Source organism: Pinus tabuliformis, chromosome 1_2, assembly GCF_031772625.1.
Source record: "Pinus tabuliformis cultivar Carrire ecotype Pingquan chromosome 1_2, CPIR1, whole genome shotgun sequence".
NCBI classification, from domain to species: Eukaryota; Viridiplantae; Streptophyta; class Pinopsida; order Pinales; family Pinaceae; genus Pinus; species Pinus tabuliformis.
In genome coordinates this window covers 17,766,731-17,838,819 of record NC_142298.1, presented here as the reverse complement: position 1 = coordinate 17,838,819, position 72,089 = coordinate 17,766,731, and the positions used below count along the sequence as shown (strand labels likewise).

General features: G+C 34.5%; 1 protein-coding gene and 1 pseudogene across 2 annotated transcripts; both read left to right on the top strand.

Moving 5' to 3' along the window:
* The first annotated feature begins 48,384 nt into the window (after positions 1-48,384).
* Positions 48,385-58,110, top strand: LOC149204097 (aspartyl protease APCB1-like; annotated as a pseudogene). Its single transcript, XR_016251736.1, has 10 exons — positions 48,385-48,613; positions 48,702-48,819; positions 49,622-49,845; positions 50,138-50,371; positions 55,148-55,301; positions 55,374-55,462; positions 55,694-55,799; positions 55,992-56,064; positions 56,247-56,340; positions 57,608-58,110. The product of XR_016251736.1 is annotated as an aspartyl protease APCB1-like (transcript).
* Positions 58,111-70,428: 12,318 nt separating this feature from the next.
* LOC149204096 (uncharacterized) lies at positions 70,429-71,574 on the top strand. Its single transcript, XM_089397040.1, has one exon. The coding sequence runs from the start codon at positions 70,429-70,431 to the stop codon at positions 71,572-71,574; it is 1,146 nt and encodes a 381-aa protein (XP_089253166.1).
* Positions 71,575-72,089: the final 515 nt, after the last annotated feature.

The window sequence follows — 72,089 nt, the reverse complement described above, 5'->3', positions numbered from 1 at the left end:
GGAAAAAAAGGTGTTCATACTACTTGTTATCACTCAGAAATTACACTGGTTGTGGAGGAAAATCACTAAGGAAACCTTCAAACCATTTTGGGATTGAAAGTTGGCCCTTCAATCCGAAAAGAGATTTCTCCTTAACTCTACTACTCAAGGCCAGATTTATTTTGTAATTAATGAATTTGGTTTGGAAAGAAAAGAAAGGAACCATTGGGCATGGAGTCTCTTACAAAAATAAATACTTACTAATCACGGATTACATGAAAAACTTTAAACAAAGGCAAGATAGCTTATGATTCCTTTGACAGGTTATCATCTGATATGGTAGAAGACTATAGAAAATAAACATAAAATACAGAGCACTGTGATTCCTGCAATTGATATCTACGCTGAAAAACACATAAGTATGTTGAATAACATGAACTTGAGCATTCAATATGAATTCCAATTCATATAGCTTTATTCAAATTCTGAAGACTAATGTTCAAGAGTGTGGCTAATGAGAAGGTAAACATAATAGAAAACAGATAGGAAATCATTCACACATGAATCTCTAAAACTGCACATATAAGACTGCTTATAGCAAAATATATTAATCTCAAAGTCTTCAACAATTCACAAAGATTTTCCAAAAAATATGGACCCTTGTTTCTCTTTCACAATCAACTTTATAGAACATTTACAAATTGTAACGATGTTTTTAGAAAGTTTTAATTACAAAATTTCAAATATCTACGTAAATGTCTAACTAGAATCAAATACATTGCATACAAATTTCCTTGATGTACTTGTTTTGTTTATTCCAAAAACAAAATATAAGACATAGAATCTAGAAGCTGAGTTGTAACTAAAAATTTGGTTGAGACTGAGCACAAAATCACTTGTTGATATCTTGCAATGAAATCTGGAAATGCTTTGTTTTATCCCACAAAATATTCTATGCCTTCGTCAAAACAACAAAATCATCTCATATCTTAGCCTGAGACATCAAATTGCCACTTGGAGCGTGAATCCATATTTCATAAGTTTTATCTACACCAAACTCCTTATCGATGCCTCAAAAAAATTAGTTTTTCCCAATCGCTAACAGATTAATTGACACATATCTTATTAGGATAAAAACCGAAAAACATTTTCGTATTAACTGTCAACTCTTGCTCAAAATATGACACTATCAGTGCTCAGTCAAAACATTTCCAAAAACAACATTGATGGACTAATGATAAACACTGCGATAAAACCCTACTTGAGTATGTTTGCGGCCTCTAGCAAAAGGTCTATATTACTTGGTTTCCCTTTCTTAATAGTATTGGCCTTGGGGCCAGGTTCTCTCCTCTTTTGACCTTTATGCTTCTTAGAGCTAGAAGCCACTTCCCTATTTATCATTAGGTCCCTTAAAGGTGTTTCATCCACATCTATCACTTGTTTTTCCAGGTTAGGGTTCTATTTGAGTTTAAACTTAAGCCTCAACTATTTATTGTCCTAGTATGAGGCTTTCTAAAACCATAATTTTCAGTTATAGTGGGTTCATGTTTACCCTCCCTTGTTTCAGCAGGTTGATATTTTGCAACTTACACATGTTGTTCTAGCAACTTAGGAGATGGCATTCAAGGAGGAGATATGGCTTTTTTACTTGATAATCCTTTTACCCTTTCATGTATAAACCCTCTTTACCTCATGAACTAGAACAAGGTTTTCTATTAGCAAGGCTTTCTTTTTGCTTCTAGTTTGAATAGATGAGGTTCCTTGTTCTAGGATCTTAAGGGCCTAAACATGATTCTTTAGTTTCTTTTTCTTTCTACTAGTTTTGGACTTAGGAGAGATTGACTCTATGAATACCCCCCAAAATAGGAAATGCTTCCAGGTTCTGTTAACTTTTTTCAAATGATTTACAAACAAAGTTTAATTAGGCTTTTATGGAAAACATGTTGAAGGGATGCAACTAGTTTAGCCCAAACCATTGCTAACATTTTCTGAGACTCGTAAGCAAAAATAAAGGCACATTCATTCTAACCTGTCCAGAAACACGAGCAAGAAACCTAAAGTGATACATGTTGAGCCTATTGAAACATCCATCACAGGTAAAATAGGCTTGAGTTATCCTGAGGATTTAGTCTGACTCAATTTTGAGCTAGAATCTTTGCACTCTTAGACGTCATGGCTTGTTTTTGTGTTCATCCTTAAAAAATAAGGGGATATCAATGGCTGCCAACATTTGATTTTTAAACTAGCAATCCCCATCCACTGGGAGCCCGATAGCCTCTGTAATCATTTCCTTTGTAACTTGGAAGCAGATGCTAGTAATGTTGACCCCCTTTCCATCAAAACCCTCTACAAACGCTCGAGCCACTCCATCATGAAAGCCATCACACCTTAAAAAAAATCCTCCTACCTTAATCGTTGGAACTACTCTCAAATTTCTAAGATGGCTTCAAGAGCTTAAGGGCCCTCATGCTCTTCTATGTGCAGTCGACTGCTTTTCCCCATAACTTCAAATACTCAGAACAAAACAAATGGAAGAAAAAATGGGATTTGTTTCATGCCTACACAAGGAGATTTAACTGATATTTACCTCAAAAGGAAATAATGATATCACAAGATAATCTTGCGATGATTCTCTTTGCACGAAATCTTGGGCTTAGACAAGACTGGTGAAAAAAAAACTGATACAATCGCAATCATGCATTTGTGCCATCGATCATACCATCACTTTGATAATGATTATCACCCCTTGGTGGCGGAAATTTAAACAAATTTTCATTTTGAAAAAATTAAATAACATGCCATACCAATTAATTGATCAACGCCATCTGTCAAATGATGATAGGTTGCATGGAAAAATGATGTGTCAGCACTCTCCTGTCTAGAATTTCAAATATTTGTTGACATTTGATTTGACAGCTCCTTCGTTTCAATTTTTTTGAATTAGCAATGACAATTTAACTGCCAATGTGCCTGAATTTTTTAATGAAAACTTAAGACCATTGAACCCTCTACCCTGAAACAAAACTATGATAACAACTGGCTCCAATGGGGATGTTGTCACCTTAAGGGGCAACAAGAACCCTCATAGACCAGATGCCTAGTACAATGATCCAGGTGGATGTTGGTGGCCACCCACCTATCCCATTTGGACCCCCAAAACTATCTCTTTCAGTTTTTCAGTTTCCTTAATTATAGCGCAATTTACTATTTTTAGCAGTTTTTCGGGTCCTAAACTTCCGGAGCCGTTTTGAGGCCCTAAACGATGTTTTTTGGGAAATCTACCGCCAGTGATTTTTCTATCAAAAAATCTTCTTTTCCGTCGTAGTCCTCGGAGAGATCTTTCCAACGGGCTATCATGCGCGTCAAACGGAGATAATATGACCAATTCGCGACCCCGGGAAGTTGGCTGTCCAACTCACCCAAAAACAGGGCCCACAATTTGGCGTTTCATATTCTAGGGTTAGGTTTTGGGATGTGAAGGGTTTTCCATTGTTTCTCAATAATAAATAGGCCTTCGAGCCTCATTGTAACATAGTTCAGAACAGTTCAGAGGCATGTAGCCTCCACATCTCTTCTCAGAGATAAGCTACCATCACCCTAGCTGGTTTATTTCCATTTCTGTTTGTAATCATATTTCAGTATTTTACAGTAATGAAATGAAGTATTATTTCCACTGCATATCTGTCTTTATGGTTATCTTTGTATTTTATTGCGTTCCTGTTTAAGTCCGGATCATACAACGTGATAGGAACCTTGAAATGTAAACTGATTTAAAACTTAAGTACACATGTTTGACTTATTTGAAATACAAATTGACTCCAAGCTAATGGAAAGAATGCTCTTTAAAAAATTTATTTATTTATATATAGACTCTGAAAACTGAAATAAAATACTCTTTTCACACTCTAATAATCATTTATCAGAATCTTAGGGCCTTCTCTTCGAGCTTCAAATTCTTCAAAATGCTATCCAAACCTACAAAATTTCCAAAGTAAAATAGATACATACAATGAAATGATGAAATATCACTTTTCAAGAGAGATAATGTTTAAGAAGATTTCCTGTAAAATGAAGGTGTTCTTTCCATGAGATGAAACAATCTGATAAGGGCCCTTCCAGATATGGTCAAATTTACCATGTTTTCCTTTATCTTCAATTCTAGCATCCCATTTGAGAACTATATCATGAACCCGAAAATTATCCTCCTTGGTGTTTTGTCAAAATACTTTTTCATATTTTCCGAAAAAGGTTGAGCTTGATCATACACCTTCTCCCTCATTTCTTGAACTTCAATAAGTTGATTTATCCTTCTTTGAATATGATTAGGCTCTTCCTCTTGTTCCTGCAAATACTTCATGACTGGTATCCCAAGTGAAACCAGAAAGGTTTCTTTTGTTCCATATACCAATTGGAAAGGTGTAGTCCCAATTGATCTCTTAGTACTGATCATGTCTACCCATAATGCAAATTTCAGTTTTGCATGCCAAGCTTTCTTGTTATCCTCCAACAATTTCTTGATGATCCTAACCAAACTCTTATTTGAAGATTTTGCTAGTCCATTACCTTGAGGGTAATAGGTTGTGGAATGACTAAGGGATATATTATAATCATCACAAAATTTAATCATTCTCTTAGACTTGAAAGCTTTTTCATTATCAGTTATAATTCTTCTCGGGCTACCAAAACTTGAAAGGATGTTCTCTAGAAATTGAATAACAACAATTTTAGTACCTTGTCTGGTTGGTATACCTTCAATCCACTTTGTGAAATAATATGTCTATGTCAAAATCCATTTGTGTTGTCTTGAGTATGTTGGGTGAATTTATCCAATAAAATCAAGGCCCCACTACTAAAATGGTGCCTCTACAAAAATGGGTTTTAAAGGTAAAGATATCAATTTGGATTTTCCTTCAAAGATTTGACATTTATGACAGGATGAAACCTCTTTACGAACATATAAAAAAATTGTAGGCCAATAAAAGCCTGCTCTTATAATATTTTTGATAGTGACCTTTCAATAATGATGTCCCCAATGCACACCTTGATGGAACTCCTTCATATTTTGTTTTGCTTCATCTTCAAGTAAACAGTTCAAGAGTATACCTTTCAAGTCCTTCCAAAATAAATACCCATCCATAATACAAAATTTTATAGCTTTATGTTTTTAAATATGGGTCGGGTTTTACTAGTTCTAGGTGGGGCTTGTAAATTCTACAGTACATAAACAACATCATTATACCATGAAGAAGTTTTGAACTATTAACATACCAAAAAAATTGTTTTATCATCAACATCATTTGGGAGCTCTAAAACAAGGTTTATTCCAAGAGTGTCACAATTTGTTTCAGTCATCAATTAAGCCAGGTCTTGACCTTTGATTAGCTTGGTTGGCTTGATTTCCAAGTCATATTTCCAACAACTTTGTTATCCACTTTCCCCTTATGCCAACACTGTCTAGCTAACTTAAGATATCTTTGACCACGTAGGACATAAGCTCTGAAATATTTTAATGGCTTTAAAAATGCATAAGCATGTTTTTCTATGATGTCATACTTAAGCTCAGAGTCTCTCAATGCCTTGTTGAAAAAGGATATGGGTTGTTCATAACCATCTGCATTCTTTTGAAGCAAAATTCCTGAAATTGTATGATCAGAAGCAAAGGAGAAAACCAAAAACTCCTTTGAAAAGTCTAGGCTAACTAGGATAGGGGCCTGAGTTAGAGCATCTTTAATCCCTTCAAAATATTCTTTAGTTGAGGCTGTCCACTTAATTTCATTGTCTTTCTTCAACATATTAGTAATCATCTTTAAAATTTCAACGAAATTAGGAATGAATCTTCTCAAAAAGTTTACCTTACCAAGAAAGGATTGTATTTCTTTTTTACTCCTCGGAAACTCAATTTTTTGTATGGCTTCCACTCTGTTGGGATCAATTTGAATACCATATTTGGACACCATGTGCCCCAACAACTTTCCCTCTTTCATAGCAAAATTTGACTTTTTTGGATTCAAGGAGATACCGAATTTTCTGCATTTTGAAAAAACTTGTCTGAGATGTTTCAAATGATCAATTTCAGATTTAGAATAAATTGTTATGTCATCTAAATAAACCACAACAAACTTATCCTTTTCCTCTGCAAATGGTATGTCCATTTCCCTATGAAATGTAGCGCCAACATTCACTAGACTGAAATGCATCTTTGAGTACATAAAAGTGCCCCAGGGAGTTGTAAACGTAGGTTTATCATGGTCCTTTAGATGCACTAAAATATGATTGTACCCTGAAAAACCATCCAACATAGAAATTCTCTCAGCGCTAACTACACTCTGCAGTATATGCTCCATTTTAGGTATGGGGTAATTATCATTCAAAGAAACATTACTCATATTTCGAAAATATGTGCACAACTAGATTTCTCTGCTCTTATTTCTAACTAGAACAAGATTAGAACTCCATTGAGAAAACCTTAATGACACAATTATCTTGGAAGAAAGAAATATTTTCAGCTCTTTCTCTATTAATGGCAGCAACCTTGGAATAATCCTTCTAATATTTTGTTTGAAAGGTTTCTCATTCTCTTTAAGTGGGATAGTATGTTGAATGATATCTTTTTCATACACCTTTAAATCCTCATATCTCCAAGAAAAAACATCTGAAAATTCTCTCAATAATTCTGCATATTGTTGTTTTTTATCTTCATTCAAAGAATTAGAAACTTGACAAATTTAGGATCTTCTTCTATTCCCAAATTATAATCTTGCAACTCACTGTCAACAGGAAAAATCCTAGGCTTAACAACAACATCATTACTATCAAACAACCTTTCTAAGGGAACCAAACCTATAGGAATAAGATTATTGCTTAACTGAATAATTTATTGTCCAGCTATAGTATTCAGAAAATCATTTGAATCTACATCCAAGTATATCATAACATCTTCATCTTGATCAAGAGGTGTACTTGCAAATTCATCAGACATTCCTAAAAACCTTTTGATTTATTGGTTATCCTCAAAAACCTGCCAATGCTTGATATTGTTTGGAATAGAGGCATATGTCTAACATTTATTTCATACTTCCTATTTGATAAATAGGGATTTTATAGGCACTAGAAACAATAGCCATGGAGTCTGCTATACCATTTTCTTCTCTAGAAACAACATAAATTTTATGTTCTAAAAATAAATTATCAAACAGGTCCCATACCTCATTTCAATAAGCCCTCATCCTTAGATGTTTAGTTTGATATGTACCATTAACTTTCTTTACAACCAATTCAAAGTCTCTAAAGACATGAATTTTTTTTTCTTTATGTTCTCTAAGCAAATTCAATCCAATAATTAGAGCCTCATACTCTGCAATGTTGTTGGTGCATTCAAAATACAATTTGAAGGAGTGTAACTGACTGCTGCAATCTGGTGGAATAATCCAAATAGTTGTCCATGAACCATCCTTGAAAGTTGAGCTATCGAAATGCATGTTCCATATCCCATTATCCTAGGTTATCTATACCTTTTCCTCCTGAAATGTATCTTCGATTTGTTGTTGTTTCTCTTCTTCAAAGTGAAAATCATTATAGAAAATTGTAGAACCAAGGTCAGTGTCAACTGCATAAATAGGATGATTCTTAGGTTGGTTTTGACTGCTAACCATATATTCCATCTGAATCTCTCTGTACAACCTTCTTTGTTCACCAAAAACAGGGATAGAGGCATAATTCATGTCCATTTGAAGAGTACCCCCCAACTTGGTTGCCCATGACCGTGATAACAACATTCCAAACTGAGCAGGAATATCAGCTACTACCACATTGATCACCATACTCTTGGCAGGGATTTAGGTGAGTGTCACAACCAGGTCCTTGACTAATCCCAAACATTTAACCTTTCTTGAGTCAAAAGAAAATAAATCCTTATAAGGTTTGGTGATATCAAGCCCTAAATTTTCCATGACAGACTTAGGCATCAAATTGTGTGATGCTCCTGAGTCCAACATAGCATTATGAAGGATCATGTCATGAATGTTAAAAATGATGTAAAAAGGAGTAACATCATTGTTCACTTTAGTTACAATAGGACCGAACACAAATTCAGGAGCATCATCTTGTATATTTAGAGAATCTTGAGCATTAATATTCGATGACTGGCCTTCCTATGATCCCTTAATCATTTTAATGATTTTTTCTTTATATTTTGGATTCATTAGTAATTCAAAAAATCAAATTAGGGTTTTAATCTTATCGATTTCATTTTCCAAGCTAAAGGGAAGCTATACCTTCTCCAATTCCTTCCCATCTTTCTTGGCTTCATCAACTTTCTTAGGTAGACCTTTCTTTGGATCTGCTTGTGACTGTTCTGCTGGAGGCTTGGCTAGAGGAGGCTTGACTATGATATTTTTTCCTCTGATATTATACTGTCTTTGAAAATCAACAATTGTGTTGTTATAGCCCTACTGATATAACTTTGATTCAACCATTAATTGAAGGTTGTATTTTTATTGTGACAGTTGGGTTGATCAGTCATGTTCTTCTTTAGTTAGGTATACCTGGTTATCATCCTCATCAAGACAATTTACTTGTTCTTCAACTTCCTCTGCATTTTCCTCATCCACAAAATTATGTGGGAAAGGAGGTCTCACGGCCTATTGATCTTTAGGGCCTTTCTGATCTCTTTGACGAACTTGAGGGCCTTGAGGTCTTTTGAAGTTGGGATTTCTGATTTGGGGTTGAGGCTCACCCCTGGGAGGAGTTAACTTATCAACCAATTTTTCCATTGTTTTTAGCATGACATCAAACTTGGTATCTGTAGAAGAAGAGGGTTCATCCTTGACACCTTTCCTTTTAGTCCTCATTTTCATCTTCTTGGCTAGAAAATTAGTTTATACTCCTATGGAATTATTTTTCATGTCTGCCAATGTAGCATAATTCCTTTCTCTTAACTAAAAAGAAAACTCAACATCAAATGCATTAGGATAATGGAGCAGAGCTAATCCAAGAGGGGGTTTAATATCAATTGGAATTGCATTATATACCTTATTGAACCTAGCAGAAAAATCTTGCACTGTTTCACCTGGGTTTCTTTTCAAATTATCATATTCAACCAATATCTGTAAAGGACTTTCCTTATACTCCCATCTTCCAAGAAAAAACTGCTCAAACTGTTGGAAATTCTCAATACCTCCTATTGGTAGTTCTCTGAACCATGTTTTTACTTCTCCCGAGAAGATTTGTGCAAACAACCTCATCTTGACATCTTCATCATCCACCTCTTCTAGATCTATGAAGTCATTAAACTTATCCAAATGTTGTTGAGCTGTAAAACCTCCTTGTCCATCAAATTGGATTAAGCGTTGGCCATAATTCTAAGGAAGGTCATGCAATTGACCTGGAAGAGCGAGGGGATCGTATCTAGTAGCCATAGCTACTTGAAACAAAGTTGAAGTAACTACAATGCTAGGGATTTGAATAGTAGATGAAAATGGAACATAAATTGATGTAGTAGCAATCAAAGGAGCAGTAGTATGAAATATAACAGAAGTAGATGGGGCAGAAAAGGGTGGAGTAGGGAAAGGAAAAGTGACAGACTTGGACAAAGCCAATTGTAGCTCCTGAACAAGGTATTCCAATATCCTTTCTTTCAAAAATTTAATTGGATATGTATGAGTAAGAGTGCTTATGTATTCCAATTGCTATTTGAGCCTAGAGATCAAACTACCAAAAAAATATCTCGATCTTGTTGTGATAAACTGGGCTCTTGAGGAAAAATATCTGGAATATAAGGCTTAAATCTTCTTTCATCAAATACAATGTTTGAAAGATCAGACTCTAACTTTGATCTAAACAAGGTCTGCTCAAATTTAATATTAAATTAGATATCTTCTATGGACTTAACCTCTTAGGTAAATAAAAATATCTTCCTAAAGGAACAATACTTGGTTCTTCGAGTGATCTTTTCTTCCTGAAAAGCTTCTTTGGACTTGACAAGGGCTCTGGTGGACCAGGATCAAGATGTCTCCTTGTGTAAAATCCCTTATGAGCCATAACTTCCCAATGGAATCACCTTTCGAATAGTGGAGTTTCCAGGTGAAGCACAACTTGATTTTGTTTGATCCTTGTTCACCATCAATGATCAAACCTAGATATTTATCATTTTTTCCCAGAGATGATTTAACCTTCGTTCACCAACAATGACACCAAGATATTATCACTCAGAAATTACCCTGGATGTGGAGGGAAATCCCTGAGGAAACCTTCAAACCACTTTGGGATTGAAAGTTAGCCCTTAAATATGGAGAGGGATTTCTCCTTGCTCTACTACTCAAGGTCACTGTAGTAGTAGGTCACTAATACACTCATTGGCCAAATTTAGTTTGTAACAAATGAATTTGGTTTGGAAAGAAAATAAAGAGACCATTGGGCATGGAGTCTCTGACATAAATAAATGATTTTTAATCACATATTACATGAACAACTACAAACAAAAGCAAGATAACTTATGATTTCTTTTACATGTTATCATCAAGATATGGTAGAAGACTATAGAAAATAAACATAAAAACAAAGCACTATGATTTCTGCAAATGATATTTTGGTTGAAAAACATACAAGTATTTTGAATAACATGAACTTGAGCATGCAATACGAATTCCAATTCATATAGATTTATTCAAATACTGAGGACTAATGTTCAAAAGTGTGGCTAATGAGAAGGTAAACACAGTAGAAAACAAACAAGAAATCATTAAAAAATGAATCTATGAAACTACACATATAAGATTGCTTATAGAAAAATATATTAATATCAAAGTCTAGAAATACACAAAGCTTTTCCAAAAAATATCAACCCTTGGTTCTCTTTCACAATCAACTTTATAAAACATTTACAAACTGTAACTATGTTTTTGGAAAACTTTAATTACCAAGTCTCAAATATCTACGTAAATGTATAACTAGAATCAAATACATTGGATATAAATTTCCTTGATGTACTTGTTTTGTTTAGCCATAAAACAAAAGATAAGACGTTGAATCTAGAAGCTTAGAGCTAGAAGCCACTTCCTTGTTTATCATTAGGTCCCTTAAAGGTGTGTCATCCACATCAATCACTTGTTTTTCTAGGTTAGGGTTTTTTTTTAGTTTGAACTTAAGCCTCAACTTGTTTATTAGCCTGGTATGAGGCTTTCTGACCCCATAAATTTCAGCTATAGTGGGTTCACGTTGACCCTCCCCTATTTCAGCAAGTTGACCTTCTTAAACATTCACATGTTATTTTGGAAACTCAGGAGATGGCACTCGAGGAGGAGATAGGGCTTTTGCTCCATAATACTTTTACCCTTTCTTGTATAAACCCTCTTTACCTCAGGAACTGGAACAAGGGTTTCTGTCAGCAAGGCTTTCTTTTTGCTTATGGTTTGAATAGATGAAGTTTCTTGTTTTAGGACCTCAGGGGTCTGAACAGGTTTCTTTAGTTTCCTTTTCTTGTTACTCGTTTTGAACATAGGAGATATTGAATCTACAAACCCCCCCTCAAAAGAGGAAATGCTCCTAGGTTCTGTTAACTTTTTTCAAATGATTTACAATCATAATTTTAATTAGGCTTTTATGGAAAACATATTGAAGGGATGTATCTAATTTAGTCCGAACCCTTGTTGACAATTTTCTGAGACTCATAAGAAAAAAGAAAGGCACATTCATTCTAACTTGTCCAGAAACATGAGCGAGAAACTTGAAGTGATACATGTTGAGCCTGTTGAAACATCCCTCGCAGGTAAAATAGGCTTGAGTTATCCTAAGGATTTGGTCCCACTCAGTTTTGAGCCAGGATCTCTACACTCCTAGATGTCATGGCTTGTCTTTGTGTTCATCTTTCAAAAAGAAGGGGATATTAATGCCTGTCAAAATCTGATTTTTGAACCAGTGATCCCCATCCACCAGGAGGCTCGTAGCCTCTACAATTATTTCCTCTGTAACTAGGAAGGAGATGCCAACAATGTTAATCCCTTGGCCATCAAAACCCTCTGGAAATACTTGAGCCACTCCATCGTGAAAGCCATCACACCTAAAACAAAAATCTTCCCATCTTGCTTGTCAAAACTACTCTCAAATTTATGGGATGGGTTCAAGAGCTTTAGGACCCTTAGGCTCTCCTCTGTGCAATCGACCACTTTTCCCCATAACTATCAAGACTCCAAACAAAAACAACAGATGAAAAAATGAGATTTGTTTCACGCCTATGCAGGGGGCTTTCGCTGATATTTACCTCAAAAGGAAATAATGATATCACAAGATAATCCTGTGATGATTCTCTTTGCATGAAATCTCGGGCTTAGACAAGATAGGTAAAAAAAAATGGTATAATTGTAACCATGCATTCGTGACATCAATCATACCATCACTTTGATAATGATTATCACCCCTTGGCAGCGAAAATTTAAACAAATTTTCATTTTGAAAAAATTAAATAACATGTCATACCAATTAATTGATCACCGCCATCTGTCAAATAATTATAGGATGTGTGGAAAACTGATGTGCCAACATTCACTTGTCCAAAAATTTAAATCTTTGTTGATATTTGATTTGTCAACACCTTCATTTAAAACTTTTTGAATTAGCGTTGGCAATTTAATTGTGAGAGCGCCTGAAATTTTTAATGAAAACAAACCACTAAATCTTCTGCTCTAAAACTAAACTATAATAATACCACTAATATTTTGAGAAAATTTAGAATAAAAATATTTGCTTTTTTTTTCATTTCATCAAAAATACTTAAATAATTTACTACCTTAGGAAAATCAAAAATTGGGATCAATATTTAAAACACAAGAGGTTAATAAGCCCTGGGAATTAATCAACCCTAGAGTTTAATATATGACAATTTAAACCATAATGTGTATATATATGACAAAATAAAAGTTTTAACCATCATAACTTAATTTTTTCATGATATATACATTTTTTTTAAATGATATATAATTTATATGTAATTTACATTAAAATATTTTACATCACATATACATCTAGACATTTTATCAAGTAAATTAAAATACTTTATTATTATTAATATATATTTATAGTTTATGTCAATATTAACTTTTATTAAAATATTTAATTAATAACCTACATTGAATATTTTTTTATATACAACATTAAAATGTTTTATTTTAACACACACACACACACACACATATATATATATGAAGTCAATATTGACATAAGTTAGGTAACATAGATCCTCAAGTAGTTTATTTAGTTTTATTTTTATATTTTTGAAAAGTATAAGATTTTCATATATTTATTTTACTTATATTCATTTTTTTTTAATTATACCCGATATTATTTTTCTATTTAGAACATAATTTTTAATTTTATTTTAAAGGGTACATACCAAGGGTCAAATTTACACATCCCCTGAGAGTGGATTGTACTGGCTATAGAGTGAGCTCCGGTCAAACACCGTATGCATTTTTTGTTCTTCAGGAAAAGTGGAAATAGAAAAACATTTCATTTTAGAATGTGAGGCTTTCAAAGACAACAGGGAAAGTTATGCAGTTATGCAGATATGCTAGGAACTAGCTCTTTGGATAATCTATTTAGCGAGGGGTTTTTCAAGAAGTTGGGAGCATTTATTTTGAAGATTCACAGAAAAAGGGTCGAATACATTAAGTAGATGAAGAAGCAATGAGTGCCATAAGCTATTTTTAGCCTCGTGGACTTTAAAATAATTTCTTTATTTCTTTTAAGTTGATGAAGAAGCAATTAGTGTCATAAGCTATCTTTAGCCTAGTGGACGTTAAAATAATTTCTTTCTTTCTTTCTTTCTTTCTTTTAAGTACAGATTTAACATGAGCCTAAGGGATCAAATTTCCTCACCTGCAATTTTTTGTAGAGAACAAACTTCAATTTGTTATTTTTCATTGTGTAATGCCCCAGGGAAATGCAAATATTTGACTTTTCTGTGGTTAAAAAAAAAGAAACTGAATATGACATTATTAACTGTTTTGAAATTTAATAATGTTTTTATTATTTCTTTAATAAGATAAGAAAGGTATTTTTTTGAAAAATGTTGGCAACTTCTGAGTGGGAAGTTGGTAAGAACGGTTGTAGTGATTGCAACCCTAACTATCTCTCCTGACTGGAAAGGTTTCCAGGAAAAAGGAAGGAAAAAAGGAGAAGTCAGGCTGTTTTTTGAGGAAAGACAGGAAAAGGAAGATGGCTAAGTCTGGTGAGGACCAGATAGCCAAGCACTAGGTGCAGATATCTTTCCGAGGACAGTGATCCTGCAAGAGAGCACGGGGGGATTTTTTGGTCCCGAAAGACAAATCTCAAGGTTGGGTGGCAAACAGAAGCAGGAGACAGAGGAAAGCTCAGTATCTGGAAGGCGTTGCGAGTGGCAGGAGCTCCGAAGAAACATAGGTGAATAGTTCTGTGAAATAAGCACATTGGCATCCAAGGACAAGTACTAAACAAAACTCTATTTGTTGTGTGTGATTAAGTTATGTATTATTCGTTTGAAATAAAAGAAAAGAACTGTAGCAGAAAGAAAATAGTAAATCCCTGTACAGAATTAATTCTGTAATTAAAATGCACCAGTTAATTAAGGGAAATGTTGGAGCTCTTTTTAGAAGATCTAGAAGAGGGAAGGGTACATAAACTGCTTAAAATCTGGAAACAAGTGAGTAAGAGTGACCACGGTAAACTCGTAGAGTTGTACAGATTTGGACCACACTAAACTCTGATAATGACCCCTAGGAAGCGGTAGGTGTAGTATTTAACAAACCACTAATTAAATCCCTGGTGGGTAGGTGTAATTCTGGAACTGCAAATATAAATTTCATACTCGGAAAATGAACCAAAAAGACGAGAATCTTCCTGTTAATGCTAACCAGAACGAGGAGGGTAGAAACCAAGTAGTATCGGTCCATAACTTTCGTTGGGTATTATACGGAGGTATGGCATGGCGTAATAACGCCGATTATTTAAAAAAATGCATACATCTCCTTACAATTAACAAGCTGGTACATAGTCAAGCTGTAAATATATACGGTGTATAAATGTAAGAGAATTCTCTGCCGCGGGTTGTAACCGACGGACCACAAAGAACCGTGGAGGGAGAAAACCCTATATCATGCAAACCAGCCCGTCAAGGGTTACCATGCACGCAGACCTCCAGGACTTTACGGGTGGGGTTTCACAACAAATAATTAACTAAGAAACCTTGCATATAAGATTTAATTACCAGATATAAGCACGGAGGCCGTAAAGAACCAGTAAAGAACCAAAGATGATAAGTACAGAGAAATGAAATAGTGTTAGACATTTAAACAATCATTTAAATTTCGGTTCAACTATTAGATCGAATGACAATCTGGATGGGGCTGTTATCTTTCACAAATCTAAACAGAAAACAAGGTGTGAAATCCATATCATTAAAACATGCAACTATATATAGCTAGAAAACAACATCCATTAGTAGTTGGTGATAACACTGTAACAAAGGGTTACACAAATGCAACTATACATTCGGAGAAGAGAATAACTTAACCAAGGCGCTTCCAGCAGTTTCACTCAGGAGTTCCCGAGAGTTGCTTCATAGCACTGTGCAAGCTCACTTAATACAACCCGGTAAGCCCCGGAACATTCCATGGCGGATAAAAGAATATACATAATTACATTAGAATAACACTGTTCAGCCGACACTAGAGAACTAAAAACAAAACCCTCTACCCAAGAAAAAGGGGTACAGGTCTCAACTCCAATAGCTCTCGGTTGTACAAGAAAGATTACCCTGTTAACTCAACAAGCCTTCAAACCTTCCGAACTCAGAAAGCTATGCAACAGAACCAGTATAGCCAACCATCTCGGATTCGAATCATCTGATGAGTCAAATTCATTTAAAGAATAGTTATCCGAGATCAAACCCTTACCTGGGCTTCTTGAGAAAGGAAAACCATTGAGATGCCAACCCCGTAGCCTCGCCTAAGGGTCTCGAATGTTTGAGGCAAGCTCTACAACTAGAACACACCATTACGACTTTAGTTAGCAGATAGAAGTGGAAGCGTTCAGCAGGAAACAAAACTCTAGAGATGGAAATGCCAAATAACTGTAAAACAAAAGAAACATACCCAAAATTTTCCATGTGATAGGGTCGCCATATTCTCTCATCTGGTGGTCTTCCAATCTGTTCCAAGGCCTGGCGGCAGACAGAGTAGACCCACAAAAAACTAAGAGGAGAAACAGAGCCGGAGCCAAACGGTGGAGGCGATAATGCAACCCGATAACTGAGTGATGAATGAACCAAACCATGAAGGGTTGAACTGTCGGATCATAAACCCGCCCATCCTCCAATGAAGTGGCGAAAGGATCGAGTTAAATAACTGCGGATAGAGGAGCCTACTCATGCCACGAGGAAGAATTAACACCAATAGCCAGAGTATTAACTCTAAACAGTACAACATAACTAGAGAATATTCAATGAAATGCCAAGTGTAACATATATCCGCCAAGTTGCTGATCGCGAGAAGGTAGATGATTTCCAAAGTACATGCAAATTTAATGAACCAGATCCTATACTACCAGGTTGACACCATCACCATGAATCCGATAATCCGGTTACCAGGAAAAACCTCACCAACGACCGGAGTAGTAAAGGGTTGCTGTCGTAATAGTTCTATAGTAATATGTAATAAAAAAAAATTACTATGGTAGTTTATTGGGAGACATGACAGTTGGTATCAGAGCCCAGTTACAAAATTGAGGCCTCTAGGAATTGGAAGTTGACTACAGAAAAACAACACATACAATTTATTTTCGTTTTTATTTGTGCAATTCAAGAAAATAGTTAGTGTGCTAACTTTTTCCTTGCTATCACTTTTCCTATGTTAAGAACAGAACCAGGAAACCAGAAGACTGACAGTATGAGAAGAGCGGACAGTGCGTCACGCAGGTGTGCGATGGGTCAGGGACCTGTACCTGGTCCTGAGAGCAACCCCGAGCTATGGGTACAGCTTGGAGAGGAGGCTCAAAATACAAACATGGCCATCTTGGAGTCAGTGCAGGAATTGAAAAATGAGATGGCCCGGTTACGAGAAGATAATGCACGGCTAACTATGGAACAAGAGAGAATTATAAAAAGCTTGTCCGACAAATAGAACCAGCCGCTAGCAAATCCTAGTGTGGAGCAGCAAAGAATGTCTAAGGAGCAGCATCACCATACAAAACCTGAAGGGATGGAGGAAAGGGAGGAATGATCCAATAATGCATCCGAATAGTAGACATCAAAAAGGCAACGAATAAAGTTGCAAGGGGAATTTCGTAAGATTAAACCGCCACACTTTGATGGAGAACAGGAGGAAGCAGCTGAGGCATGGTTGATTAATATGAAAAAATATTTCCAGCTATATGAATACGATCACAACCTCAAGGCACGGTTGGCCATCTTCCAACTATAAGGAAAGGCCACCCTGTGGTGGGAAGAAGTTAAGATCGTAAGAGGAGTCAGTGAACATACCATAACCTGGGAGAAATTTCAAAGGTACTTTAAGGAAAGATACCTGACCGAGCGTTTTTATGACGAAAAGGCAAGAGAATTCCATGATTTGCGGTTGGGACAGCAAACCATGGACGAATTTATCACTCGTTTTACTTCATTGCTTCATTATGTGCCCTATATTAGAGAAGAAAAAGCTAAGGTGCAAAGGTTTGTTAGTAGTTTACCTCTGTATATGTAGGAAAGGATTGAGTTCGACAATCCAAAGACAATGAACGAAGCAATACGTAAAGCTCGAATTTGTTACCAGCAGAGTAAATAGAAAGGAGAAATTCTAGGTAAAAGATGGAATGACAAGAAAAGTAATAAGTTGGCTGGAAACAATAAAGGGAATCGCAGTAGCGACAGCAAGGGTGTTGGCAAGGGGCAAAACAGAAGAACTGTGCAGAAAAATTCATTCAGGTCCAAGCCACCTAATGAGTCCAGAGTCAGCGAACAGCTTGTAAAGTTAGACAGTGAAGGGACAGCAAGGCCTCCAGTATAGTGTTGGGGTTGCGGAGGGCCTCACTACGTCAAAAACTAGCCTCAACGGAAGGGAACCGAACAGGTATCCCAAATCCATGAAGCATCTACAGTCGGCGATATAGGACGTAGTCTACCAAGGATTAACGCAACCCTAGACGATCGTCAGGCGGAGTATCAGCCGACCATGGTGGAATTCGAAGGTAAAATATCAGACCTTATTGTAGTTGTTTTAATAGATCCTGGAGCCACATTAAGTTATATTAGTCCTAAGGTTGTAGAACATTGTAAACTGTAACCTGTTAAATTCAAGAATCCGTGGCTAGTACAACTAGCTACAGGGGCCAAGAGGCGAGTGCTTGCAAAAGTCAATAACTTCTCTTTAAAGATAGCAGGGCAGCCAATAATGGCAGATTTAAACGTGCTCCCTCTTGGTTCATATGATGTTCTGATCGGTATGGACTGGCTAGAAAAGCACTGGTCCTTAGTCAACTGTAAAACAAAGACTATTTATTATAGGGATGAGTTTGGAGCAAGGCAAGAGATGCAAGGAATTAAGCGACCAGTACAAGTTCGGCCAATAACTGCCTCTCAGTTAGCAAAATGCATTAAGAAGGGGTGTCAGATTTATGCCATCCAAGTGGGCTATGCTAACATGAAAGATAAAATAGCCACATTGGACAACATCCCTGTGATACAAGAATTTGCTAATGTGTTTCCCGAAGAAATTCCTGGACTACCACCTAAGAGGGATATAGACTTTACTATCGAATTGGTACCAGGGGCAGCCCCGGTATCTCGAGTGCCCTACAGAATGAGTACACCAGAATTGACAAAATTAAAAATGTAGCTACAGGAATTGTTAGACAAAAATTATATTCACCCAAGTATGTCTCCTTGGGGAGCTCTAGTATTGTTTGTTAAGAAAAAAGACGGGACTCTTCACATGTGTATAGATTATCATCAGTTGAACAAACTGACAATCGAAAATAAGCATCCTCTACCCCAGATTGATGAAATTTTCGACCAGGTGAATGGTGCAACAATATTTTCCAAGATCGATTTGTGATCACGGTATCACCAATTCAGGATTAAGGAAGAGGACATAGCTAAAACAGCTTTTAGAACAAGGTATGGACATTACGAGTTTGTGGTGCTACTCTTTGGGTTAACTAACGCCCCCACAACTTTCATGTGCTTGATGAATAGCATATTTCATCAATATTTGGATAAGTTTGTGCTCATATTTATTGATGATATATTTATATAGTCCTGCACTATGGAAGAGCACAGGGAGCACCTCAGATTGGTGCTGCAAGCCCTCCGAGAACACCAGTTATATGCCAAGTTCAGCAAGTGCGACTTCTTCAAGGAAGAAATACAGTATCTAAGCCACATAATCACGAAGGAAGGGATTGAGGTAGACCCCGAAAAGATAAAGACCATAATGGAGTGGCTCGTACCGAAAGTTGTAGCAGACATCAGGTCCTTTATGGAGTTAGCCGGTTACTACAGACGATTTGTGGAAGGATTCTCAAGAGTAGCATATCCTATCACTTCCTTGCAGAAAAAAAAAAAAGAGCATTCAGATGGACCCCAGAATGTCAAAGAAGTTTCGAGCAGCTTAAGCACCTGCTCACCACTGCACCCATTTTGAGCATAGCTGATCCTAATAAGGACTATGTGGTGTGCACCGACGCAAGCAAGGAAGGAGTGGGAGGCGTTTTGATGCAGGAAGGGAAGGTAATTGCTTACAAGTCAAGGAAACTAAAGGAGCATGAGCAGAAATATTCTGCTTATCACTTAGAGTTGGCAGCCGTCATACACGCCTTGAAGATGTGGCGACATTATCTTATGGGAAGGAAATTTTTATTACTGACAGACCACCACAGTCTGACCAATTATTTTAGCCAGCCCACTTTAAATGCTAGGCGAGCACGGTGGGTGGATTTCCTAAGTAGTTTTGACTTTGAAATTAAACATTTGAAGGGAAAAGAAAACTGGGTGGCAGATGCCTCAAGTCGAAAATTACAGTGTTTATATGAAATTTCCTATAGCGAATGGAAAAGCCCCTTCGAGGGGATGATACAAAAAGCAGCAGAACAAGATACTGTATACCAGCAAATAAAACAACAAGTACAACAGTCTACCAGCGAGGAAAATTAGCAAGGCTATGGGGTGGATGATGCTGGAATGTTGTACTACAAGAAGAAGTTATATGTACCCAATCAAAACAGCCTTAAAAATCTAATTTTGGATGAATTTCATATCAGTCACTACGCTGGACACCCAGGATATCAGAAAATGATCACTGCGCTTCGAAAAGAATACTACTGGTCGGGTATGAAGAAGAATGTGGCCGAGTATTTGGCACGGTGTTTGGAGTGCCAACAAATTAAAGTGGAGCATCAACACCCAGCGAGGTTATTGCAACCCTTACCCATTCCGGAATGGAAATGGGAAACTATTTCTATGGATTTTATAATAGGGCTGCCTAAGACAAAGAAGAATAATGATTCTATTATGGTGGTGGTGGACAAAGTGAGTAAAGCGACACATTTTATACCTGTGCAATCCACCTATAGAGCTATACAGATTGCCCATATCTTCATGCAAAATGTGTTTAGATTGCATGGTCTACCAAAGACGATAATCTCGAACCGTGACGTGAAATTCACATTGGTCTTTTGGAAGGCATTGTTTGCAGAATTAGGGACCCATCTGAACTTCAGTACAACATATCACCCCAAGACCGATGGACAAACAAAACGGGTGAACCAGGTGGTGGAAGACATGTTAAGGGCTTATGCAATGCAACAACCAACTAAGTGGGAGGAGTACTTACACTTGGTGGAGTTTGCATACAATAACGGCTATCATACTTCATTACAAATGAGCCCCTTTGAGGTTTTCTACGGGCAGAAATGTCGTACACCCTCAAGATGGGGTGGACCTGAAGACAAATTAAGGTTAGGGCCGGACATGCTTAAGGAAATGGAGGAGATGGTCAAAAATGTACGGTCTAATTTAAAAGCGCTCAGGATACACAAAAGAAATTTTCTGACTGGAAAAGGAGGTTTAAAGAATACCAAGTTGGTGCTCATGTATATGTGAGAATTCAAAAAAAGACGAGTACATTGCAATGGAGCGGGTGTACAAAGTTGGCACCCCAATATTGTGGACCATTCCAGGTCTTGGCAAGAATTGGGCCGGTGGCTTACCAGCTCACCCTGCCAAGTCACATCCGGGTCCATAATGTCTTCCATGTCTTTGTATTAAAAAAATATGTTTATGATCCTAAACATGTGATCAGATGGCAGGATGTACAGGTGAGAATTATTTCCAGTAGACCAGTCTAAAATTTTTCTTTTAAAGAAACTGATTTAGAATATTGCATGTCGCAGGTCGAACCGGAAGGAGAAGTCTTGGTCGAGCCGCTGAGCATTCTCGACCGGAGAGAAGTACTGCTGCAGAAGCAAGCTATTACCCAAGTTAAAGTGCAGTGACAACACTTTGGGCCTAATGAGGCCACTTGGGAAGATGAAGAGCTCATGAAAAATCTTACCCAGGGTTGTTCTTGGTCAACAGACATCGGGACGATGTCCAATTTCAGGAGGGGGAGATGTAATGCCCCATGGAAATGTAAATATTTGACTTTATTGTGGTTAAAAAAAAAAGAAACTGAATATGACATTATTAACTGTTTTGGAATTTAATAATATTTTTATTATTTCTTTAATAAGATAAGAAAGGTCTTTTTTTGAAAAATGCTGGCAACTTCTGAGTGGGAAGTTGGGAAGAACGATTGCAGTGATTGCAACCCTAACTATCTCTCCTGACTGGAAAGGTTTCCAGGAAAAAGGAAGGAAAAAATGAGAAGTCAGGTTGTGCTGTGAAGACAAACAGGAAAAGAAAGATGGCTAAGTCTAGTGAGGACCAGATAGCCAAGCACTAGGTGTAGATATCTTGCCAAGGACTGTGGTCTTGCAAGAGAGAACGAGGGGAGATTCTGGTCCCAAAAGACGAATCTCAAGGTTGGGTGGAAAACAAAAGCAGGAGACAGAGGAAAGCTCAGTATCTAGAAGGCGTTGCGAGTGGCAGTAGCTTCGAAGAAACATAGGTGAATAGTTCTGTGAAATAAGCACATTGGCATCCAAGGATAGGTACTAAACAAAACTCTATTTGCTATGCGTGATTAAGTTCTGTATTATTCATTTGAAATAAAAGAAAAGAACTGTAGCAGAAAGAAAATAGTAAATCCATGTACAGAATTAATTCTGTAATTAAAATGCACCAGTTAATTAAGGGAAACATTGGAGGTCTTTTTAGAAGATCTAGAAGAGGGAAGGGTACATAAACTACTTAAAATCTGGAAACAAGTGAGTAAGAGTGACCACGGTAAACTCGTAGAGTTGTAGAGATTTGGACCACACTAAACTCTAATAATGACCCCTAGGAAGCGGTCGGTGTAGTATTTAACAAACCGCTAGTTAAATCCCTGGTGGGTAGGTGTAATTCTGAATCTTCCTGTTAATGCTAACCAGAACGAGGAGGGTAGAAACCAAGTAGTACCAGTCCATAACTTTGGTTGGGTATTATACGGAGGTATGGTATGGCGTAATAACGCCGATTATTTAAAAAAAATGCATACATCTCCTTACAATTAACAAGCTGGTACACAGTCAAGTTGTAAACATATACGGTGTATAAATGTAAGAGAATTCTCTGTTGCGGGTTGTAACTAACAGACCACAAAGAACCGTGGAGGGAGAAAACCCTGTATCATGCAAACCAGCCCGTCAAGGGTTACCATGCACGCAGACCTTCAGGACTTTATGGGTGGGGTTTCACAACAAATAATTAACTAAGAAACCTTGCATATAAGATTTAATTACCATATATAAGCACGAAGGCCGTAAAGAACCAGTAAAGAACCAAAGATGATAAGTATAGAGAAATGAAATAGTGCTAGACATTTAAACAATCATTTAAATTTCGGTTCAACTATTAGATCGAATGACAATCTGGATGGGGACTGTTATCTTTCACAAATCTAAACAGAAAAAAAGGTGTGAAATCCATATCATTAAAACATGCAGTTGTATATAGCTAGAAAACAAAATCCATTAGTAGTTGGTGATAACACTGTAACAAAGGGTTACACAAACGCAATTATACATTCGGAGAAGAGAATAACTTAACCAAGGCGCTTCCAGCAGTTTCACTCAAGAGTTCCTGAGAGTTTCTTTGTAGCACCGTGCAAGCTCACTTAATACAAGCCGGTAAGCCACGGAACATTCCATGGCGGATAAAAGAATATACATAATTATATTAGAATAACATTGTTCAGCCGACACTAGAGAACTAAAAACAAAACCCTCTACCCAAGCAAAAGGGGTACAGGTCTGAACCCTAACAGCTCTCGGCTGTACAAGAAAGATTACCCTGTTAACTCAACAAGCCTTCAAACCTTCGGAACTCGGAAGGCTATGCAACAGAACCAGTATAGCCAACCATCTCAGATTCGAATCATCTGATGAGCCAAATTCATTTAAAGAATAGCTATCTGGGAGCAAACCCTTACCTGGGCTTCTTGAGCAAGGAAAACCAGTGAGATGCCGACCCTGTAGCCTCGCCTGAGGGTCTCAGATGTTTGAGGCAAGCTCTACAACCAGAACACACCATTACAACTTTAGTTAGCAGATAGAAGTGGAAGCGTTCAGCAGGAAACAAAACTCTAGAGACGGAAATGCCAAATAACTGTAAAACAAAAAAAACATACCCAGAATTTTCCATGTGATAGGGTCGCCATATTCTCTCATCTGGTGGTCTTCTAATCTGTTTCAAGGCCTGGGGGCAGACAGAGTAGACCCGCAGAAAACTAAGAGGAGAAATAGAGCCGGAGCCAAACGGTGGAGGCGATAATGCAACCCGATAACCGAGTGATGAATGAACCAAATCATGAAGGGTTGAACCATCAGATCATAAACTCGCCCATCCTCCAATGAAGTGGCGAAAGGCTCAAGGTAAACAACTGTAGATAGAAGAGCCTTCTCGTGCCACGATTGAAGGCAGAGTAGGAAGAATTAACACCAATAGCCAGAGTATTAACTCTAAACAGTACAACATAACCAGAGAATATTCAATGAAATGCCAAGTGTAACATATATTCACCAAGTTGCTGATCGCGAGGAGGCATATGATTTCCAAAGTACGTGCAAAGTTAATGAACCAGATCCTATAGTACCAGGTTGACAACATCACCATGAATCCAATAATCCGGTTGTCGGGAAAAACCTCACCAATGACCGGAGTAGTAAAGGGTTGCTGTCGTAATAGTTCTATAGTAATATGTAATAAATTTTTATTTTTTACTATGGCAATTTATTGGGAGACATGACACATTGTTTAAATTTTATTTTTGAATGCTAAATAGAATATATATAGAACCAAATAAAAATTTTAACCACAAAAAATATTTTTTTCATGATATATATATATATATATATATATATATATATATATATATATATATAAATGATATATATTTTATATGTAATTTACATTAAAATATTTTACATCACATGCACATCTAGACATTTTATCACGTAAATTAAAACGATCTATTATTATTAATATATATTTTAAGTATATGTCAATATTAATTCTTATTAAAATATTTTATTAATAACCTACATTGAAAGTTTTCTATAAAAATAATATATCAATTTTTAAGGTCACAGCCAATCCAGGCACCAAATTGGTGTATGAGACCCCCTTGTTTGTGGGACAAGGGACCCACCTCCGCGCAGCAATTTGACTGCTAAGTCTACGAAGGCATACATACTCTACCCCCCTCTAGTTTTGAGCCTATGACCTCTTAGGAGGAAACACATGCTCTTAACCATTAGGCCCACTTAACCATTATATATAGTAGTAAAATGTTTTGTTTTAACAATTTTTTCCTATATATATATAGATATATATGAAGTCAATATTGACATAAAGTAGGTAAAATAGATCATCAAATAGTTTTTTTTTTTTAATTTCTTTTGAAAAGTATAAGATTTTCATATATATTTTTTACTTCTATTCATTTTTTTTAAATTATAGTCGGCATTATTTTTCTATTTAGATCACAATTTTTATTTTTTATTTTTTTATTTTATTTTCAAGGGTACGGGATACAAACAAATTTACACATCCCCTCATACTGGGCTGTACAATAGGCCTCATGTTGTAGAAAATGGTAATTTTTTCTTTGTGACATATTGTCTACAGAAGGATTTTTTCCATATAATTTACATTCATGTACTCCTTTCTTATCAATAGAATAGATGTTTTCTTCTTTATGCAAAAAAAAAAAAAAAACTAAACAAAAAATATAACTCTTTCAATTGGGTTGTAGGATGAAAAACTTATACATCGCCCTCATACTGCAGTGTAGAATGAGCCTCATGTTGTAGAAAATTATAATTGTTTCTTTGTGATCTACTGTTTGCAAAGGGATTTTTGGTATATAGTTTACGTTCATTTACTCCTTTCTTATGAATAGAATAGACGTTTTCTTCTTTAAATTGTTTGCTTTGTTATTTTTCATTGTTTAAATTGTATTTTTGAATGCTATATATATATATATATATATATATATATATATATATGACCAAATAAAAATTTTAACCATAAAAACTTAATTTTTTCATGATATATACATTTTTTTTAAATGATATATAATTTATACGTAATTTACATTAAAATATTTTACATCACATATACATCTAGACATTTTATTAGGTAAATTAAAATGATTTTTTATTATTAATATATGTTTTAAGTATATGTCAATATTAATTCTGATTGAAATATTTTATTGATAACCTACATTGAATATTTTTTTTATATATCCACATCAAAATGTTTTATTTTAACAATATTTTTTTCTATATATATAGATATATATGAAATCAATATTGACATAAATTATAGGTAACATAGATCTTCAAATAGTTTATTTAAATCTTCTTCTTTTTTAAATCTTTTTGAAAAGTGTAAGATTTTCATATATTTTTTACTTCTATTCAATTTTTTTTACTTATAGTCCATATTATTTTTCTATTTATAACATAATTTTTAATTTTTAATTTTATTTTAAAGGGTATGTATGAATGGACAAACTTACACATCCCCTCGTACTCGGGTGTAGAATGAGTCTCTCAGCTCAACCAACTTAGATCCATTTTAAGTACAGATTTACTTAGATCCATTTTAAGTACAGATTTAACATGAGCGGAGAGGGATCAAATTTCCTTAGTTGCAATTTGTTTTAGAGTATAAAATACAATGTGTTATTTTTCGTTGTTTAAATTGTATTTTTGAATTCTAAATAGAATATATATAGGACCAAATAAAAATTTTAACCATAAAAAATTCGTTTTTTCATGATATATACATAATTTTTTTAAATGATATATATTTTATACTTAATTTACATTAAAATATTTTACATCACATGTACATCTAGACATTTTATCAAAATAAATTTTTGTTATTAATATATATTTTAAGTATATGTCAATATTAATTCTTATTAAAATATTTTATTGATAACCTACATTGAATATTTTTTTATACACAGCAGTAAAATGTTTTATTTTAACAATTTTGTTTTTTATATATATAGATATATATGAAGTCAATATCGACATTATTTTTTTTAAATATTTGTGAAAAGTATAAGATTTTCATATATATTTTTTACTTCTATTCATTTTTTTTTAATTGTAATCAACATTATTTTTCAATTTAGAACACAATTTTTTTTTTTTTTTTAAAGGGTACCCACTGAAGTATGGACAAACTTACACATCCCCCTCATACTGCCCTTTCGAATGAGTGCCATGTCGTTGTAATTTTTTCTTTGTGATCTATTGTCTACAAAGGGCTTTTTGCTCTATAATTTACATTCATGTACTCCTTTCTTATCAATAGAATAGATGTTTTCTTCTTTATGAAAAAAAACACTAAACAAAAAATATAACTCTTTCAATTGGGCTATAGAATGAGCCTCATGTTGTAAAAAATTGTAATTTTTTCTTTGTGATCTAGTCACAAAGAGATTTTTTCGATATAATTTAAGTTAATGTACTCCTTTTTTATCAATAGAATAGATGTTTTCTTCTTTAAATTGTTTTCTTTGTTATTTTTCATTGTTTAAAATGTACTTTTGAATGCTATATCTATCTATCTATCTATCTATCTATCTATCTATCTATATATATATATATATATATATATATATATATATATATATATATATATATATATATATATATATTTAATTTTTCATGATATATACATAATTTTTTTTAAATGACATATAATTTATACGTAATTTACATTAAAATATTTTACATCACATATACATCTAGGCGTTTTATCATGGAAATTAAAATGATTTTTTATTATTAATATATATTTTAAGTATATGTCAATATTAATCCTTACATTGAAATGTTTTATTTTAACAAAAACATTTCATCACAATAATAAGGGGATCTTTAAGAAGCTCAAAGGACAAGGAAGAAAATAGACCTATATAAGATTGAATGTTACAATTGTCACAAAATGGGTTATTATAAAAGCCATTGTCCTGAGAATCCAAGGAATAAAAGGAGAGATAGAAATCAAGAAAATGTTGTCGATGAAGGTTCACCAAAGAAGAACAAGATGGAAGAATCTGAAGTCAAAGAGTTATTTGCTATGGACTCTTAACGACTCTATCCCTTACATGTCCTTCTATTCTAAGTTTTGAATGGTTTTCCTTTATGTTTTGATTTCTAGAACTTGTAGGTCTAACATGCCTTGTTAATAACATTTTTGAATTGTTTTGATAAATTATAGGTATCCCTCAAGATTGGATTAAGAGGGATCCCTCACCAGTTTACCAAAGATAAGTATCTTACTCCTTGTATTATCTTTTATATTTGGTTTCCTCTCTTGTCAAGATTTGTTTGTATTATATGCTAATAACCTTTTCTTTTATATTTTCGTCGTTTAGGAAAGTTTGTTAAATTCTCAAAGGTTATGTAGGAAACTTCACAAGACAAAGCATGATAGAAGTTCCATTGCAAAGGAAGCTCTTCAAGAATTGACGTCATACAAGGTTTGTTGAGAAACAACTCAAAGTTATGTCTTATACCTTAATCTTTGTTCTCTTCATATTAAAATATATATTCATTCCTTTTTAAATCTACTTTACATTACTAACATCCTTATGTCTACAACTTTGAATCAAAAAGATTCTTGTTAGGGTGATTAATCATTAGATTGAATCTACCCTCATTAAAATCATAACTTTTGTGGACAACTGGGTTGATCGGGCATGCTATTCTTTAGTTAGGTATACTTGGTTATCATCCTTACCAAGACAATTTACTTGTTCTTCATCTTCCTTTGCATTTTCCTCATCCACAAAATTACGTGGGAAAGGAGGTCTCACGGCCTATTGATCTTCAATGTCTTTAGGATATCTTTAATGAACTTGAGGGCCTTGAGGTCTTTTGAAGTTGGGATTTATGTTTTGGGGTTGAGGCTCACCCTTGGAAGGAGTTAACTTATCAACCAAATTTTTCATTGTTTGAAGCATGACATCAAACTTGGTATTTGTAGAAGAAGAGGGTTCATCCTTCACACCTTTCCTTTTAGTCCTCATTTTCATCTTCTTGGCTAGAAAATTAGTTTATACTCCTATGGCATTATTATGCATGTTTGCCAATGTAGCAGAATTCATTTCTCTAAACTGAAAACAAGTTTAGCATCAACTGCATCAGGATAATGGAGCAAAGCTAATCCCGGAGGAGGTTTAATATCAACTAGAATTGCATTATATATCTTATTGAACCTAGAAGAAAACTCCTACACTGTTTGACCTTGGTTTCTTTTCAAATTATCATATTCAACCAATATCTATAAAGGATTTTCCTTATCCTCCCATCTTCAAAGAAAAAGCTTCTCAAACTGTTGGAAATTCACAATACTCACTGTTGGCAGTCCTCTGAACCACTCTCCTAAGAAGCTTTGTGAAAACAACCTCATCTTGACATCTTCATTATCCACCTCTTATAGATATATGAAGTCATTAAACTTATCCAAATGTCGTTGAGATGTAAAACCTCCTTGTGCATGAAATTGGATTAAGTGTTGGCCACAATTCTAAGGAAAGTCATGCAATTGACCTGAAAGAGTGAGGGGAGAATATATAGCAGTCATAACTACTTGAAACAAAGTTGAAGTAACTACAATGCTAGGGATTTGAATAATATATGAAAATGGAACATAAATTGATGTAGTAGCAGTCAAAGGACCAATAGTATGAAATATAGCATAAGTAGATAAAATAGAAAAGGGTGGAGCAGGGAAAGGAAAAGTGACAAACTTGGACAAAGCCAATTGTAGCTCTTGAGAAAGGTATTCCAATCTCATTTATTTCAAAAATTTTAATGGATTCGCATGATTAAGAGTTCTTATGTATTCCAATTTCTATTTGAGCCTTGAGATCAAACTACCCTAAAAAATATCTCAATCTTGTTGTGATAAACTAGGATCTTGAAGAAAATCTCTGGAATACAAGGCTTAAATCTTCTTTCATCAAATACAATGTTTGAAATATCAGATTTTTACTTTGATCTAAACAAGGTTTGCTCAAATTTAATATTCAATTGGATATCTTCTATGGACTTAACCTCTTTAGGTAAAGAAAAATATCTTCCTAAAGGAACAATACCTAATTCTTCTGCTGATATTTTCTTCTTGAAAAGCTTCTCTAGACTTGAAAAAGGATCTAGTGGATCAAGATCAAGATGTCTCCTAGTGTAAACTCCCTTATGAGCCAGAACTTCCTAGTGGAGTCACCTTTCAAATAGTGGAGTTTTTAGGTGAAGCACAACTTGATTTTGTCTAATCCTTGTTCACCATCAATGATCAGACCTAGATATGTATTGTTCTTTCCCTGGGATGATTTAACCTTTGTTCACTGATAATGGCGCCAAGGTGTTATCACTCAGAAATTACCCTGGTTGTGGAGGGAAATCACTGAGGAAACCTTCAAACCACTTTGGGATTGAAAGTTGGCCCTTCAATCTGGAGAGCGATTTCTCCTTAACTCTACTACTCAATGTCACTTTAGTAGTAGGTCACTAATACGCTCATTGGCCAGATTTAGTTTGTAAAAAATGAATTTGGTTTGGAAAGGAAAAAAAAAAAGGACCTTTGGGCATGGAGTCTCTAATAGAAATAAATACTTTCTAATCACGAATTACATGAACAACTATAAACAAAAGAAAGATAACTTTTGATTTCTTTGATAGATTATAATCAAGATATGGTAGAAGATTGCAGAAAATAAACATAAAAAATAGAGAACTATGATTTCTTCAAATGATATTTAGGCTGAAAAACACATAAGTATTTCAAATAACATGAAATTGAGCATTCAATACAAATTCCAATTCATATAGATTTATTCAAATACTGAAGACTAATGTTCAAAGGTGTGGCTAATGATAAGGTAAACACAGTAGAAAACAGATAGGAAATCATTCACACATGAATCTATGAAACTACACATATAAGATTGCTTATAGAAAAATATATTAATCTCAAAGTCTACATCAATACACACAATTTTTCCAAAATATATGAACCCTTAGTTCTCTTTCACAATCGACTTTATAAAACATATACAAACTGTAACCATGTTTTTGGAAAACTTTAATTACAAAGTCTCAAATATCTACATAAATGTCTAACTAGAATCAAATACATTGCATACAAATTTCCTTGATGTACTTATTTTGTTTAGTCATAAAACAAAAGACAAGACGTTGAATCTGGAAGCTTGGTTGTAGCTAAAAATCTGGCTAAGACTAAGGACAAAATCACTTGCTGATATCTTGCAATGAAATCTGGAAATGCTCTATGTTATCCCACAAAATCTTCTCTACCTTCGTTAAAACAACAAAATTATCTCATATCTTGGTTTGGGACATCAAATGGCCACTTGGAGAGTGAATCCATCTTTCACGAGTTTTATCTACTCCAAACTCCTTATCATTACCTCAAAAGACAGTTTTTCCCAATCATTGACAAATTAATTAGCACATATCTTATGAGGATAAAAATTGTGAATTTTTGTTGAATTAACTGTCATATCTCACTCAAAATAGAACAAAATTAGCGCTGACAATTTACATATCAACACTCTGTAAAAACATTTCCAAAAAGAACGTTGACAGACTAATGATCAACACTGTGATAAAACCCTACTTGAGTCTATTTGTGACCTCTAGCAAAAGGTCTACATTACTTGGTTTCCCTTTCTTAATCTTCTTGGCCTTGGGGCCAAGTTCTCTCCTCTTTTGACCTTTGTGCTTCTTAGAGCTAGAAGCCACTTCCCTACTTATCATTAAGTCCCGTAAAGGTGTGTCATCCACATCAATCACTTATTTTTCGAGGATAGGATTTTGTTTGAGTTTGAACTTAAGCCTCAACTTGTTTATTGTCCTAGTATGAGGCTTTCTGACCCCATAAATTTCAACTAGAGTGGGTTCAGGTTGACCCTCCCCTCTTTCAACAGGTTGATCTTCTGCAAGTTTCACATGTTGTTCTAGAAACTCAGGAGATGGCACTTGAGGTGGAGATAAGGATTTTTCCTCCATAATACTTTTACCCTTTCTTGTATCAACCCTCTTTATCTCAGGAACTGGAACAATGGTTTCTATCAGCAAGGCTTTCTTTTTTCTTATGGTCTAAATAGATGAGGTTCCTTGTTCTAGGATCTCATGGGTCTAAACTCGTTTCTTTAGTTTCATTTTCTTGTTACTGGTTTTGGACTTAGTAGAGACTAAATCTATGAATCCCCCCCAAAAGAGGAAATGCTCCCAGGTTCTGTTAAATTTTTTCAGATGATTTACAATCAGAATTTTAATTAAGATTTTATGGAAAGCATATTGAAGGGATGCATCCGGTTTAGCCTGAACCCTTGTTGACAATTTTCTGAGACTCATAAGCAAAAGGAAAGGCACATTCATTCTAACATGTCCATAAACATGAGTGAGAAACCTGAAGTGACACATGTTTAGTCTATTGAAACATCCCTCGTAGGTAAAATAAGCCTAAGTTATCCCAGGGATTTGGTCCCACTCAGTTTTGAGCCAGGATCTCTACACTCCCAGATGTCATGGCTTGCCTTTGTGTTCATCCTTCATAAAGAAGGGGATATCAATGCCTGCCAAAGTTCAATTTTTGAATCAGTGATCCCCATCCACCAGGAGGCTTGTAGCCTCTGCAATTGTTTCCTCTGTAACTAGGAAGGAGACGTTAGCAATGTTGACTCCTTGGCCATCAAAACCCTCTGGAAATGCCCGAGCCACTCCATTGTGAAAGTCATCACACCTAAAAAAACATCTTCCCATCTTGCTCGTTGAAACTGCTCTCAAATTTATGGGATGGGTTCAAGAGATTCAAGGCCCTTAGGCTCTCCTCTGTGTAGTTGACCACTTTTCCCCATAACTGCCAATACTCAAAACAAAAACAACGGAAGAAAAAACAAGATTTGTTTCAGGCCTATGCAGGGAGCTTTAACTAATATTTACCTCAAAAGGAAATAATGATATCACAAGATAATCCTGTGATGAATCACTTTGCACGAAATCTCGGGCTTAGACAAGACAGGTAAAAACAAAAAACCGGTATAATTGTAATCATGCATTCGTGCCATCAATCATACAACCACTTTGATAATGATTATCACCCCTTGGCGACAAAAATTTAAACAAATTTTCATTTTGAAAAAATCAAATAACATGTCATACCAATTAATTGATCAATGCCATCTGTCAAATAATGATAGGATGCGTGGAAAACTGATGTGCCAGCATTCACTTGTCATAAATTTAAATCTTTGCTGATGTACTTGTTTTTTTTAGTCATAAAACAAAAGACAAGACGTTGAATCTGGAAGCTTAGTTGTAGCTGAAAATTTGGCTGAGACTGAGGACAAAATCACTTGCTGATATCTTGCAATGAAATCTGGAAATGTTCTATGTTATCCCACAAAATCTTCTCTGCCTTCGTTAAAACAACAACATTATCTCATATCTTGGTCTGGGACATCAAATTGCCACTTGGAGCGTGAATCCATCTTTCACAAGTTTTATCTACTCCAAACTCCTTATCATTACCTCAAAAACATAGTTTTTCCCAATCGTTGACAAATTAATTGGCACATATCTTATGAGGATAAAAATTGTGAATTGTCATTGAATTAACTGTCATCTCTTGCTTTAAATAGAACAAAATTAGCGCTGACAATTTAAATATCAACACTCAGTAAAAACATTTCCAAAAAGAACATTGATAGACTAATGATCAACATTGCGATAAAACCCTACTTGATTCTATTTGCGACCTCTAGCAAAAGGTCTACATTACTTGGTTTCCCTTTCTTAATCTTCTTGGCCTTGGGGCCAAGTTCTCTCCTCTTTTGACCTTTGTGCTTCTTAGAGCTAGAAGCCACCTCCCTATTTATCATTAAGTCCCTTAAAGGTGTGTCATCCACATCAATCACTTGTTTTTCCAGGTTAGGGTTTTGTTTGAGTTTAAACTTAAGCCTCAACTTGTTTATTGTCCTGGTATGAGGCTTTATGGCCCCATAAATTTCAACTAGAGTGGGTTCAGGTTGACCCTCCCCTCTTTCAGCAGGTTGATCTTCTACAAGTTTCACATGTTGTTCTAGAAACTCAGGAGATGGAACACAAGGAGGAGATAGGGCTTTTTCCTCCATAATCCTTTTACCCTTTCTTGTATAAACCCTCTTTACCTCATGAACTGGAACAAAGGTTTCTATCAGCAAGGCTTTCTTTTTTCTTATGGTCTGAATAGATGAGGTTCCTTGTTCTAGGATCTCATGGGTATGAACAAGTTTCTTTAGTTTCATTTTCTTGCTACTAGTTTTGGACTCAGGAGAGACTGACTCTATGAATCCCCCCCAAAAGAGGAAAGGCTCCCAGGTTCTGTTAAATTTTTTCAAATGATTTACAATCAGAATTTTAATTAAGATTTTATGGAAAGCATATTGAAGGGATACATCTGGTTTAGCCTGAACCCTTGTTGACAATTTTCTGAGACTCATAAGCAAAAGGAAAGGCACATTCATTCTAAAATGTCCAGAAACATGAGCGAGAAACCTGAAGTGACACATGTTGACTCTGTTGAAACATCCCTCGCAGGTAAAATAGGCCTAAGTTATCCCGGGGATGTGGTTCCACTCAGTTTTGAGCCATGATCTCTACACTCCCAGATGTCATGGCTTGTCTTTATGTTCATCCTTCATAAAGAAGAGGATATCAATGCCTGCCAAAGTTTGATTTTTGAACCAGTGTTCCCCATCCACCGGGAGGCTTGTAGCCTCTGCAATCGTTTCCTATGTAACTAGGAAGGAGATGTCAGCAATGTTGACCCCTTGGCCATCAAAACCCTCTGGAAATGCCCGAGCCACTCCATCGTGAAAGCCATCACACCTAAAAAAACATCTTCCCATCTTGCTCATCGAAACTGCTCTCGAATTTATGGGATGGGTTCAAGAGATTCAGGGCCCTTAGGCTCTCCTCTGTGTAGTTGACCATTTTCCCCATAACTACCAATACTCAAAACAAAAACAACGGAAGAAAAAACAAGATTTGTTTCAGGCCTATGCAGGGAGCTTTAACTAATATTTACCTCAAAAGGAAATAATGATATCACAAGATAATCCTGTGATGAATCACTTTGCACGAAATCTCAGGCTTAGACAAGACAGGTAAAAACAAAAAACCGGTATAATTGTAATCATGCATTCGTGCCATCAATCATACCATCACTTTGATAATGATTATCACCCCTTGGCGGCAGAAATGTAAACAAATTTTCATTTTGAAAAAATTAAATAACATGTCATACCAATTAATTGATCAACGCCATCTGTCAAATAATGATAAGATGCGTAAAAAACTGATGTGCCAACATTCACTTGTCATAAATTTAAACCATTTGTGAGCACCTTCATTTCAAATTTTTAAATTAGCGCTAACAATTTAATTGTGAAAACGCCTAAAATTTTTAATGAAAACTTAAAACCACTAAACCTTTACTCTGAAACTAAATTATAATAATACCATTAATATATTTTAGAAAATTTTGAATGAAAATATATTTTTTTAAAGCATTTTATCAAAAATATTTAAATAATTTACTACCATAGAAAAATCAGAACTTATATATTTTCTGAAGTTTCTGAATCAAATGACAATAACAAGGTATTGGTTTACTGCAACTCCACATTCTCAATACAACTAGGAAAAAAAATGAATTCAACCCTATGAGTGAAACGAAGGAACCTTTCAAAACCAAAATTCAAGGATTATATGTAATCCCCTTGTTTCAAAGCGAAGGAACGTTCCAAAACCAAAATTGAACGATAATATATATTCCCTTGCATCAAACCATGCGAAATATTTCATACGAGATGAGCACTTTATATGAGATGAGCACCGAAAGTGTTTGAGGGCTTACCAATTTACATGTGGCAGGATAGTCACGTATCATGAAACCTCTTAATAATCATTATGACTCTATTTCTCCTCGAAAATATCTTTTGAGTTTTATGTTATATTTATCTTCTCATGTGTAAAGGTAAACTTTTTATTCATAATCATTAAAGTTATTAAAGGTTTATCAATTTACATGTGGCATAATGGTTACTAGTTAGAAATTTTATTATAATAATGTAGATTTATTTTAAGTATGAATTTAGAATCTGTAAATTTGTTTAGAGTACAAAACAATGTGTTATTTTTCATTGTGTTTTCGAATGTTAAATAAAATATATATAAAACCAAATAAAAGTTTTAACTATAAAAAAATAATTATATATATATATATATATATATATATATATAATTATTTTTAAATGATATGTATTTTGTATTTAATTTATATTAAAATATTTTAAATTAAAATGATTTTTGATTATTAATATATATTTTAAGTATATGTCAATATTAATTCTTATTAAAATATTTTATTGATAACCTATATTGAATATTTTTTTATATACAACAGTAAGATGTTTTATTTTAACAATTTTTTTCTATATATATATGAAGTCAATATTGACATGAAGTAGGTAACAGAGATCTTTAAATAGTTTATTTATTTATTTTAATTTTTTTTTTGAAAAGTATAAGATTTCAATATATATTTTTTACTTCTATTCATTTTAATTTTTTTTTAAATTATAGTGGACATTATTTTTCTATTTGTAACATAAATTTTAATTTTTTAATTTTATTTTAAAGGTACAAGGACAAACTTGTACATCCCCCTCATACTAGGTTGTAGAATGAGCCTCATGTTGTAGAAAATTATATTTTTTTTCTTTATGATCTACTATCTGCAAAGAGATTTTTGGTATATTTACTTGATATATAATTTAATGATATATAATTTATACGTAAATTAAAATGATTTTTTATTATTAATATATATTTTAAGTATATGTCAGTATTAATTCTTATTGAAATATTTTATTGATAACCACATTGAATATTTTTTTATATATCCACATTAAAATGTTTTATTTTAACAATCTCTCTCTCTCTCTCTCTATATATATATATATATATGAAGTCAATATTGACATAAATTATAGGTAACATAGATCTTCAATTAGTTTATTTAGTTTTTTTAGATATTTTTGAAAAGTATAAGATTCTCATATATATGTTTTACTTCTATTCAATTTTTTTTAGTTATAGCCGATATATTATATCATAATTTTTAATTTTTAATTTTATTTTAAAGGGTACATAGGAATGGACAAACTTACACATCCCCTTATAGTGAGTTGTAGAATGAGACAAACTTACACATCCCCTCATACTGGGTTGTAGAATGAGTCTCTTGCTCAACCAACGTAGATCCATTTTAAGTACGGATTTAACATGAGCCTAGAGGGATCAAATTTCCTAACCTGCAATTTGTTTTAAAGTACAAAATACAATGTGTTATTTTTCATTGCTTAAATTGTATTATTGAATGCTAAATAGAATATATATAGGACCAAATAAAAATTTTAACTACAAAAAATATTTTTTTCATGAATATATGTACTCCTTTCTTATCAATAGAATAGATGTTTTCTTCTTTATGAAAAAAAGACGCTAAACAAAAAATATAACTATTTTTGTAATTTTTTATTTGTGATCTACTGTCTACAAAGAAATTTTTGCTATATAATTTAAGTTAATGTACTCCTTTCTTATCAATAGAATAGATGTTTTCTTCTTTAAATTTTTCACTTTGTTATTTTTCATTGTTTAAATTATATATATATATATATGACCAAATAAAAGTTTTAACCATAAAAATTTAATTTTTCATGATATGTACATAATTTTTTTTAAATGATATATAATTTATATGTAATTTACATTAAAATATTTTACATCACATATACATTTAGACATTTTATCACCTGAATTAAAATGATTTTTTATTATTAATATATATTTTAAGTATATGTCAATATTAATCTTTACATTAAAACATTTTATTTTAACAATTTTTTTTTCTTCTATAGATATAGATATATATATGAAGTCAATATTGACATAAATTAGGTGACATAGATTTTCAAATAGTTTATTTAAATCCTTTTTTTTAATATTTTTGAAAAGTATAAGATTTTCATATATTTTTTTACTTCTATTCAATTTTTTTTAATTATATTATTTTTCTATTTAGAACATGATTTTTAATTTTAACTTTTTAATTTTATTTTAAAGGGTACCTACGTACGGACAAACTTACACATCCCCTCATAATGGGTTGTAGAAAGAGTCTCTCAGCTCAACCAGTGTAGATCCATTTTAAGTATGGATTTAACATGGCTCAACCAGTGTAGATCCATTTTAAGTATGGATTTAACATGAGCTCGGGAGGGATCAAATTTTCTCACTTGCAATTTTTTTTAGAGTACAAAATACAATGTGTTATTTTTCATCGTTTAAATTGTATTTTGAATGCTAAATAGAATATATATAGGACCAAATAAAAATTTTAACCATAAAATTTTTTTTTTTCATGATATATGCATAATTATTTTTTAAATGATATATATTTTATACGTAATTTACATTAAAATATTTTACATCACATGTACATCTAGATTTTTTTATTATTAATATATACTTTAAGTGTATGTCATTATTAATTCTTATTAAAATATTATATTGATAACCTACATTGAATATTTTTTTATATACAAGAGAAAAATGTTTTATTTTAATAAAAAAAATTCTATATATATAGATATATATGAAGTCAATATTGACATAAATAGATAACATAGATCTTCAAATAGTTTTTTTTTTTTTTACTTTTTAAAAAAGTATAAGATTTTCATATATATTTTTTACTTCTATTCATTTATTTTTTAATTATAGTTGACATTATTTTTCTATTTAGAACACAATTTTTAATTTTTAATTGTATAGATATAGATATATATGAAGTCAATATCGACATAAATAGATAACATAGATCTTCAAATAGTTTATTTTTTATTTTTTATTTTTTAAAAAAGTATAAGATTTTCATATATATTTTTTACTTCTATTCATTTATTTTTTAATTATAGTTGACATTATTTTTCTATTTAGAACAAAATTTTTAATTCTTAATTGTATTTTAAAGGGTACGGAGGGACCTATGGAAAAACTTACACATTCCCCTCATACTGAGCAATAGAATGAGCCTCATGTTGTTGAAAATTGTAATTTTTTCTTTGTGGTCTACTGTCTGCAAAGGGATTTTTGCTATATAATTTACATTCATGTACTCCTTTCTTATCAAGAGCATAGTTGTTTTCTTCTTTATGGAAAAAAAAAACACTAAACAAAAAATATAACTCTTTCAGTTGGGCTATAGAATGAAAAATGTACACATCCCCCTCATACTGGGTTGTAGAATGAGCCTTATGTTGTAGAAAATTGTGATTTTTTCTTTGTGATCTATTGTCTGCAAATGGATTTTTGCAATATAATTTATGTTCGTGTACTCCTTTCTTATCAATAGAATAGATATTTTCTTCTTTAAATTGTTTTCTTTGTTATTTTTCATTGTTTAAATTGTATATTTGAATGCTAAATAGTATATATATATATATATGACCAAATAAAAGTTTTAACCATAAAACTTAATTTTTCATGATATATACATAATTTTTTTTAAATGATATATATAATTTATACTTAATTTATATTAAAATATTTTACATTACATATACATCTAGACATTTTATCACATCAATTAAAATAATTTTTTATTATTAATATATATTTTAAGTATATGTCAATATTAATTCTTATTAAAATATTTTATTGATAACCTACCTTGAATATTTTTTTTATATACAACATTAAAATGTTTTATTTTAACATTTCTCTCTCTCTCTCTCTCTCTCTCTCTCTATATATATATATATATATGAAGTCAATATTGACATAAATTAGGTAACATAGATCTTCAAATAGTTTTTTTTTTTTTTTTTAAAGTATAAGATTTTCATATATATTTTTTACTTCTATTCATTTTTTTTTTTAAATTATAGCCGATATTATTTTTCTATTTAGAACATAATTTTTTATTTTTTATTTTATTTTAAATGGTACTTATGGACAAACAAACTTACACATCCTTTCATACCGGGTTGTAGAATGAACCTCTCAAACTTACACATCCCCTCATACTGGGTTGTAGAATGAGCCTCTCATCTCAATGACCCTATCTCTTTGTGAAAAAAATTCTTATGTGTTTTATCCCTTCATACTGGGTTGTAGAATGAACCTCTCAAAGTTACACATCCCCTATAGAATGAGCCTCTCAAACTTACACATCCCCTCAATGACCCTATCTCTTTGTGAAAAAATATTCTTATGACTTTTATCCCCTCATACTGGGTTGTAGAATGAGCCTCTCGACTCAATGACCCTATCTCTTTGTGAAAAAAATTCTTATGAGTTTTATATTATATTTATCTTCTCATGTGTAAAGGGGAAAAACTTACACATCCCCTCATACTGGGTTGTAGAATGAGCCTCTCGACTCAATGATCCTATCTCTTTGTGAAAAGAATTCTTATGAGTTTTATCCCCTCATACTGGGTTGTAGAATGAACCTCTCAAACTTACACATCCCTGTAGAATGAGCCTCTCAAACTTACAAATCCCCTCAATGACCCTATCTCTTTGTGAAAAAAATTCTTATGACTTTTATCCCCTCATACTGGGTTGTAGAATGAGCCTCTCAAACTTACACATTCCCTGTAGAACTCTTAAACTTACACATCCCCTCATACTCGGTTGTATAATGGGCCTCTCGACTCAATGACCCTATCTCTTTGTGAAAAAATTTCTTATGAGTTCTATATTATATTTATCTTCTCATGTGTAAAGGGAAAAGACTTACACATCCCCTCATATTGGGTTGTAGAAGGAGCCTCTCAACCAATGACCCTATCTCTTAGTGAAAAAAATTCTGATGAGTTTTATACTATATTTATCTTCTCATGTGTAAAGGGAAAAACCCAGGAAGATCAACCCGAAGCCCACCAACCAAACAAGCAGGGTCTAACCCCAAAGGCGTCGACGAGATTCCAAACAGGGCCTAACCCTAGGGTGTCGAGGAGAATTTACTGATTGACCTCCCAGCTAACAAGGTACTTAGCAATGGGAACTTGACCAACTGAACTAACCCTTGGGGCTAAAGTTTTTATTCATAATTATTCACGTAACGATTTTGTTGCCCTTGTCTTCTCCAACTAATTGTTGTTTTTTTATTACAAGTTTCAACTCTGTCATCACCTGTTGTAGAGAAGTCTGATATGTACAAAAGGATAAAAATAATATTTGTAAATAATTATAAAAAAGAAGTGGAGCATGTTGGAACTTATTTTGAGGGATATGAAACTAAAGGGGATTTTCCAAAGGTGTAATTCCAATGGATGTTGAACCGATTGAAGAAAAGACCATGAAGCACGAGGAATGAGTCAATTGAGCTGGAGGACCCTCTTGAAGATGTTGTTGACTCTTAAAATAAAGGCCTGGAGAAGTTAAAGATAAATTTGGACCTTGAACCTTAAGATAGAAAATGTGTTCATGACCATCATGTTCCTCCATTAATGAATTTGTCCCAACACTTGAAAAGTGTAGTAAATTTAAATTTGGTCTTGAAATGTGAAGCAGAAAAAAATAATTTATTTTCTCAGCAATACCCTGGAATTAGAATTGTTCAGCAAACTCCCAAGGAGAGTGATTATATGCAACATGATGAATGGGTGAATTTTGATGGATTGAGATTGATTGCAGATGTTTATACTTTATTCCATGATTTCTCAAGCCAACTCAGTTGTATTTCAAACACATATGCTTACACAATAATATCCTCAATTCAATTTCATCATTTAGATTAATATTACTATAATGTAATTCAGTTTTTATAGGATTTTTGGTATAGGTTTCAGTTTTTAGGGTTTCATCTTTTAGATTAATATTACAAATCATCAAAATTATCCTAACTTCAATTACAATAAAATAAAGAGCTAAAACTTTTGAATGTTACTCATGAAAAATCAATGAACGAACTATGTTAATTGTTTGATTGGTTGTTAATTACTTTTACTAAGATGCTTCCTTGGTACCTTAGTGGCCTTCTTGTAAATAATTGAATATGGTGGAACCTAAGATGGACTACCTTGAAACATGTGCAACCAATCCAAAATTGTAAAAAGGAATAACTATCAAGATCTTCTACAACATTCTGTAGCATCAAATCTATATATAGTACCAGAAGGAACATAGTGCATAAAGGTCGTAGATGAATAAACTACATAAAGGAATTAGAGTGCAAGTCAGAGTCACTTACCTTGAAGGGTTGTTAAGTGATGCAACCTCCAATTCAAATGAAATCTATTTGTGAGATGGACAGTGTGTTGCTAGAGAGTTTCCTGGTGAAGCAATTATTTTTGTGTATTTCCTTGTGGCTACGATCTTTTTCGGATTACTGTTATTTTGAATGTTAATGTGAGACCCTAAAATACCCACAAAATTTGAGAAGCATAATGAACATAATCTTGCTCTAAGAGAGGTCTAGAAAATAACTACTTTTACCAAACAATGTAAAAACGCTAGAGGTTCCACTAGAACTATTTCATTTTGTTGTTGGATTCTTTGTAGGTGGTTGAGTTCAAAAAAATTGTACTATTGCATGTTGTTGTATGATTTCTTCGAGATATTTGGATATCCCTTTAAATGGCACCATTTGTGAACCTCTCTCAAAGGATGCAAATTCAGTTTCTTACGTAAAAGACAAAGCTTCTAAAATCTGTAATAACAACAACACAATTAACGTTCTCAACATAAATAAAAATCCATTCATACTGAGGACCTAAAAGAGCTTGTAGACTGGACATGTACAACCAAAAATATGCCTCTACCTCTACCCAGATCAAATAATGGAGAAAGTTTTCACCAATGTAATGAACCCACACCTTTGTACTGTTGAAGCTAATCCAATTATCTAGACTTGATAATAATTCAATGTCATTGTTTTAAATTTATACAAAATAGTATTTAGAAAATATTATGTAGAAGTATAATTCTACAATTAGATGAAAAAAAAAGTTGAATAGAAATAAAATAGTTCAATGTTAAATGATAAAAATATGAATAAAAAAATGTAATCAATACAAAATAGAGTTTAGAATCTCAGTGTATTATATTCTACTTTTCTTATAATAAAAACTTTTCTTATAATAGCAATCATTAGTTTTTCCATATTCCTTCTTTTCATTTAAAATCATCTAAAAACGAAACTTAGAATTATAGACCATTCAAACCAACCTTTTAATAACAGATTGTATTAAACATCATATCCTCTCTCTCTTACTTGTCACAAGAAAGGAGACGTGACACTGAAATATTAAATATTTCAACAAATTTCTATACCAAACAATAAGTGACAATCAGTGTCCGTTAACCGACATGATTATACTACAATAACTACTAAAAATTAAAAGAAGTGACCATCCATAAAATAATTATGAATACCATTAACGAGAAACAATAACACTACACAAATGAAGTGGTGTATAAATGGACAACCAAGTAGATTTACCTGTCAACTGACGCTTTATAATGAAATAAAAGCATTTAGAAAGATGACCAACAACTTAAAAGAAAAATAAGTATGAATTATCGTGATGTGCAAATAATAGTAATTTTTTTTCTATGTAGTCAGTCAACAATAATAATCTCTCCGGTGTAATGATCATCCAAAGAAAATTAAAAAATAAAAGTTCTATGTAAAGAACATCAACAATTTATTTTTTATGCTTAACATGTACCTAATTATATTAATAAGAAATTATAATTTGATATCCCTTACTCTCATTTGGATAATTTCATATCTTCTTGTTTGAAATTTGTTCTAGTAATATCTTAATTTAGTCATTGTTTTGCCCATTTTGTCCATCCAATGAGAGTCAAATCTTAATGAGTAAATAAATATGAAACAACTTAAATGACAGAAGCTGAAATCAAAATAATCTCATGTTTTCCATTCTCGGAGGTTCTCTTCTCATGCCCGATAGGTTACCACTTCTTTTTCATGAAAACTTGTAAGCCCTGACATGCTTCAGACTAGTTAGCCTCCGACCTGCTTCAACCATATCTTTCACCAGGTTAAAATTTTCCTCTTGTAAACACTTCAACATTGGTATTTCTTGAACATCCTCCATTTACAATTTTTCATTTGCAAGCACCTCAGCATTGGCATTTCCTCAAAATCCTCCATTTACAATTTATAATTTTAAATAATTGAATCTGGTGGAGACTAAAGCATTGCATTTTTTTTTTCAAAATTTATTAATAAAAATCATAATAAAATGAGTATTTCAGAGATCCATGGCACTGATTTCCAATTTATAAAATCTAAAATACCCAAATCAACTCTAAGTCATTTGCAATAGATTTAGCGAAAAAAAAAGTAATATTACTGACTTGTTGAGGATTGCAGTGTAACAAAGGCGTGATGAAGCTAGTGATAGCTATTGAAGACCTATTGAAGACAAAATCACGATGATCGAATGCTTTGTGCGTCGAATAATACAAAGCTTCTGCTAGTGCCATGTGAAGAACAATAATATACATCAATCCCTCTGGATTCCAGGGCATGTCTCGGAGAAATAGAAAGAAGTGGTGAGCAACAATTGTCATGCACAGAAAATTTTAGAGATGGATGTTTATCTTAAAGTTTAGAAACTTTGACGAATCTTACTAGTTTCTAATATCCAAATTTTAAAATGTTTGATGATAATTTTGTTAAAAAGTTTAGATTTATAATTATTTCATATTAGACAATATATAATATTGGCGACTTTTAAGGTAAAATAATTTTATACTATAAAATATAGGCGAATATTTTTTAGGAAAAATGGAAAATGGCGATTTTTTTTAAAGCATGTAATATTAGCCCACCTGCAACTATTAGCGCTTAAAATTTTCCCTTTTGCCATGTATTCCTGTAGTATAATGAAATTATCCTTGAATCCATAAACATGCATAAAAAATTGACATATATACACGCACAACTATGATTTTAGAAGGAATTAATGTAAATGCACATTCATAAACGTTATTATAAATTATTTGAAAATCAACTATCATAATAGGAAATTCACAAATTTCCAAAGGCATGCATTATGAATGATCTAGCCATGTTCGTTGTGTAACAGAGAAAGAGAGAGGAAACCAGAAAGCCAAATTCAAGTACTCTAAGTAATCCCTACCCACTTCTAATCTTCGTACATGTTATCATCAAAGAGAGCACATGTGTCCACTATATCTGGAACAAAAAATAAAAAGTCACGCCGCTTTGTGTCATCGTGTCAAAGCTAAAGTCAACAACAAAAATGACGATGGTTAAGTTTACATATATCCTGTAGCAACATCTCTTTGATATAGATTTACCTCATTCCTTAAAGCCACTTAAGGAATTGGAAAAGCATTAGAAGCACAATGAGAAATTAAAGGCAACAACAACGAATTGTCTCACATTAGCCGACTCTTATTGTCTGCATTTCATAAACGACGCCTGATCTATAAGAAATTATGTCAAAATGGTACAAACATTAAGAACAAGAACAACCATGGTAGCAACAAACAACACACATGCATCGTAACAACAAAAACATACATGGTAGTTCGACACTTCAACACAGAAATGGAATGATTCTAGGGTCTTCCTCGTGATTCGAACACACCAAAAACAACGTTGAATTCAAGAGTAGATGCAGGCTCATAGTGTGGGTTGCAAACACAAATCCAACCACATCCTGACTGCTGGTCAAGGCAATCTTTCACAGAAGTTGCATTGAAAGAAAATAATATGGAAAACAAAACATGATAACCAACCAAATTAACCTGGTGTTATCAAAATTAGCAACTTTGCTCCCCTTGTGTAAACTCTACACTGTGTCTGGAAGGACTGATGAACAAATAGCATAATCCTTGCAAGAGAAACCTCGTGTTGAAGAAGGAAATCAACAAAGCTAAAAGTAAGAAACCTTGCAAGAAAAGTGAGAATCTGGAAAAACATGAAGACAACATGATATTTTCGATGCGAACAAAGGTTATTGACGAATGAGAACTCTGAAGAAAAAAATTCTTCAGTTTTGGGCAGTCGGTCACCTCCCAAACCTGGTGACCTACAAGCAAAAGCATAACTGAGCAACCTTAGTTCATCGTCGGAATTAAAATTGAAAAAGTAATATAGTGACCAAACCTTGAATGGAAAACTTACCGCAAGAACTCGAGTCTAGAAGGACTGATGAACAAATAGACCAATCCCTGCAAGAGAAACCCTCTTTTGGAGAACCAAGAGGGGAATAAGCCTCTGTGTTAAGCCATCAAGAAACCGTTCAACAAGAAGCATTCGTTTGATTACTTTTTGAACGTGCCCATTACACGCCCTAACTATTAGTTTTCTCTTAACTATTAACTATTAATCCAACAACCTAAAAATCTTCAATCATCTAACATTCCATTCCATCTGATGGTGTATACTAATACACAATGGAAACTAGGGGAGTTGTTCTTAAAAGGAACAACTTACAACTTCGTCGTCCTCGTTATTATTATTTTAAATCTAAAAATTCTACTGATCATACATAAATAAAATTATGCCTCCTTTTTTATTTATATATAATTAATTAATTAATTAATTGTATTTTAAAATATTGTAAATTTAATTTTTGAATAAGTTTCAATAAGTTGTGGGAATAATTTCAAAGAAAAATGGAGAAAAAAAAATTTAATAATTTAATTTTAATTTTAATCTTTTCGTTATTAATTTCTTTAACTACTGCCTTTTATTGAGGATTCATTAATTTACTATATTTTTGTTTTTATGGTAAGTTAGATATGAGGCATATTGTTTTAATAATTAGTTTTTGTTATTTTACTTATTTTAACTAAAAGTGCAAGAGATTCATATTGGTGCAATCACATTCATTCGATGTGGAATTTATTGATAGGAAATTTTTAAGTAAGGTAGTTTGAGTTTTTTGGTTTTTTTTTTAAATGTCCGTGATTTTGAGAAGTTTTTTTCATTGCAAAATGGGAATGAAAATATTCATTTTTTTAATTGACTAAGATATTTAACTTGTACAAAATAATTTATATGACCAAATGAACTATGCACATCAGATCTTCATGTCTTTTGTGAAGATTTTATTTTAATTGACTATGATAACTTATACAAAATAACTTATTTTCTTATGATAAGTTATACCCAAGGCAAATTATTTTAACAATCCATTTTCTTTTGTGAAGAATTTTTTTTAATTGACTAAAATAGCTTATACAAAATAACTTATTTTCTTATAGTAAATTATACATTATGCAAATTGTTTTAACAATTCATTTTTATATTTTTTTCATAATTGTTAGTTGTCCCTTTTCTTTTTTCTTCTTTCTAAATTTAATAATTTAATATTAATTTTAATTCTTTGGTTATTGATCGCTTAAATACAATTTTTTAAATTATACTTCTTCCAAGGTTACCAGATTTTTATTGTCATTTTTCTTTTTCTCTTTTCTAATTTTAATGATTTAATATTAATTTTAGTAATTTGATTCTTAATTTTTTTAACAACTATTGTTTTAGATTATACTCAGAGTTACCAGATTTACCAGATATATTTAGATTATTTAATGTAATAGCAATTTATATCTATTTAACTCCAGATCTATCAAAAACATCAGATCTGGTGTAAACATTTCCTCAAATTTTACAATAAAAAGAGAAATTTGCAACTCATATATTTGTTCTATTTAACTCCAAAGGTGAAATCTTAATCTTTTAAATTAAAATAAATATTTTATATAGTACAAAAAATAAAAAAATAAAATAAAACAAACCCAATATGATAAATTTAAGCTCAAAAGATTGCAAAATTAATCCCAGGAAAAAATAACTCAAAAAATAGCTCTAGGAAGTAAAGATTAGTAACATTGAAGCATCTTCAATTCTCCAGAAAATGGTTCTTAGTTTTCCGTCCAATAGCATATTTGATGACCCCCACGCTATGGAGATGTTTGAACGATATTTGTAACGGCTATGCCGTAAAAATTCTGCTCGCTTCGACCATATTAATTATAAAAATCTGCAGACTTCAGCGATATAATGATTTCTCTATGAAAAAAAAGCCCGAAGCAAGTGCCCCATATTTTAAAATACATTACACAAGGGCAATTCCTATTCCTAGGGAGCACGATTCATTAAAAATTTGACTTTCCTGGTGAAGCTTCTAACAATTTTCCTCATTTTATTATAAAATAAATAAATATCAACGTGGTCATGTTAAAAAGAAAAAATGACAACTCTACCGGGACAAAATAATAAACGACATAATTTTCCCCTATATGACGTAACTCGGCAATGACCGAGGAATGAAAAAAAAATAACATTGCAAGGTGATCCAAGAGTAAAAAGGTTACGTTGACCATAAAGCAGAAGCAAGTTTCACACATACCAGGTATCCCTTCTTACTCAATTAAATATTTTGAAAAGGTTACCCTGACCATAAAGCAGAAGCAAGTTTCACACCTTCAAGGTATCTAAATGTAATATTTTGTGGTGGTTGATGCCCCCACCACCTCTCTCCCCTGCATTATATATTTCGATTATACGCGTTTGGAAGGCATAATAGTATTGTATAGGCACCTTAAGGCATTGAGATCAACATGGGTTTAGTCACAAAACTGTTCCTAGGATTTGTACTCTTCTCTGTATGCATGTGTTTAGCTCAACCGGCCCACGTTTACCATGTCTTACCCAAACACCCATCAGCTGCTGATGGAGGAGGCGCTTCCAAGGCCACCTTTGAGAGCCGAGACACCAATAGGATTAGCAGGAGGTTGCAGGGGGATCAAACTGCATCTTTCGTCTCATGGGGAACGTCGTTCCATCTGGGTAATGTCAAAGACAATCAGAATTTCATTCTCAGTTCTGAATTCATGGTTTGTTTTAGTATATGCAACTGAGTATGGTGGATTTGCAGGGTGTATTACGTTACTATGTCACTTGGTAATCCTCCAAAGCCATACTTTCTGGATGTTGACACTGGTAGTGACCTCACCTGGGTCCAGTGCGATGCCCCGTGCATCAGTTGTTCCGAGGTATGCAACTTAGGCCAGTCTAGGCCTTGCTCATTTCATTTGAGTAATTTGAGTAGATTGTAGATGCATTCATACAATACATAGGTTAGGTAGCATACCTATCCCACATGCAGACAATGGCCAGTACTTCGTTGAATTCTGGTTTATTCTCTGATTTCATGTTCCCTAATGTTTTTATAACTAAAGTTATGAGCCTGCTGAGTCCAGGAGTTAACTCTGCATTTTGGGCTGGTAGTAGATCTATCCCACTTGCAGACAATGACCAGTATTTTGGCGAGTTTCTGTTCCCTTTTTAATAACTCTGTTCCCTTTTTTAATAAGCCAGGTTATGAGCTTTCTGAGTCTCAGTACCTTCCCAACTTTATGTTCCCTGATTTGTTATAAGCCAAGCTTTTAGCCTGCTGAATCTCGGAGTTGACTCTGCATTTTGGGTTAGTAGCCCATGAATTGCTTGCTTGAATCTTATCTCTTCTTATTTAAGCATGCTGGATTTCTAGATATTCATGGTATTTGAGGTAGAATTCATGGTGACTGACAGAACCCAATTGATGCATATGAAAGTTGTTTTCTACTTGAATGCATCTCCATCATGGGTTGCATTTGTTGTATGTTCTGTTAGTTCTCTTTCTGCGTTTATCTCTTGGAGTCTTAGGCACTTCCTTGATTTACTGCGATGGATGCATTTGACTCTTTGCATTCTCAGCTTTTTGGGTCATCAGTGGGCACTTATTATTTCTTGAATTCATTCTATCTTGGGTTCGGCAGTTTGAGATAACATGAGAGGGTTATGTCTTCTGTGCAGGGATCACACCCCTTGTACAAGCCAAAGGAAAACTCCCTGGTGCCGGGCAAGGATCCTTTATGTGCTGCTGTGCAGGCAGGAAGTGGCCATAATCACAACAACCAACGCTGTGATTATGATATTGATTATGCCGATAATAGCTATACTCGGGGATTCCTTGTTAGAGACAGTGTTCGGGCCTTGCTCGCCAATCGAACATGGGTGACAGCAAATTCTGTTTTTGGGTATGTGTTGCTTCTTTTAGCTGGTTTGTGTCAGGTGGAATTCATTTCTTTCAAACCACTTCTAAAACTGTAAAAATTACTGAATTATGGAATCTGATAACATATATCTTTGATTTTCCAGAAAATGTCATTACATATTTTAATAAGGCCTGATAGACCGTCCTGGTGTTGGGAATGTAGAAAAAGAAAATGGAGAAAGTGTTTTAGCTTTTAGGTGAAGACCTTAGTGGTTGTGATGGGCATAAAATAAATCGAGGTGATCAGTCATGTTCATAGATGTTTTTTGTGACAGGTGTGGATATAACCAGAAGGGAACTTTGGCAGTGAGGCATATCGATGGTGTTTTAGGTCTTGGCAGTGGTATGGCAAGCCTTCCATCTCAATGGGCAAAGCAAGGCCTTATCAAGAATGTGATAGGTCACTGTATTTCACGAGGGGGACGAAATGCGGGATATCTGTTCTTTGGTGATGATTTTGTATTCACCTCAACCATGACTTGGGTTCCCATGATTGGCAAGCCATCCATGTAAGATCAAATTAAAGCCACTTTCTCTGCTCTCTGTCTTTTCAATTTAAATTTCAGCATAATCAAGTAGAATCTTTCTCGACATATTTCCTAAAAATAACCCTCAACACATAAAAATTTCATCAATATACTAGGCACCAGATCTTGGTTCATCACATACCAGAATTCACGTTTAATTCCAGCTTCAAGGAACATAGCATAAATTCACTTCTTAGTCTCACTGAGCTGCTAATATTGAATACTCTGATTCATCAGAGCCTTCTTGTTTTGAATTCATTTGTGCTGATTATTTAGTTGACCCAAAAATTGTGTAAATTGTATGAGCTCCCATTTTCTGTCCTTTTACATGCTTCAGTGCAAGAACGACGGAGAGTCTGGGTCCCAACTCAGCCTCAAAATATCAACAAAAAATATGATAATGTATCTCATCATGTCATAATGTCATATACAATAAAATGAGGTCTAATCCTATTGATTTCCTCTGCCCCTCTTGTGAGAAAATGCCACAGCTTTCCCTTTCCCTCTAGATGTAGATGTTGGTGCCTGTGCTGGTGGAGATGGCAGTGGAGTCTGATGTGCTCTCGAAGCTAAAGAACTAGAAGTAGGAGCTATAGGAGGTAGACCACGTCCTCTACTGGTGGCAAGGGTAGCCCGAGCAGGTGGTAAACATTACAATCTCCCAATCCTGAAATCCTGAAAAATTGATAAGTCTGCTGGATTTTAAATGAAATCTAAAATTCTACTTTCTCCATATGAAATCCAATGACGCTGGAACCACTCTCAAACATCCTGAGTCATTTCATGGTAATGTTAAAAATTTAAGTAAAAGGATGAAAATGAAGATTAAGGAGAATGTTGAAAATGAAGATTAAAGAGAATGTCACTTTTACATGAAAATGAAGATTAAGGAGAATGTTGAAAATGAAGATTAAAGAGAATGTCACTTTCACTTTAAGAATTTAAAATTACCATGAATAGCATATCCATACTAGGGCCTAGACTTGACATTAAGCTGCCCCACTCAAAAATTATTTGTTTCTTCAAAAATAAATTGCATGAAAAAACCCAAATGACCAAATGAAAAACCAAAAAAAAAATTATAAAATCGTGCTGTCCCGGCAACCCCGCTCTTTTTTCGGGAAAAAATCGTGCTTATTTCGAAAAAAGCACGCTTTTTAAAAAAAATCACACTTTTTTTGGAAAAAAGCGGCAAAAAATAACCGATTTTTCCGTGTAAAAAGCGTGATTAAATCTACGCGGAAAAAAAGCACGATTTTTTCAAAAAAGCGCGATTAAATCGCGCTTTTCACAACACTGTATGAACCCTTGTACAAAAGAGTTTTCCATAGCTGAGCAACAACGAGGGTTATTAAATAGGGATAAAATAGTTGCATCGATTTCAAGAGAAGAATAATGCCCAACATTGAAGTGATAGTATGAACCCATATCTTCTACTCGGAGTTGCGCAATTAGCTTTCCATATAAACCATACACCTTCCTCTACAAATTATCTACAAATGACCTGGTTTGTATCACATTGTATAATCCCTCTTCACATCTTTCTCTTTGATTTTCCTTAAAGGTTACTTCCATACCCTGCGATAATAATATTTGAAACACTTGTAAATAGATAACATTTCCCGAAATAAACAATGCCAACTTCATTTTTATTACATATTTTATGTGACATATATATTAGCATCTCATTTTCTGTCTAACCATTCTTTAGTGTGGATATTGTTCATAAATATCATTTACCACAATCTTATATCTTGGTTTGATAACAACAAATGGAAATTTTCAGAGTGTAGAATTTCCTTGAAATTCTGCCACTGCTATGATGAACAAACTTTGATAACAACAAATGGAAATTTTCAGAGTGTAGAATTTCCTTGAAATTCTGCCACTGCTATGATGAACAAACTGAAACTGATTTTGATTCACCAAGACACAGAATTTCTAACCTCTAGATAAGCAGCGAATAGAAACAGAGATAAAACACAGTCACACAATAACACAATATTTTTCTAGGGAAACCCAACTGGGAAAACCCTCTACTTGCTGTAGATTTTATTGATAGAGTTAGAACAATTAGATCTCTTTACATGGCAATCTGCTGCACTAGAAAAATCACTGTTCTCACTGCTTACAATAGCTTGAAACGCCCTGTAACTACCTTGACTCAGTTCCTCCTTGCTAGCGGCCTGCCTGGTCCTCTTTCCTTGCGCACAGGTCTCCACTGCTGGCCCAAATTCACTGCACGCAAGCCTCCTTTGGCTGGCCCGAATTCTCTGCGCACAGGTCTTCTTTGGCTGGCCCAAATTCTCTGCGCAAGCCTCCTATTCTCTAGCGCTAAGGGCCTCCTATACTTCAGGATGCAGCCCCTAACACCTAGCTCAATCTGGCAGCAAGGAATTCTCTCTAGGTTCTGCGTATTGGCTCCTCCAAAGTACGCACCCACAGTAAGAATCTCTCTCGCACACAAACTGGTGCACCCTATCACAATATTGTGAGTTATTGTCTTGTCTCACAACCTTGAACACAAAACAACTGTTGAATTTTGTGCCTTCGTCCTCCTTTTAACAATTTGATCCATGCTATAATTAGAAAATTATAATTAGACAATTACAAATTTGGAACTGCAGTTGTGATTGACTTCGTTAACTGAGTTCGAACTGAACTCTCTCCAATCATAACTTGGAGTTTATAACTCGTCCTTGCCTCAATCTAAACTGAAGCTCCCAACTCGTCTTATCCCAAATTCGAACTGCCACTTGGAGACCCAATTAACTGACCCTCCAACTCCATGCATGATTCTACTAACTCGTTCATCCCCACGAGCTTGTCCATGAGAATTCGAACTGCCACTTGGAGACCCAATTAACTGACTCTCCAACTCCATGCATGATTCTACTAACTCGTTCATCCCCACGAGCTTGTCCATGAGAAAAGGAAGACTCGTCATGGTCTTTCTCTGGCTAAGGCACATGCACAGAGAAGACCTTCTTCGCTACACTTTTCAACGCAAAGGCTAGATTCTATGTTTCTAGTTGTCACCCAAACCATTTTCAGATCTTAATCAATTGTTCTCACATACAACTTGGCAGGTTTAATATTCACCAAGGTTCTTCCTCTTCTCTGCGATCTTTCTGATATAAATATCTAAGGTTCCAATTTCCAAATGTCTTGAAACATTCCTTTGCCTCATGCTATCCTAAAAAAGGATATTGAGCTAGATTCCATGTTTCTAGTTGTCACTCAAGTGTCTACATTAGTTCCAGCTTATGGTCTTAAGCAGTTGTTTTTCACATGCAACTTAGCAGGTTTAATCTTCATCAAGGTTCTTCTTCTCTGAGACCTTTTTGATATAAATATCTAAGGTTCCAATTTCTAAACATCTTAAAGAGTCATTTGCCTCAGCTATTTTAGAGAAGGATACCAACTATTTTGAGTTAGATTATCAGATAAGACGAGGACCATCTCAGGTTATCACAAATAGGAATAACAATCTGAGAAAATTTCAACTTCGTTTCCAAAGGAACTTGAACAATATGATAAAAGCTTCATCTTTTACTTCTATAAATATTAAACATATGAGCAACCCTTGTTATTTTCAAGGAAGTTGCATTTTTCTCCTTTCATATTACCGGCCATTTCCATGACTCAGGTTGTTAATATTTTTAGTCTACTGCCTTATACTTTGAAATTTGTAGCTGATGCATAGTGTTGAATAACTAAATGTTTTAGTTCCATCCTGTACACTTAGAATGAATGCATGCATTTTACTTGCTTAGTTGCCATCTGACCATAAATCATTTGCTATAAACTATAATGCATTCAGGTAACCAATATGCTTTCTTTTTGGAGTCCTATATGAGGAATAATCAATAGGCATTGTGCCAAAACCCTTTCAAAAGATGATAGATTCCCCAACTCTGTATATTATAACTGTTATCCATTCAATTTTACTTGTTAAGTTTATTTTATTCATAGCTCACTCCCATGTTTAACAAGAGGAAACTCTTAGGAAAAATGGTTTCCAATAGAGGCTACTTCTTTCTCCTTTCTGCAACTATCTCCATCCATGCTGAGGAAGCCATCACTCCGTTTGAATAACTTCATAGAATGAGTGGCTATAATTTTTGCCTTAACGTCCAATTTAGGTTCAAATTACTAATCAAATGTTGTCAACAGGGTTTACAGTCCATTCCACATTATATGATATGTTTGTAGATGTAAAACTATGTCCATTGCAAGATAATTGTTAATCAACTAAGAACCACTTTGTAGGAGCTGTATTCGTTTAGGAACTGCAATTATTATTACCATATACCCTATGGCATATTTATTAACAGAAAGACGAAGTAAAGAGACATCGTTGCAAATGTGTTCCTTCAGGAACATCAACATGAAAACATACAACTCCATTCTGTCTAAGCCTTGGAAAAGTACATCACTAACTTTAATATATTCTGATCTGTTCTTGAAGCTCAGTCCAGAATTTCCTACAAAGTAACTATATTCTCTGATAAGTATCTTCCCCTCTTAAAGCCAGTTTGTTATTTACTTACAGAAGCATCTTGCATTTTAGGCTTGGCCAATAATTCATACGGACACTGAGTTGCGTCATAGGCCTCTAGTTAGAAACAACGCCCATGTCTCGACTCTTCTGCTTTAATAATTAACTTGAAATCCCTTTAAAATAAACTTTCTTGATTTAATTTGTTATTTAAAATCATCTATGAACTTCTATCATACTGTTCTCTTGTTTTACAGAAAACACTATGATGTGGGGGCTGCACAGATGATGTTTGGGAACAAACCCCTTGACAAAGATGGAGATGGAAAAAGACTAGGAAGAATAATATTTGATAGTGGTAGCTCCTACACATACTTCACAAATCAAGCTTATGGTGCTTTCCTCTCAGCGGTAAGTATCACAAATTACCTTTCCCTTGTACTATAAGGACTTTGTCTCATTCTAATAATGCAATGTTAACAGGTTAAAGAAAACCTACCTAGGAAACAGGTGGAGCAAGATTCATCAGACCGATTCCTAACACTCTGTTGGAAAGGGGAAAATAGGTTCAGGTAAATGGCTTTGGTTGGGTTTTGAAATTCAAGTGTGAGTTCAATTTCAACAATTCAATCTCAGGCCTATTTAGAGGAAACATTATAAAAAACTATGGCCAGAGAGTCAAGTGCAAGTTCAGTTTCAAAATTTTAATCTCAGCCTTATTTAGAGTACAAATTATAAAAACTATGGTCATTGGAAGGATACTAGTATCCTGAATGCTTCCTGAGTTTTGTGAAATGTATCAGCTCTGTTGCAGAGGCGGCAAAATATTTCAAGTTGTTAACACTCAAATTTGGAAGTGCCAGAGCAAAACATATGGAAATTTCTCCAGAAGGTTATTTGGTTATCAGTGTAAGCATGCATAAGCTTTGACATACTCTATGACAACTATCTTTTACCACCAGATGAGATTGTAACATAACATTCAAGGATCAACATTATGAGTCTGCCAAAGAATATATTGTTGCAGAAGCTATTTATTGATGAAGCTTAATGATTGCTGTGATAAAGAAAGACTACTGATGAATGAGTTTCAATGCACAGAAAAAAGGTAACGTCTGCTTGGGAATCATCAATGGTACTGCAATGGGTTATGTGGACACAAATGTTCTTGGAGGTAATGAAACAGCATAGTATTTTGCTGCTTTTTGGTTGTGTGTTTGTCAGTCTGATTTTTCTGCAAGCATGGCATGAATGACCTTGGGTGGGCTTGTATCTAGAGCAGTTGAGGCACGCTCTTAATCTACATGTTGGTGATGGTGTTAAGATGAAGTAACAAAAGTGTGCTGCATTTTGCAGATATATCTTTGCAAGGGCACCTTGTTGTTTATGACAATGAGAAAAACCAGATCGGCTGGGCTCACTCAGATTCAGATTGCCAAAAGCTTCCGAAGTTCTGAACCTTCTTCTTTTACCTATGATTCTTATTCTATAGGATTTAGTGCAGTTTTTATTATTTTTCATATGAATTTGTACATGAAACGTATATGGCAAGCTGAGAGCTAGTAACTGACTCTTCCCAAGTACATCATTGATTGCATTTTTTTATTTGTCAAATAAGGGAGTAGTTGCATCTACATTTTTATGAACTTGCATTTTGGGAATCTTTCATCATTTATACTTGGTACTAGTAACTACATCACTACTTCCTCTTTTTTGTGCCCTGCTAGTCTCTCTGCTCAAAACGCTGCCAGTAATGCCCATGTTTTGGAGTTGAATACAGAGAAACTTATTCCCTTTCTTGTCTTTACCTCCTAAATATACTAAAACGGAAGAGATTGGTGAGGTTGCTTAGATGATGTCATTGTACCCATATTTGATGATGTTTAATATAATCTTTGGCTCCACAAAAACACTCATGACACCAAGAATCATTTAAGTATTAGAGATATTGATTATATTTCCTAACTCGAATTTTTTCTTTCCTTGTGGGACTGACAGATTGTGAACCTCATCAACCACAAAAGAAGTAATCAGAAATGAAAAACCTAAAATCTTTGAGTTGCAATCAAAATACATTCTGTAATGTATATGAAAAGAAGGCACAGAAACTTTGTACAATTAATTACTTAATAAAGCACCGAAAAGTACACTTCAAAAAAACAAATTGCATTCAACAGCCCATTAATAGTTAATAGTCTTCTCCAATAAAAGGATATAGAAACAAAAAGCAGACTTGAATCACATTTAACAGCGCCCATGAAGAGCAAATAATCTCCTCCAGAAGAAATATATAGCATTAGAAACCTGGAAAGTTACCCAAGCAACCCTAAAGCTGAAAAAAACAGACAACTCTTAAAATTTCTTAATTTGCTTCAAGGGCAGCACTCTTCACTAGCAAGGTTCGGCAAACAAATACCAAATTTAAATAAGTTCGACTTGAGGATTGGGCCTTTCTTTTCAAAATGCATCCTAAACTTGACCAGAAAATGTTTAGAAAACTTTTCCTAGAAAAACAAGGGAAATGTTTCAAGATTTAGACACTCCAATATGAGAAAAATGGTTCCCCTGCATGATTCCTGATGGCAAGGATAGAAACTAGACATTCATTAAATATTCATTTTGTCATTTAGATTAATCACTTAATCTTCAATTTCTCTTCTAATCAAGTAACATATCTATCAATGAATCTAACTCTTGAAGTTGGTTGTTTCTGACAGATCTTCCACATAGAAGCGGGTGTTGCAGTCCTCTGAACCTCTTGCTGAACAATTTGTGGTGTTAGAAGATCCCTCGGTGTTTCACAGAAATACATTAGAAGAAACAATATCATGTGCTCAAGAGCTTGGGAAAGCAGTTTTCTCTTCCTCTTCATATTAACTTCCAGCGCTTGGTATATATCAAGGAAACAGTTGTATGATTCCACCATGATAAATAGTTGACTGCATTTAAGCAGAGTTTCATAAAAGGAGAAGAGAGCTGCAGAGAAGCAAATTTGTTTCTGTATTTGATCGCCAGTTCGAAATAGGAGTATTATCTAAAGTTGATTTCCCACATTTTGATAAACGACGACAATCAAGATATAAAGCACTCGTAGCCTGTAGGTTCCAAATTGGCTAAAGTAGCATCTGTGCTGAATCACCATTTTTTAAGGCTTGGTCTGGTAGTGTTTCATGTGTTCTTACTTGTACCAAATGTTAAATATGATGTGGCCACAGTCTGCAGTTTCATTCATCAAAATGTGGAAGGCCTGTGCAGCTTATAAAACATACTGAATCATAAAAAAAATCAAAATGTGTAAGGCCTGTGCAGCTTATAAGACAACTGAATCATAAAAAAAATTCATCAACTGAAAGATAGCAAGTGAAGAATTTTAGCATATTTATAGTAAATACAGCATGTTCTTCATCAAAGATCGGCCAATGCGTTATGAATTTAAAGAGCCCATGGGACAGTTTACAAATACAAACCAGACAAGCTGTTTGATGCACTTAAAAATATGTTTCACAGAAATGTATTATCCCATTTGTAACCATGCTTCATTATCTACACAACAATACAAGTATTATTCTTAATAAGCTTTAAGCAATGCTTTCACTATTAGACAGTTTGTCAAACTGTTTCTCAGATTTCTTTTTAAAATGCGTGAAATATTTCATTGGTGAACAAAAGAAAGCACATCATGCAATCCACATCATCAGGCGAAAGCTAGAATGTGAAAGCTTAAATGCAAGAGATAGCATATCCTCTTTGGCACCAGCTCCAAGTGAATCTAATTCCAAGTTAATTTGACGGTTTCTTTGATTTAATGAACCTGAACATCGATAAGCCATTTCTAATTTCGCATGGTACCAGCGCCCAAATAACCTTTAATCTTAAGAGCGAGCCCGCTTTCTGGCCATGTTAGTTGCTATTTCTGTGACAAATTTGTATATGATAGATCCGGAGCAATGATTTCATTTGAAGGCCTTACAGCCCTTCAAAATTCATTTCACAGATCACGAGTAAAACAAAGAGTGGCCTATGGATATGCTTGTCAATATTGCAGTATGCAAGACTATGGATATGCTTGTCAATATTGCAGTATGTATTTTAGTTTAGCGTTAATATGCTAAGTTATACAAACCGTGGTTGCGATCAATTATTTGATCAATCACAACCCATAAGAACTCCATAAGCCATTGGGAGATCAACTACAATTACAGTGAAGACTCTATTTATATGTGGTGCAGAGCTTATCTATGCACAATTTTTTTTTGTTTTACTATAGGTAGGAATCTTTATTGAATCAATAGCATATACAATTATTCCGGCTTTATAATATTTGGTGCATTTCAATCCCAGTGGTTCCATCATTGAAAGTGATATTATATTATTTATAACACCATTATCTTTTTTTAACAAGAGAGTAAAATTTCTACCCGGTCACAACCTATACACAGTAAAATTTACAATAAGAGGGTTATCTTGTAATCACGTAGAGCTGAATAGTGTTGATTTCAAGTTTACAAAATTACAAGCTATGTAAAATTTCAAATTGTTTTTGAAGTTATATATACGATCATTAATATCCCAAGGCAAAATCGTAATTTTCATTACAAAGATTGAATAATTTTCATTAAAAAGATTGAACATTATATTTTGTAGATGCATCGGAGTGCATTCAAAAATACGTTGTTTTGAAGAATACAACCCTCCATTAAAAAATTATACAAAAATAGGCTTAAGAAGCCTTATCCAAGTCACTGTTAGTTTTCTTCAACCAAAATACATAATCATAACATAAAGAGCCTCCATTCATTTAGGAGATAAGATCTCATATAAACATAAAGTGCCATAAAGAGCTAATTGAAGAGATATGTGGGCCTCAATCCTATGCATGGTTCACCTGCAAGCCTTTTATAAAACTCTAGTGGTAGAACTCATAAATTGTATTGCCACTATTCCATGATCATCCATATGCTTAGAGGTTGTTGTGCGTCCGTTTTGGAAAGGTCATCAACTCTGGAGTTCCTCTCCCTGTAAATATGACAACATCAAATTATATTATCAAAATCTATTTTCAGCTGCAAGACCTAGTCCATAATGGGAATGAGTGTGGGCATGTGACATCTGGAAACTTCATTAAACCAATTTATAATTATCAAGGAATCTCCAAAGATTGATAGTTGTCTGCGAACTTCTCAATAGCAAATAATAACAGAAGCTTTAGATTGAGTAGTTCAACGTAATTATTTAAGCCCCTACCTAGTTTGCTTTGAAGTTTGCAAGAATGGTTTTTATTTAAATAAAGGAATGCTCCTCCCCACACTTGCCTCTAGCCAAGGAGGCGCCATTGAAATAAGCCTAGGGTCGTGAATAATCCATTTCTTCTGGAGAGATATTCTAACCTCTGTGACGAGTGTTAACTTCCGATATCAAATCATATATCGCCAGAGAATGGGTTGCCACTCTTTCAGGAGTTGTTACTTTCTCCTAGAAAATAACATTATTCCACACTATTCATATCCCCCAACTAATGATGGGTGGAAGGTTTTTGAGCTTCTTTGGAGTTGCATGTTCCCACTAGAAATACCAAGCTTTGATACAAGATATATAATATATATGATAAAAACCGCCTAGCAAGAAGAAAAAATTACATGGTAGCATAATTCAATGACATTTGTTATCCTCCCATTGGTTGCCTCGTGAAGTCTAGTCTTTGTTCTTCTTGAGTCCAATTTGCATTGTCTCCATCACTAAGCCTAGTCTTCAGTAGGTTAAATTGGTCATAGAGCTCCACAAGATGGCTATGTAGGGCCTCTAGTTCATAATCTTGTTTGGCTAGTTTCTCTTTGAGTGACAGGTTTTCCTCCAATACTTATTTTATATACAAATTTTAATCCTTTAATTCCCAGTTGAGAGTAAGAAAATCCACTTGCAGGACCTCTGTTTTCTGCTTCAATTGAGTGACAACTTCCATACAATTACATCTCATTCACCCCACATAATTGCTGCTACTCGCCATTCTTGTGGGGCTCCTCCACACTCTATCTCTAACCTATATCCTAACACCCAACATGTACACGCGTTTCCTAGATTCAATAGAGGTTATGTGTCGTGTTATAGCAAGTGCAGGCGCACAAAAATGGGATATGGAGGTCTCCAAACTGAAAATATTACCAAATTCCCAAATTAGGGAGAAGTGGTACAAGGCATTACTAGCTCGAAGGAGCTAGTGGTCTTTAACGAGAATCAATAAGACAAACAAAATAAAAATATTTGGGAGATGACAATTCCTTGTCGGGTATACTTGTGGGGGTTGACATGAGGTTCTAAAACACTAGTAAATCCACACAGAGGTAGCCAATCTCTGACTTTTTGCCACCTTATTAATATTGCATGCTACGTCAAATGTCGAACATTGAACTCGTGCCCATTTAGGAAACAACTTCACCCGGAAGACTGGAAGGGCTAATTTGTAGACTAGCATGAACACAATTATACCAATATCAAAACCACTTGCAGTCCTTCGTGTTTTATGGATAAATTCCTTTTACGAAATGAAGCAATCTCCCTAGAATTAGTGGCATGATCTAGAAAAAACCAAGACAAAATTGCTTTACTTTCCTTAGAGAAGTTTGAAATATGGAAGAAAGACTTACTTGGAAACCAATGTAGACTCTCTTCTTCTCTCCGCTTGCAAGTTTTAACTCCAACGCCAAATGCTATAAGTGGAACTTGCAAAACATCTAAAACAATCAAGAGAACCAAAACATACAAATAACATATACAAACATCTCTAAACAATAAGCCAATGATTCATTGTTCTACATATGAATAAATGAGACATAATGAATAGGAAAATATGGCATTTTTGTATTAATAAAAGTAAGAGAAGATTACAACCCTTGAAAACCTTAACCTTGTAGATCTCTACCAATTATCTTTTTGTTGAACCTTTGTCACAATAGCAAGCCTTCAATTACACCTCAGGTACATGGATGGATTATGGACCTCTTGACACAAATGGGCAGCATGAGGGTGTAACTAAGAGTCTCCAAAAGCCAACCCAGTCTCAATAGCAAGTAATGCATTTATAGGAGGAATGAGGAGGTTGTAGATCCATTAAACTAGGGTAAGATCCACTTTAGAAGGGGATAAGCTCCATGGGATAAGAGATAAGACCTCATTTGTAGGAATTCGAGGACATCTTTAACAGAGAATGAAAACTTCCATGATATAATACTCTAGAAGCGAAAGCTTTGAAATTATATTTAATGTTTTCCTCGTTTCAAGGGTCATCGCACTTGCAGTAAAAGAAAATTGTGCTGACCAACACTTTTCCCTTTGATGCAACCTGCATCATCACATTGTCTGAACTAAGAAAGTCCGATGAGGACTTAAATTAGAGTTTTTACGTAATATAATGCAGAATTCTTGGAACTTTTGGAAAGGACATACTTTTGCCTTTGTAGGGGATGATTGTAGAGTGTGAATGAATGATTATTGATCCAGTTTTAAGGTCATTTGGTTGGATGTGACAAAATGGCCTGTAACAAATTGCCCCTTAAAGTATGAAGTCAGAAGCAGCGACTTAGGACTGAAGTGTTTTACCATGTGAAAAGTTCAGATCAAGAATACACTGGTTGAGATCATCAATTGACTATTACAATACATTATCATTATGATATCATTGTTGAGGTAGGCATACCCATACTCAATGTATAAGCCATTTTACATGTACAATAATCAAAGTCATGTCCATTGATGACATATTGTGGACCCATGCTTGGATGACCTTTGCATGACTATAGCCATCATACTTTGTAATCTCATATGAATCCTGAAATCGCAGCTCAGATGGATGCAAATAGTTTTGGGGTCTTCTACCTTGTCACTCGATAGTACAAGTACCATGTGAATGGATGTGTTGGAGTCGAACATGGAAAATACCATTTGATTACCGAACAATAATAAAATTCGTTAATAGATGCAAGAGGAACCACCGATAATAATAATGGCCCTCAAGGTATTAAGCTCAATCTATGAGGTGTGAATGAATGAGATGGAGTTGAACACCACACAGAATATTCCAGTCGAAGGCCAATGATGGAACCTGTCGCCGAAAGCGAGGAAACTTGCCATTGAGGTATGCAAGCTCTAAGGCACTAAAGGGAGTTTCTAAGTTAACTTCCCAGATAATGTGTTGATGTCGACAGGAAGCAACCCTTTGTAGGAGGGCCTTGATGTATCCCCCATCAATGACACGAAATAGGTATCAAGATTTGAGATAGAATGATGATGCAGAGCTAGTTCAGGGGCGACAGACATGAAATGAGGCTAAAAATTATTGTAGAAGATGTCAACTAAGTGAACTTTCTATTGAACATATCAACAACACTTATATGGAGTCGGCAGCATTAACTCAAAGACCCATCATGAAGGCTTTCATTAAGGTGTGATCAACAGAGAGGCAAGTGGATTCCCAACCCAAAACAATAACAGAGGTGAGAGTGTGTCATGTTCAAGAGCGAATCATTGCCATAAATAGGTTTGATGCTCTGTTTTCCCAATTTCCCGACCATTTGGTTAGTACCTCTTTATTTTTTATATGCTTGAAGAGGATAACATATGCTTGATCTATAAGTCCATCCTTCAGATGGATCCTTTTGAGTATTTTTAATGAACCCTGAGAAGGAGTGCTTTGGTCTCATCATGCTCGACGTGTCCTAGATTGTTTAATGGTTTTACGAGTCCAAAGAAGGCAAAACTTGACTTATTTTTCATGTTAAGAGAGATTGAAAAAGAGGCGAAAAGAAAAACTCTAAGAGGTTCCTTTTTGTAAATTTGTATCTTAGGCCCAAAAAGGCATAAAACAATACCCAAGAGAACCTTTTAAAGTATTCATTTTTTGTAAATAGTCTATTCAGTCTAGAAAAGGGTTAAACTTCATTTACTTTAGCGAGTTTGAAAAGACAAGTGCTCGATAATCTTTTCATATTTTGGGAGTCTGAAAAGAGCTTAAAGAGGACTCCTCTTGGAGGAACGACTGGTATAACGGGTAGCAACTAGTTTTGGTCATGATGGAACTTCTCAAAACATATAGAGGTCATGAGGTAGACTAATAAGACCACTCACCGCAGTGGTTCCTCACGAAAGGGTAAAACACCAAGTGAAGGTGAATGATTGAGCAAGCAATAGTGACAATGGAGTGAGAAAACCAAGGCTCATATGATAAAAACAGGCTAATAAAAATGGCAATAATGAGAATAGGTTTCATTTTTATACAAGCTTAAAAGAAACAAAAAAAATATGCTTGAAAGTGGTTTCTTTTTTACATAAGATTGAAACAGAGAAAAAATTATGCTTGAGAGTGGTTTCATTTTTACACAAGTTTGAAATAGAGAAAAAACTATGCTTGAGGTACTTTTACATTGCCCCCAGCATAATGTTAGAGACATGCCCCCCCACAGCTTTGTTTTGTCCGCCAACTCTTCTCATGGACCTATAGATTGTTGGTTACTGAGAGAAATATGTTCACTAGGAAGGAAGGAAGAGGATCATGAGATAGGATGAAATGAAGGTGATACAAAAAAAGAACTATGTTCAAAGGGTTGTTTCATGTTTATGCGAGCTTGAAAATTAGAAGAAACTATTCTCATGGTAACCTGTTTCATTTTTTAACGACCTTGATACAAGAAAATGAACTATGCTCATGGAACCTTGATTCATTTTTTAACGAGCTTGACAAAAGAGAAGGAACTATGCTCAGAGCACCTTGTTTCATTTTTTAACAAGCTTGACATAAGAAAATGAACTCTAATCAGGGAACCTTGATCATGACCTCCAAGAGGCCATGGATTCCAAGAGGTTCTCATCACACGGGAGAAAAATGCTCTGAAGAGATACATATCAAGGGATCCAACGGAAATATCAGGATCCAATGCCCCCGATAAATGATTCACCATATCACCTACTAGATCTAGGTTAAAAGAAGTCGATCAATTAGTGAGAGGCTCTTTTTCAACAGAGGGTGTGGGCATAGGGTAGGTTGCCACATAGTTAACCTGTGGTAGAGGAGATATCACTTGCATATTTGGAACATTTAGGGAAGTTAGATGATTGACATTCAAATTAGGACCAATGAATGAAAGCTAACCAATAGTCACAATTTTTCCATTATACGGGAAATACATCAATTGAAAGAGTGTGAACACGACAACATTAATAGCATAAAAATAGTCTTGCCCAAGGAGTAAATTGAAATCCAAGGGGCCTAGGACTACCATAACGTCAATACATACATTTTTTCCTTCCAAGGTAATAGAAAGTTGAGGAAGGATCCATAAAGGTTGACTGGCTCTTCTATTAAAAGGAAATAAGTTCTGGGTAACAGAAAAAAGCTGAGGGGAACCCAAAAGAGAATGAACTATGCTCATAGCACCTTGTTTCATTTTTTAACAAGCTTGACATAAGAAAATGAACTCTACTAAGGGAACCTTGATCATGAACTCCAGGAGGCCATGGATTCCAAGAGGTTCTCATCAAACGAGAGAAAGACGCTCTGAAGAGATACATATCAAGGGATCCAACGGAAAGATCAGGATCCAATGCCCCCGGTAAATGATTCACCATATCACCTACTAGATCTAGGTTAAAAGAAGTCAATCAATTAGTGAGAGGCTCTTTCTCAACAGAGGGTGCGGGCATAGGGTAGGTTGCCACATAGTTAACCTGTGGTAGAGGAGATATCACTTGCATATTTGGAACATTTAGGGAAGTTAGATGATTGACATTCAAATAAGGACCAATGAGTGAAAGCTAATCAATAGTCACAATTTTTCCATTATACGGAAAATACGTCAATTGAAAGAGTGTGGACACGGCAACATTAATAGCATAAGCATAGTCTTACCCAAGGAGTAAATTGAAATCCAAGGGGCCTAAGACTACCATAACATCAATACATACATTTTTTCCTTCCAAGGTAATAGGAAGTTGAGGAAGGATCCATAAAGGTTGATTGGCTCTTCTATTAAAAGGAAACAGGTTCTGGGTAACAGACAAAAGCTGAGGGAAACCCAAAGCTTGCCAAGTGTTTGAGGATAGAATGCTAACAAAAGCACCTCGTCAATAATAGTGAGATATATATCCTTATCAGAAGACTTGACCATGACTTGGAAAGGCCTTTAATAAGGGAGACAAGCTTCTGTCAATTGATTCCAATCAAAGAAAATCTCATTACTTGGAGGGGGTTCTTTGAGAACTAGAGAAATGTCCCCTTATTCGATGGGATCTGAAGAAACGAGAAGAAACTGAGCGATATGAACTTCACTCTCTACGATAAAATTGCAATTGAGTGAAATTTGAATTAAGCAAACCATTTTCTCAACCAATGGTTGGTTGGGAACAAACTCATGGGATTCACATTCAAAGAGAGTGGGATTGAATGAAGATAGTTTGCAATCAATCACTTCATCAACCAGTGGAGGATTGGGGGAAAGCTTTTGGTAGCCAGTTGGAAGTTGTTGCTGAGAAGTAGTAAAGCTTTCCAATGCTTGGATGCTTCATCCATATAAGGGAAAAGGTGAATTTGATGATTGCCTTTACATAACCTACAGGGAGACTTAACTTTACCCTTCTTCCAAGAACCTTATTATCACTAGTTAATGGTTTATCACCAGCATGATCTCTGGAGGTTGACAACAAGGGTTGATGCAAGCCTGTAGACCACACTTCTAATACTTTGGGAATACCATAGCAATCTCTAAGAAGGGGATCAAACTTACAAAGCATGCAAGGGAATTTAACTTTACGAGGTTTGTTGAAGTTTTCTCAACATTAGATGCATTCGTAGTATTGTATCTTTCGTTTCCCCCTTACTTATTTGGCTTCTTCTTCTTTGTCCTTTTCTTCTTCTTCTTCTTAGCTTCCTAGTTACTAGCACAGACACTTTCACTAGGAGAGGAAGAAGAAAGGGAGGCAAAAGCATTGGGCGAAGAAGGCAAAGATGAACTTGAGGATGACATTGAGGTTGATTTTGTTCAGGTGGAGGGCTCAATTGTGAAGTAGTTTGGACACTTGGAACCAAAGAGGTTGAAAACAACCAAACTGGTAAACCTATGGTAAATTTGGGAAAGGACAATGTAGCCATATAGAGAGCACACCAATATTTCCAAAAGAAGGAAAAGGACTAGGATTCCCATTAGAGGGGTTTCCTTGACTGGCAGACTCGGGAACTATTTCCATGAGATTCGACCTAAGGTCTAATAAGGAGTAGGAAGTGAGTTAATTAATTGATTTTGAAAAGTAAAAACATAAATAAATAGAAAGGGGTAACTAGGCATATAAGGATTACCAAGTCACTGTGAACTGCAATATATAGTTAAGTACGTGCAGGCAATCTCCTTGAATTCTATCTTCGGTGTATTACAAATAACAAGACAGTTGACTCAGTTACCTATAGTAGATTTGCAACGTAGTGGGGACTTCCAAAATATACCCAGAGGTACGTGGAAGCACAGTCCGTAGTAGTGTTGTCTAATGCGTAACAGTACGATGGGGGCATTATGATATATTCATTGTACATGGAGCACCATCCTATATTGATCTGAAAGTAAACATAAATGCAATGAAATACGAATATAAAAATAAACACAGAGATGCAGCGAGAATAAAACTTCATTTCATTAATATCAAAGAACTGAAATATGCTTACATATAGAATGAAAATAAACTAGCTCGAGTGATGGTAGCTTATCTCTGAGAATAGATTGGTGGCTACATGCCTCTGAACTATGCTACAATGAGGCTCATAGGCCTATTTATTATTGAGAAACAATGGAAAACCCTAAACATCCAAAACCCTAACCCTAGGAGATGAAGCCCCAAAACTATGGGCCCCATTTGGGTAAATTGGTACATCAATTTCCCGAGGTCGTAACTTTGGTAGACGACCTCTGTTTGATACGCACAATACCTCGTTAGAAATATATAGCCGAGGACTACAAGTTTCAACCTGCCACCACTAATCAAAAAAGCTTTTTGACCTCGATTTTCCCAAAAAATGTCATTTAGGGCCTCAAAACAGCTCCAGAAGTTCAGGACCCAAAAAATTGCCAAAAATAGTAAATTGTGCTACAATTAAGGAAACTAAAAAACTGAAAGAGATAATGGTGGGGGTCCTAGTGGAATAGGTAGGTGGCCACCAACATCCACATGGATCATATGTACCCAAAGGTACGTGGAAGAACGTTTCAATATACTCCGATGTACGTGGCAAACCAACCATCCCTAGGATGTAACATTGACAAATAACGACAATGTTGGCATTATGATACAGGTGTTGTCCTTGATGGCAACTCTCTCAGATGACAGTTCACAGTGTAGCAGGTTAACAACAAAGGATTACAAATTAGATTCCAAAGAATTAAGAAAGAGAGGTATACGCTGGTTCACTTTGTCTAAGAAGTGTATACACGTGGGTTAACATAACAAAAGAAGCGTATAATGTATACATGCACTTTCATAGGAGGAAAAGTGCGTACATGTTGGAAAACCAAGTATTTGATCCAAGGTATTGGTCCGAGGTATTTGGTCCAAGGTATTGACCCTAGGTATTTGGTCCAAGGTATTGGTCCTAAGTGGTTTTGGTCCAAGGTATTGAGAAAGGCCTAAGAGTATATAAGGAGGAGAATATCATTATGCCAAGTGTGCAAGAAATAAGATTCTAAGGAATACTTCTATCTGAAGTATATTTTATGTTGCAGGGTTATGTTTGGGACTAGATTTGAAATATTCATGTGCACCTTGAGTTCAATATTGGATCAGGAATCATGAGACTTGAAATGACTTATTCTTGAATGATTTGATATTGGGTGAGACTAGATTTGATGTTTTGCGCCTGTTCTATTCATTATCTATCATGATCTGGGTTTGTCTGAAGTCTGGAATTGCAACAAAGTTCTGAGTCAATATTTGCAGATCTGTATGCAGGTTCATCTCAGCCAAAGAGCGTATACACACAAGTTCGGTTCTTTCAAGTAGCGTATACAAAAGAAAAGCTTCTTTTCAGATCTGATTGATCTATCTAATAAAATTCTATTATTTTATTGTTGTCTGTCAATGAAGTCTTCTTAGATCTGAATGTAAAACTAAATGCATAAGGAGGCTGGCATTTGATTGATTGATTGTATAAGTGAGAAGAAGTGATCTCTGTCCCTGCCTATGTAAAGCTCTGAAATATTCAGAATATTGATAGTTGGTACAGACTTGATTCAAAAGTTTATGTTTGCAGTAGTTTTGAAGGTATACGCAAGTTCAATTAACGGAAGTAGCATATACACGCAATTTGGATGCAACCAAGTAGCGTATACACTCTAATGCATGATTTTTTAGGCCACAACTAGTTCTAAATGATGATGCAGGGTTCTGGGTTCAGCACAATGTTCTGGTGTCAGTGATCTGATTGTTTAAATTATCTGAATATTGGTTGATGCAGTTTAAGTTTAAAAGTTATGATGGGTCCAGTGTGAAAATTTGATGAAACGTGGCCTTCAGATTGTGGTGTTGTGATCCAGGAGTATCCAGTCTAAAAATTCATGAAACGTGGTCCCTGGTGGAAGAGTGGAGTTTTTGTTTTGTTTTTTTTGTTTTTTGTTTTGTTTTGTTTGTTTGTTTGTTTGTTTTGTTTGTTTGTTTGTTTGTTTGTTTGTTTGTTTGTTTGTTTGTTTTTTTGTTTTTTTCTTGTAGGCTGGCACCTATGTACTAGTAAACATATTGGCTAGTACAAGAGCTAAGTGTTTGTAGCTCCCTTCCAGTAGAAGCTAGAGAAAGAGAGAAGGTTGTAACCTTCTGCAGGTAGAAAACTGCGTACTGGTATGACTCTGCACCAGTACAAGATTGTAAACAACTTTTCTTATTATTAAAATAAGACATAGACGACAACAGCAGGTGGTTTTTATGCACATTGGGTTCCACCTTACATCTTGGTGTTCATGTGTGTTGCTTATGTGTGATGCTTTATTCTTCTTTTACCGCACTGTCTAATAAATCTCTGATATACTGCTTTAAGATTAACACATGATAAATTGTCTAAATCACAAGTTCTCTAGATATACGCTGGTTTCCTTAATCACAATTGCGTGTACACGCTAGTTCACTTCACTGAAGTAGCATATATAAATCTGTTTGGCAAATAAAATTATTGATCTGATAATACTGATTCACCCCCCCTCTCAGTATTATTTCCAACAGACAACTCCTATAGTTAGAGACGTCAAGACACGTCCTCTAGCCTAGACTACTAAATGTTTTGTTATTGTTCGAAATACTCCTTAGGTTAATTAATACATTTTAATGTTGATCTTGATTAAGGTTTCAGTAGACACTGTCTAACGCAAAGAAAAGCGAGGAAGTAGACACTTTCACGGGAGAAAGGGAAGAAAGGATATGTCTTCCAGGGACCTGAATCTAATTGACATTCCTGTTTCAGAAATCGCTTCAGATGATTTCTCTTCTAAAGGGCCTCTTAGAGCTTGTCGGCCATCAGATGACCGAAATGAATAACATCATGTCTATGAATATTCGGGGCCTTGGAGCAGACCCTAAGTTTATGGCTCTAAAGGACCTCTTTCGATCTACAAAGTCCAGATTGCTTTTGATTCAGGAAACAATGCATGATTGTACCCAAACCATTTCTTATTTTAGAAGGATGTTCCCTACTTGGCACATGGTGGCCACTGATGCTGTAGGTTTGTCTGGAGGTCTTGCTGTACTATGGGATCCTAAATGGATTAAAGCGGTTGCCTTTCAATGTTTTGCAGGCATTCTTATCTTAGCCTATTTTCGCAATTGTCCAGATCCTGTGCACATTTTAAATATATATGCCCCTCATAGACAACGTTTTCCATTCTGGGAAAAATTTCTGGCATCTAGACTTTTTGATATTGATTCCTTGATGATTGGAGGTGATTTTAACAACACATTGTGTAACGATGAGATTTGGGGAAATGGCAGGAAAATTGATCTGATTGGTCGCATGATCCGTAATGCCATCATCCAAAACAATTTCATAGACATACAACCGGATTGTCGTGGGCCCACTTGGGATAACGGGCGGTCAAATGACTCTTTCCTGGCTAAAATACTGGACAGATATATCCTCCACGGAAAACTGATTGATAGATTTGGTCTGCCTATGATGAAAATCATCCCTTCTCACATCTCTGATCACCGCCCTATATATATTCAATGGAACAATGATGTATACAAATCGGGATACCCTTTCAAATTCAACCGAACGTGGCTCTCCGATGAACATTTCAATCACTTCATAAAGGAGTCGTGGCAGCGATATTCTGGACCGGTTCAACAACAGACTTTGGATTTTATTAACCGCATGGCTTATTTGCGAAGCAAGGTAAAATGCTGGCAGCGGGAGAAAACAGATTGTAATAGAAGGGAACTGAAAGGAATAGATAAAGAACTGCATCTTTTATACTCCCGCTTCAAAAGTGATTCCATTTCCTCACAAATTCGGAAACAGATATGGGATCTTGAAAAAAGGAAGCAAAAAATTTTAGCAGAGGAGGAATCTACGTGGCGTCTAAAGAGCCGAGCCATTTGGCTCAAGGAGGGAGATAAAAACTCCAAGTTTTTTCATAGATTTGCTAATAGGCGGAGGCAGATAAACACGATTTGGTAAATTAATGATGAAGCTGGAAGCCCTTTTTTTACTCAGGAGGATATTTCTCATGAAGCTGTTAAATTTTTCAATAGGGCCTACAGTAGAGATATTGGCAGTCAAATTGAAGACATACTATGGTGCATTGAGTTGTACCCTACTATGTTCGATGATAATCAAAATGATGCCCTCTACTCTGAAGTCACTGAGGATGAATTGCTAGCGACAATGAAATCCTTCCAGAAGGATAAATGCCCGGGGCCGAATGGGTGGTCTGTAGATTTCTTCATCCATTTCTTTGACTTGTTCAAGGCTGACATTCTAAATATGGTCGAGGAATCAAGATTAAATGGTTATATAAATCATCGTATAACCTCCACATACATTGCTCTGATTCCTAAAAAAACTCTCTCTACATCCTTCTCTGAATATCGACCAATATCTTTATGCAACATCCTTTATAAGACGATCTCTAAAATTATTGCCATTCGAATAAGGAATGTTTTATCCCAGCATCTTTCCCCTGAACAACACGG

What these genes read in the sequence shown, in the direction of transcription:
- LOC149204096 (XM_089397040.1), top strand. Translation starts at nt 70,429, where the DNA reads ATGAATAACATCATGTCTATGAATATTCGGGGCCTTGGAGCAGACCCT.